General features: G+C 43.3%; 2 protein-coding genes and 1 pseudogene across 2 annotated transcripts in view; 2 read left to right on the plus strand and 1 right to left on the minus strand.

Annotated features, from left to right (window-relative positions):
* The first annotated feature begins 5010 nt into the window (after positions 1-5010).
* LOC110563318 (scavenger receptor cysteine-rich domain-containing protein SCART1-like) lies at positions 5011-60420 on the plus strand. The gene is made up of 13 exons (XM_021660361.2): positions 5011-5074; positions 5524-5850; positions 6311-6619; positions 50337-50651; positions 55642-55947; positions 56087-56404; positions 56483-56797; positions 56875-57189; positions 57459-57524; positions 57602-57916; positions 58171-58194; positions 58738-58875; positions 59353-60420. The coding sequence occupies exons 1-13, from the start codon at positions 5011-5013 to the stop codon at positions 59523-59525; spliced, it is 2985 nt and encodes a 994-aa protein (XP_021516036.1). The 3' UTR covers positions 59526-60420.
* Positions 60421-67384: 6964 nt separating this feature from the next.
* Positions 67385-67960, minus strand: LOC110563317 (trafficking protein particle complex subunit 6B-like; annotated as a pseudogene).
* Positions 67961-71729: 3769 nt separating this feature from the next.
* The window catches only part of LOC110563316 (olfactory receptor 13A1-like), a 2122-nt gene continuing 1948 nt past the window's right edge, over positions 71730-71903 (plus strand). Inside the window, exon 1 of the mRNA XM_021660359.1 lies at positions 71730-71739. Coding sequence (XP_021516034.1) covers positions 71730-71739 — 10 coding nt within the window. The remainder of the gene's footprint in view (positions 71740-71903) is intronic.

Below are 71903 nucleotides of genomic sequence, written 5' to 3' on the forward strand. Positions count from 1 at the left end.
GGAGAGCAGGCACTGCACATCACTTGGGCAGCACAGTAGAGCTGGCCCTCATGGCAAGAGCAAAAAAGGAGCCAGCCCTGAGGAGGTTAGAGCAGGGGAGCTTTCCCAGTCTCAAGGCTGCAGCATTTGGGAGAATGAGCCCCACTGGCTCTGGTGGCATGGGTGCGGGTGAGCCAGCTCCGAAGGCATGAGAGCCGGAGAGCTGACCATACCTCTTGCCAGAGGTAGCACTGGGTGGGCTAGCCAGGCAGTGCTGGAGAGCTTGCCCTGGTGGTGTAGATATGGGAGAGCTGGTGGGCCCAGATCCAGGGCTTTGAGTTGGCCCGCCCCAAAATCATCTGTGAAGAGTTGGAGCTCATGAAAGGGCTGGTCCTGTTGATCCAAAGCTGCAGGAGCTGCATGACACAGAACAATCAATAGGATAACTAGGAGGACTCCCTGTGAGGGTCAAATGTTGGTGGTGTGGCAGAAGCTAGAGGCCTCAACCCAGACCAATAACTGTTTGCAATGAACAGCTGTAAGTGAGGATGTGTGGGCAGAAGGGTGTACTGTGGGAGACACTGTGACACACTACAGCTTCCACACGAGATGTTTTCTATGCGTTTGGGGTTTTCTGTTTTGTTTGTTTTTTATTCTCTTTTGGGGGAGAGGTTTCAAGGGAGAGGGCAGATACGGGGAGATGGGAGATGAGTAGGGCTGGGGGTGCCTGATGTGAAACTCATAAAGAATCAATAAAAAAGTAAAAAAAAAAGTTTCTGAGTCCATTGAAGCTCCCCAGGGAGGAGAAATTCTGGCTCTCCACTGCCTTGTGCTCTCCTCAGCTGCAGCCTGGTGTTCTCCTGGCTGTGGGATCATTTTCCTTCACCCTCTTTCCTTCCCCATCAGGACCTGCTGTCCTCTCTGGAAGCTTTAGAATCCCTCTAAGTACTTTCAGGAGGAATATCTCTAAGTTCTGCTAGAAAATATGAAAACGCCTTTCTTTCTTTTTCTTCAGAGCATGGGAAATTCTGTATATACCTGGTGGAGTAATCTAATAAAAGTCTCCGTAGGGGAGACTTTTACTTTCTGGGATCCAGATTTAGCCTGTATGATATGGGCAAAGTGTGGGGTCAGCAGACCTGAGGGCTACTGTGGTCATGGGTGTAATGAGGTACACCATATTACCAGAATCTCTTCCTCTTTAGGGAAATGGGCCCATCTCTGTTGTCAGATCTCTGTACTGCATCTTCACGGTGGCTGACATCCAGGTAAACCCATGCTGGTATCAGGGTGTGTGCAGAAGTGTCACAGTGTGCCTTCACACTCTGTGTCACTGCTGTCATTCTTTTCTGTTTGTTTGTTTTGTTTTATAGCAATTCAAAGTCTTTATTTCAGCTGGCTGGGACCACACTCAGTTATTCAAGACCGAAGTGTAGTAGTGAGTATTTAGAGTAAGGGTTTTTAAAGGCAAAACCCCACCCTGGTATCTCACCTGGCAGCTGCAGGGGAGATTTTACATAGCAAGCAGTTTTTTTTTTTAAATTAAATTTTAATTTTTTACATTAATCACATTTTATTCACTTTGTATCCCAGCTGTAGCCCCCTCCTTCATTCCCTTCCAATCCTACCTTCCCTCCCTTATCTCCTACCATGCCCCTCTCCAAGTCCACTGATAGGGGAGGTCTTCCTTCCTTTCCATCTGACCCTAGCTTATCAGGTCTCATCAGAACTGGCTGCAATGTCTTTCTCTGTGGCCTGGCAAAGTTGCTCTTCCCTTGGGGGGCGGGGGTGTCAAAGAGCCAGCCACTGAGTTCATGTCAGAGACAGTCCCTGTTCCCCTTACTAAGAAACCCACTTGGATACTGAGCTGCCATGGGTTACATCTGTGCAGGAGTTCTAGGTTATCTCCATGAATGGTCCTTGGTTGGAGTATCAGTCTTAGAAAAGACCCCTGCACCCAGATATTTTGGTTCTGTTGCTCTCCTTGTGGAGCTCCTGTTCTCTCCAGGTCTTACCAACTCCCCCCCTTCTTTCATATGATTACTTGTACTCTGCCCAAGGTTTGGTTATGAGTCTCAGCATCTACCCAAGTTCTTAGTAGCTTTAGTCATAATAGCCAGAACCTGGAAACAACCCAGATGTTCCTCAGTGGAGGAGTGGATTCAGAAATTGTGGTACATTTACACAATGGAATACTACTCAGCAATTACAAACAAGGAAATCATGAAATTTGCAGGCAAATAGTGGCATCTAGAAAAGATCATTCTGAGTGAGGTATCCCAGAAGGAGAAAGACACACTTGGTATATACTCACTTGTAAGTAGATATAAGACCTATAATATAGGATAAACATACTAAAATCTGTATACCTAAAGAAGCTAAACAAGAAGGAGGACCCTGGGTAAGATGATCAATCCTTACTCAGAAAGACAAACTGGGTGGATACTAGAAGAAGAAGAAAACAGGAAACAGGACAGGAGCCTACCACAGAGGGCCTCTGATAGATTCTACCCAGCACAGCAAGCAGTTTAACAGAAGCTAAGACAAGCAGTTATCTGGAGGGGGAGGTTTGTATAAGAAGGCAGTTTAACAGAAGCCAAGATAACTTGACTCAGACGTTTTGACTTCAAGTCTGTAGAATAGAGTTGAATAATTTTCCACAGGGCCTTTCATTAAGAAGATCAAATTTTAGCTAGACCTAAAATGGCTTCAGCAAGAGAATCCAAGATGGAGGAACCTCTGTACTGCCTTGCCCTGTCACAATGGTGCTATACTGTCTTGTCAAGTTGAGCAAGATTCAGGTGTCAACACATCACTTGGGGTTAGGGATGTAGCCTGGTGGTTCAGCCCTTGTCTGGTATACGAGAGATCCCCAGCTTAATCTCCATCAGGGAAAAAAAATAAAGTTCAAATAGCAAAAAAAGTTACTTGTTTAAAGTAGTAAATGGGAAGGTCTTTCACAGAATATCTGATCTTTTTCTTTCTTTTTAAAATTTTATTTATCTTTGTAGGTCCCTGCACACATGCCAAAATGCACAACTTGAACAAGCTGGTACTAATTCAAGTTTTCAGGATTGGCAGCAAGCCCCTTTACCTACTAAGCCCTCCTGCCAGCCTCCACATAGCTCTTCTTAAAGGATAGATTTGTTGGGCTTGATATGGTGGCAGTACCAAAGATCCCAACACATAGACTCATCAACAGGAGGATCAGGAGTACCAAATCATCCTCAGCTGCATAGCAAATTCAAGGGCAGCCTGGGTTAGGATGTTCTGTTTTAACAAACCAAAATAAAAAAGAATTACTGCTTTTATTAGTAATCACAAAGGTGATTACTATAACAATATAACTATATTGTACTATAACAATATAAACTTTGGATATTTTATATTCAAATTATATATATATGTATGTATGTATCCATGTGTAACATATACAACGCATTATGGAACTGGGAGATTTTAGAAGAACACAGAAACAGCCACCTTTCATTAGACTATATGCGACGATCCTGAAATGCATGCATCTTTTGAGCTCATACTAATCCCAGTTGTGTATTTAGCTGTCTTTCATTCAACAATACGGGGTGAACACTGTGAAATTTGCTTTTTGAGAACATGGTGCTTAATTTTTGCCTATTGTCATTCTTTAAAAAAACACACAAATTATTTATTCTTTGAGAAAGCCATATATGAGTATAATATATTTTAGCCATATTCACTTCCTGCCCCCCCCAACAACCTCCAGAGTCTCCCAATGCCTCTCCTAACTTCATGTTCTCTTTTTACTTTATTTTAACCCCTTGAGTCTAGTTAGGGCTGACACCAGTGGATCTGAGGCCAGCCACGAGAGCATGAGCACCCGATTAGTAACCATAAAAAGAAAAATTATTCTCTCTCCCGGCAGCCATCAACCAGGAAGCGTTCCTCAGGTAGGGGCGTGGCCTGGTGAGCCCCTCCTCCGCCCCATCATTCCTAATAATTTCACATTAAAGATCTTTGAATTTTTATTTTCTTCTGGACCCTGTACATTTTGTTGTGGGTATATGTTTTTATTTGTTGAGACAATTTTCTTTGCACAACTGGTGCTTGTTTTAGAATCTGTCCTGCTTTTTTTTTTTCTTTTTTTTTTTTCTGAAGGGAAACGAAGGAGTGAATTTGGGGACTGAGAGGAGTGGAGGAAGGAGAAACTGGTTGGGATGTAACGTATGAGAGAAAGAGTCTATGTGGTAGACTAAGCACAAAAACAAACTGAAAATTATCCCCCACTCTACCTTTTATAAATGCTCTCCTGAAACTGTGGGGTGTAGATTTGCTGCGAACTTTCTTTGCAGTAGTGCAGACTTCAGCCCGATGAGCGAAGTTCATCAGTATGCACCGCATGTTTTCCCTTTGACAACCCGCTCTCTACTCATAGAGGCTTGTCAATAAGCAGATGTTTAAACCATGGCGGCATTGTGTCCTCTTGTCTAAACAGTCTTTAGTTTGTCTGCTACCCTGGTAAGGTGGACTTGCTAGTGTGACCACTAGGTAGGCATGTCCCCTCAGAGAGACATACACTCTTCCTATGGCTGGGCCCATGGCAAACATGTTGAAAGCATTGCCATTAAAATGCCAAGTCTGTCTGTTGACAACAAACCGATCTTGGAAGAATTCTTGTCTTTAACCTGATCCTCTGTTTGAGGCAGAAAGCCTTTGATGTCTTTTCTGACACGGCCTTGGCAGCTACAGCCATACAGGTCTTTCTGCGAGGAGACGCCTTGTTCTCCACGCACCTGGGACTGCTTTGGGCACGAGCTACAGGAAGCCCCACAGTGCTGGCACTCTCTGGGCTCTGGCACTGGTGGGTGAGTGCTTGCTCTGGGTGAGAGATGACTGCTCTATGGTGGGGGAGGAGCCTATGGTGCTGAAGGCCTCTGGCTCCAGAATATTGTCACCCTGGCTGGGAGTCCACCTTCTTTCTGAAGGCAGAGACAGGCTCTGTCTGTTCTGAGGCCATCAGCCTGGGGAACTGTACTTACAAGGAGACCTGGCATGGCACTCTCCTCTCTCAGGCTGTGGCCCCTGCTGCTGCTGGTTTACTGGACTCTCCCTCCTGGTGAGTGTGTAAAGGCCTTGGGTGTCAGAGACACAGGCATATAGAACATAGGTGACTGCGTTCAGGGACGGCACAGCACTGATGTCTGATGCCTCATTTTGTGTGTGTTTATTTCTGCTGACTTTGATTTCACCAAAGCAACCATTTGGTTTCCATAACAATGTAGAATATTTACGACTGGGAAACAGGTAAAAAGGAGAAAGTGGGATGAGTACTGAAGATAAGCTGTCCTTTTCTGTGACAGGGTATCTCTGTGTAGCCCTCGCTGTCCTGGAACTTGCCCTGTAGTCCAGGCTGGCCTTGAACTCAGAGATGCACCTCCCAGGGCTGGGAGTAAAGGCGTGCACCACCATGCCCAGCTGAAGATGAGCTTTCTAATCATGAAGCACGCTAATCATTTCATTCTAAGTAAAATGTCATTCCTGTGTCTTCTGTTCTTACTCCCGAAGCTTTGGCCGCCGAGGACTTCGTGAATTTCCTGGGTGGCGATAATAAATGTGAAGGCCAGATACAGTTGCAGTATGACGGGCGGTTGGGCCTTGTGTGTGGAGACAGCTTAGGCATGCAGGAGGCCTTGGTGATCTGCAGACAGCTGGGTTGTGGCTCTGTGCATTCCCTTTCCCAGTATATTCTGACACCCGAAGAGATGACGCAACCTTGGCTGTACAGTGCTCAGTGCCATGGCGAGGAGGCCACCCTCTGGGAGTGTGTCCTGGGGCCTTGGGGGCCCATCAGCGGCTGCAAATGCCAGTGCGTGGCTGTGATTATCTGCTCAGGTAGGTTAGATGGAAGCCACATGCTCCTTAGTCCCTGGGGCTTTTTTCTCTATCCTGATCATGGCAAATGCCCGGGGAAGGTATGAACATGTTTTGTGTGTGGAGCCTTAACGGTGGTTGGTCCTCACCTTCTGTAGACACTTTCTCAGTAACTTTAAATAAGATCTCTAAGCTTTTGAAGTTAGCTACTTCCCTTGTTAATACTGACCGTTAGAGAGAATGGTACCTTCTCACTATGTATAAGGCTCCAGCCAAGGAGTTAGCCACATGGTACAGGAGGCAGGAGTCCTGGCCCACACCCCACGGCAGGATGGGATTTGTTACCTCAGGAAAACAGCAATGGATGGGAACACCTCCAAGGGCACCATGGACAACAACTCAATGTGGGGCATCAGTGCCCATCCCTATGTTTGCCCTAGGGTCAGGATACCGAGACTCAGTTTCTCTTCTATGCCACCAGGTGGTACCACACGACAAATTGGGCTAGCTGGTGGTGGCAGTCCTTGTGCTGGGATTCCAGAGGCCACTGGCCTTTCCAGTTTTGCCCTGAGATGTGACTTGCATGAGAAGGAGGCTGGCGTTCTGTGCAGAGAGCTGGAATGTGGCACTGCTTTGCAATGGTCCAGAGCCCACTCTGGAATGAACGGGCATCAGGAAGAGAAGTACATTAAATGCCAGGGAACAGAGCCTGACATTTTACATTGCCAGATCAACGTGAACTTCCTAGAGCAATGTGACCTTCTGACCTATACCCAGGTGATATGCACAGGTAGGAGCAGCCACGCTGAGTATTTTGGTCTTCATATTGTATATTGAGACCCAGGTATCTACTCCACAGTAATGTCATTGGATCCCTACCCCAGATGCATACCTGAAAATAATCCACTTTGCTACCAAGAGGTAGGTATGGAGATCCTGAGGAGTCCTCTGAAATCAGTGCTCACTACCCTTTCCAGGACACAGAGGGCCATGATATTCTAGAAGCCAAATGACTAGAAGGAGTGTTTGTACTCAGAATCCATATGGCGTCCAAGGCTCAAGGGAGGACAGAACAGGGGATCACAGTCATTGGTCTGTGGATCCCAGCACCCACCATGTGGTCTTCTGTGTTGGGGTAATGAAGGTGGGCCTGGATCCTTCCACACCATTCCTTTCTGGGGACTGTGGATAACAGCCATCAGGTCATGTCATCCAGTGCCTGCATGGAGACACATGGAGGTCTGGCTCGTGGATGGTGAACCCTGTGAGGGTTTCCTGGAGGCTCTGTGAGGGCTGACCCGGGACACCATCTGCAGGCTGACCTGGCCTTGCTCACTTGCTCACAGCTTGCACAGTTTGCCAGGACCTGGTATATGGTGCGGCTGCATCCACATCTGGGGGTTCCCCCTTTGGCTAGGGCTCTGTGCCTGTGTAGAAGCGGGCCTTCCACTGTGTGACAATGAATCACTGATGCTCCATTGTTCATTAGATCCTGGACACTGCTGTGGCCATGACCAAGATGTGTCACTAACTTTTCCAGGGGAAAGTGAGTCAGCTTATGGACTGGCAGGGTGTGATGTGATGTGGTCAAGGTCTGGGGTCTGGGGTCTGGGGTCTGTGCCGTGATCACCATGGACAACTAGGCAGATAACTCAGGACCCATGTCTTCTGACCCATAGGTTCCTTGGCTTCCTTCTCACCTTCTCTAACCTTTCAGATTTGTTCACTTTTGTTTACTTTTGGACATGTCTGCTCAGCTCTGTGGTTGATATCAGAAATAGGCAGTCTGTGTTTTTTTGGGAGGTGTTGATGGTTTTGCATGATTTTAATGACAGAACTTGTTAACATATGCTCATGCCCCATAACTCCATCCTGTGTGTTGCTCCCTTGTGACAAGATCCTATTGTATACACCTCTTCAACTTTGTTTCACCCCCACCTATTTTCTGCTTTGTACTTTGCTTTTGTGCCACGTGTAAAAATTGACATTACAAGTTCAAATCCTTGCAGCACCACTGCTGCTTTCTGTTGTCCTTTAGCACTATGTCCTGGGCTTTGATGGGTCTTCAGTGACGTTGTTTCTGGTGTGGGGAGGACCTGAACCATGCATTCAACATGGATTATTGCCACGGACCAGCCTTTTCGGGTGCCCCGTGTCCGTGGGAGAATCAGAGAATTCGGATATCAGGAAGGCACAGATAGGCGAAATGACAGTCAGACCCACACCAGGTGGTATTGGTTTGGATCTTCTGTGCTTTACTGAAGTCAAGCCAACACTTTTATAGTAATCGTACAAAGAAGCACCTTAAAGTTGACATATCCCCCGGAACATTTACAAAGTTTACATTTTAACTGAAAGAGTAACCTGGTAGAAGCAGTGTCTACAAAAATCTTGGCCTAACAGCCTCTTAAGCAGAGCAAACATGGAACTAGTGACTTGTTTGTCAATTTAGCGAGTAGAGGGCCAGGGGCTTGTAAAACTTGTGGTCTGTTTACGTAGTTTATTGTTAGTTAATTAGGGGTTGTTAATAATCCTCTGAATTAGGTCGGCTAAAGATTTACAATCTTTCCTTAGATAAGATGCTTGAATTAGCCTGTCCGTTTTAGTATAATACAAAACTTTTGACCTCCCATGTTTGCCTATCTTCTTTCAGCCTCATCATAAATACCTGTGTTAGGTAATGGCTTTGTAATAGCTTTACTGCAGTGGGAATATCCAGAGCATTTATCCTATCAGATCCTGATCAAACATTTTCTTTAGAAAGCCCTAAAACTCTTGTCCTTTTACTATCTACAATGTTTGGTTTTTCCACAAGCAATTCCTGATGCTGAATCTGATTTATTACCTCTCCTAAAATTTTATTTTCCTTCTACTCTTATTTGCTAAAGCTTTTAGTGATCTATTAGAAATGTTTCCTTGAATAGTTAATTGTACTGTTTCAAGAATCATAGAGAAACAGCAAAAAAGGAGCTCATCAATTCCAGTCTTGTAACCAAATAAGCGTGGGACTTAAAATACGTCTTTTGGCTTGGATGGCCATGTTAGGGTTCGTGCTAGGGGCTTCCAGGAAGCTGATTCCCGTAGGAAACGTGTCTTCTCGTCTGTTTGCATAATTTTATGCTTGCATAACACATGTTTATGCTATACAGAGTTTCTGGAGTTAGTGTAGCAGATTATCAGTTTCTCCAGAACCTTGTTGGAGACATTGTTCTTGCTACGTGAACGGCCATAACCCCTTTAAGAAATTTGATGACTGTAAGTGTGTGTGAGATTTCTGTACTATTATTTCTTTCCCACTGGTCTCTGTGTCTACAGTGCTGTGGTTCATGTAGCTATGCTGTAATTTCCAAATTGAGGAAGCAAGTGTCTAGCTGCTCACATGGTTGTGGGTCTTCGGAAATCCTCATTCCTACAAAAATACTAGGATTGACTTTCTAACTTTCCAGGCACCTGCTCAGGTTCTGACAGAGACGGCAGTGCATCTGCAGACTGCTTTGGGCGAGGTCATCATCCTCTCAGACCATGTTCTCAGCCCTTGATATGAGGACTGCCCCCCTGTATGTAGATCTTGTGCAATTTCTTTTCTTCTTGATAAATTTAATTTATTAGAAATGCAACAGATAGTATCATCTGTCTAGCCATAGGTTCTTGGTCTGATAATAGTTCCAAGTATGTGTTTCATCTTACACAGTAGGACTTGTATTCAACCAGAAAGGAGTTGGTTACTCCCATAGCATCCCTGCCATTATTGTGCTAATGGTCATGTCTTGCCAGGCCAGCCACTTTTATAGCCCTCAGGGCCCATGGCTAGGTAAGACTGATGATTACTTTTCTCCTCTAGTAGGACCTTTCAGCATTATGAAAGCTGAGTGGTAAGGATGAAATTTCCAGGTCACTACCCACTTGATTTTTTTTCAAGTCCTATGACTCAAGTATGTGGTCTCACGGTCAAGTTCTGGAGGTTAATTAAGTGCAAAGGCAATAGCATGTACTGTTTGGGCATCTTGGTAACCTCAATGGCCAACCACTTGAAAGAAGTAGCCCAATCTTAGCACTGGACTTTTTGCTTGTTAGCTTGTGGTATCTAATTATTGCATTACATTATTTATTACTGTCTTGGCTAGTTTTTTGTTTGTTTGTTTGTTCGTTTGTTTTTTATCGACTTGACACAGCTAGAGCCATTTGGGAAGAGGAACCTCAGTGGGGAAAATACCTACATCAGACTCCTTGTAGGAACGTCTGTGGGGACGTTTCCTGATTAACGATTGATGTGGGAGGGCATGGCCCACTGTGGGTAGTGCCACCCCTGGTCAGGTGGTCCTGAGGTACATGAGAAAGCAGGCTGTGAGAGAGCCGTGGGGAGCAAACCATAGAGTAGTTCCATCATAGCCTATGCTTCAGTTCCTGCCTCCAGGTTTCCTGCTTGAGTTCCTGCCCTGACTTCCTTTCATGACAGACTGTAGGCTGTAAGCTGATTTCTGCCCCCACCTCCCAGTTTCTTTTGGTCATGGTATCTTATCACAGCAATAGAAACCAAGCTAGAAGAAAGAACGGGTACCAGGGAGCGTGACAAACCTGGCCACGTTGTGTTTGGGATACTCGTAGGAGTACTTTGAAATTTTGTACCGCAAAAGTCTTTCTTAGAGCTTAGTAGGCTGGGGTGGAAGCCTGAAAGCCCGAGATGCTGAAAGAGTCACAGACAATCGAGGCCTGGCTTGGAAGGTTTCAGAGGGAAGCAAAGACTCTATCAGGGCTATTTGTGTAAGATTTTGGGTTAAGAATTTGTTGTTAGCTAGAGTTGAAAAATCAGCTGTGATTAACAGGAGATCAGAACCACTGAAGTGAAATGTTGCTTTAAATTTTTTCTCCATTAACCCATTTATTTATTCACTTTACATCCTGATTGCACTCTCCCACCCCTCTCCTCCCAGAAATGATGATTTGCTGGGACAACTGATTCTGGTTAGAGGGTGCCAAGGAAGAAACTGCAATAAGGAGCCTAGCATCCTTGAGGCAAAATCCTCTGGACAAGTATTTCTTCAGGGCCAACACACAGAAGCTGTGGCAGGGAGTAGGGTAGGGGCAAAGCTGCATCTCATCCTGGCTTCCAGGCTTGGTAATGTGTAAATGTCTCCCCCGGTGGTACTGGTTTTGGCAGCATGAGAACCCTAGGATTTAAGGGGTCATAGAAACCAGTTGAGGCTTGACACCATGTGTCAGGGTCAGAGTCCCTGAAGAGAGCCTGGTACAGGCTACTGGTGAAGACTCAGTCCAGTAGCAATGGTGACCTTAGAATTTTGGAGATGCCACTACCATGGAATGACCATGAAGGACTGCAGCAGCTGCGGAATGGAGCTGGCTTGAGCTTTTGAGGCAATCTCTGTGTGCTGTGGAGGGCAGATCCTGGCAAGTGGACCTTCCAAAGCCCATTGGAGCTAGAAGATCATGAGTGAATCTCAGCTGTCTTACCCCAGTGAGACTGGCTAAGATCAGCAAAATAAATGACAGAAAACTCTGGTGAGGTTGTGGGGAAAGAAGAACCCTCAGTCACTGTTGGTGTGGATGCAAATTGGTGTGACCACTATGGAAATCCTCAAAAAGCTAAAAAGAGATCTATGATATGACCCAGCTATACCATGCCTTGGCATATGCCCAAAGGACTTGACATTCTATTCTACAGATCCTAACTGAGCAATGTTCATTGCCACACTATCCAAATCAGCCAGGAAATGGAAACAACCTTAATGTCTTTCAATAGATGAATGGATGATGAAAATGTGCAATAAGTATACACAATAGAATACTATTCATCTGTAAAGAAAAATAAAATTATGATAATATTATGAAATAATGAAATTATGATAAATGGATGGACCTAGAAAAGATTATATTGAATGAGGTAGCCCAGATCCAGAAAGACAAACACAATATGCTCTCTTTCACTTGGGATTCCTAGCTCCAAAACTTCATATGTGAGTGTACAACATGGAGTAACCACAGAAACCAGGAAAGTATAAGGGACCACGGATGGTGGCAAAGGAGTAGGGCTATTGAGGGGAATAACAGGATATAGTCAATATGAATATGTAAATAGAAAATTTGGAAGGAAGCTCTTACTGGACAGATTGGAAGGAGGAAATACAGAAGGACATTGAAGGACAAAGGACAATTAAAGCTAAAGTTGTTTGATAAAGCCTCAAAAAATCATATATCCTCTATTTACCTAAAATTAGACTGTATCTTAAAGTAAATTACATCCCTTGGGTCGACAATACTTCCCACAAGAATTATAGACCAATAAAAACCAGTACCGGCCCCAGAAACCTCTTCCCGAGTGGTTGATCAGGAAACTCCAGATGACTCCCCAAACAATATAGGTTGTCACTGTTGTCTTTGGTTGCCTCTCAGAAGGGGAAGGCAAGCCCTTATTGCTGAAGACAAAGCACATTTAGAACACAGGACTAGATTATTTGAGTTGCAACTACTTATAAGCGAGGACACACAATGAATAAAAGCAGACAGGTTGATCAATGGAATTGAATCTAGAAATAAACCTACATACCATGGACACTTGATTTTTTGACAAAGAAGCCAAAACCATTCAACACAACAAAGAAATGATCTTCAACAAATGGTGCTGGTATAACTGGATGTCTGCATGTAGAAGAATGCAAGTAGATCCATATTTATCACCCTGCACAGAACTCATGTCCATTTGGATCAAAGACCTCAACATAAAACTGGATACACTAAATCTAATAGAAGAGAAAGTGGGGAAGAGCCTTTGAATGCATTGGCACAGGAGACAACTGTCTGAACAGAACACCAACAGCCCAGACACGAAGATCTACAATTAATCAATGTGACCTCATGAAACAGAAAAGCTTCTGCAAGTCAAAGGACTCTGCAAATAGAACAAAGTGGCAGCCCACAGAATGGGATGTTTTCTAACTGTTATATAACACAAGCTGGTCAGCACTGAAACCATGTATATATCACCAACAAAATGTCACTCATTAGGTTATGTATGTATGCATGTATGTATGTATGTATGTATGTATGTATATAGTATGCACCATGTTATGTACATAACAATAATAAAGAAAAAGAGGGAAAAATGGAAGGACCTGGAGGGGACAGGAGCATCACAAGAAGACCAATAGAGACAACTAACCCAGTCCCATGGGGACTTTTAGTGACGGAGACATCAGCTAAGGAGCATGCGTGATCTGGACTTAGTTCCTCCACACATGTAGACGATGGGCGGCTTGGTCTTCATATGGGGTGCCTGATGAGTGGAGGGGCCTGTTTCTAACACTGATTCTATTGCCTGCTTTTGGATCACTTCCCCCTGGCAGCACTACCTTGCCTGGCCTCAGGGGATGAAGGTAAGCTCAGTCCTGATGTTACTTGATGTGTTGAGGAAGGTTAATATGAGGAGCCTCCCCTTATTTGGGAGGAAAGGGAAAGGGTTGGGAGGGGAAGTGAGGAGACTGAGAGGAGGGGAGAGAGGGGGCACTCTTGGGATGTAATGTAAATAAACTAATACAAAATTTAAAAAAAAGAGGTTATTAGTTATAAAGCAGAAGCCATGGAGGGAGTTGGAGAGAGAAAAGGGAAAGGGCTAAGTAATGTAATTCTATTTTAGTTAAAAGAGGTATAAAAAGGTTAACCATCATAGCAGTTATTTACTTTCAAGGCCTTCCTAACTTGAGAATTTCTGTTTAGAGACCTGGTTAGCAGATATGTTTGCCTCTTTCCTTGAGCATTTCCTCCTTCTATCTTTTAATATTCTTCTTTTGTCTTGTGTCTTTGGCATCATGACTCTAACGTGGTTTGGAAAGGCTCTTCTTGACATATCTACTGGGCTTAGAAATCCCATTCATGTTTGGAAGCCCACTTCTTTCCTATTGCCCTAGTTGAGGGCAATTTTCTGCTATAATTTAAGAGTTATTTTGTGTCTTTCTTTAACTTATCTTGAACCTCCATTTCTTCTATCTCATGAATTCCTAGGCTTGGTTTCTTGACAGCAACTCTCTAGAACTTGAAGATTTCAGTGTTCTTTCTTCTGTTTGGTCTAATCTTTTGGTGATGCTTTTCACTGTCTTTATATTTGCCTCATTCAGTTTTTCGTTTCCAAGCATTTGTATTTATTTATTTTCAAAATATTAGTTTTCCTTCTGAATTTGAGTCTCTCATTGGTGTGACTTTTCATCTGCTGCTGAATTGCTCACCCACTGTGGTGGCTTTCTTGCCTCTTTCTATCTTTCTTTTCCAGGTCTGACTTTTTTTTTTTAACCTCATTACTTTGTTTTATTTTACCCATTTTAATAGCTTCCAACTCAGCAACTGAGAAATGATGGGTTTTTGGTTATTTTGTCTTTCTTTTATATTTTTCTGTGTTTCTGTGTAACATTTTGTGCATCTACTGGTTTAGATTTTTCTTTCAGTTTTATTGGGAATCTTCTTTGTGAGCAGAATACTGTTGAGGATTCAAGCCCCACTGTTTCTCAAGCAGGAAAAATAAGCTTGATGTAACAGAAACCACATGAGCCTGAACAAGATATCGAAATACAATTGAAAACAACAAAAACACACAATCTTACCAACAATAACCAAGAATCAGAACTTGGCAAATGGTATAAAATTAAAATGAAGTTATTAAGGGAAAATGTTGAAATGTGGATGTATGAAATAAAAGAAGGAAACACAGGGAAGGGCCAAGCAGAGACGAGGTAAGAGCAAAGTTAAACAAAAGAAACAACAAACAAACAAACAAACAAACAAAGGAATAGAAAGTTTGAGAACAACGTTACGAAGAGAAAGATAAAGAAGTCTAGCTTAATTTTCTTTGAGACAGTCACACACAGTCTTGGCTGGTCTAAAGCTCAATATAAATCAGACCAGCCCCCAACTTATAGAGATCTACCTGTCTCTGCCCCCTGAGTGCTGGAATCAAAGGCGTGAGCCATCATGCCCAGCTAAAAGTTTTTATGAGAGAAAAAAAAAAAAAAAGAGATTGAGCGGCGTAGAGATGGCCCAGGAGTTAAGTGTTAGTGGGGCTCTTGGAGAGAGCTCATGCCCAGCAGCTCACACACTCCTCAGCACCAGCAGGCCTGATACCCTCCTCCTGTTTCCTTTGGGCCCCGGTGCTGATGTGCACATTTCCCGCATGTACTCACGTACATGTGTATGATAAAAAATGGAAACAAGTCTTGAGACGTAGCAAGCATTCTACTAAAAATACACTAAGATAAATGTAAGGTCTGGAATACAAAATAACCTACAACTTTAAAAAATACGTTCAAAATTTACTAAAATACGGTAAAAGGAAAACAAAGGGGCGTGCTGGCTAGTTTTACATTAGTTTGACAAGAGCCAGAGTCATTTGGGAAGCTCAGTTGAGAAAGTGCCCCTACCAGATTCATGTATGGACAAGCTCAAGGTGTATTTTCTTGACTGATAACTGATGCGGGAGTGCCCATCTCACTGTGGGCAATGCCACCCCTGGTCTGTCAGTCCTGGATGCTAGAAGAAAGCAGGCTGACAAAGCCACTGGGAACAAGCCAATATCCAGCACTTCTTCATGGCCTCTGCCTCATTTCCTGTTTCCATATTCTTGCCCTGACTCCTCTCAGTGACGGCCTGATAGAAGATTGTAAGCTGAAACAAACACTTTCCTCCCCATGCTTCCTTTGCTCATGGTGTTTTCAATCGCAGCAATAGAAGCCCTAAACAAGACATCCTTCCCACACTGGGATAAAAGCATGCACCACCACATCTAGCTGTTTTCAGCTGGGCTCTGGGAGATTCGGAGTCTGGTTCTCATGGTAGTGCTGCAGGCCTTTACAGACTAAGTCATCTCCTTAGCCTAGAATGACTATCTGTCAAGTTTTCTTAATAATAATTTGAATATGTTTCCCCATTTCTGTTTTTTTGATGAGAAATTAACGGCTCAGCTTACATTTATTCCCAACTATGTCAATAGGCACTTACTTGTTGTTGCTTCTAAGACTCTGTCTTTTGAAGACTGATCATAATGCAGTCTTTTAAAAAATTAAAAGATAATTACATCACCTTCTCCCCTTTTCTTCTTACTACAGCCCCTCCCATGGGCCTACTTTATGGCCCCGTGATACTTCAACAATGTGGCACCCTAAACAAGACCTAAACAACAACAGTATCGACAGATGTGTACTCCTCTTTTGAACTTCTCATATACGCTAACGTTTTCAATTTAGTAGTACATTTCGTTACTATTGTCCCCATTGGCCCACAAAAATACATATTCAAGGCATACTCTATGCTTTGATATGCTTTTGATATTAGACATTGTCCAATGTCTAATCAAGGTAGTTGACATAGTCATTAAGACACATAATTGTCATTATCTACGGAGAGAACAGTTAGGATCCACTTCTGGTGTAATGCTAGTGACCGCGTCGCACAGTGGAGCCCTTACCCTGACCTTGTAACTACGTTACTGTGCTCTTTGGTCAAACCCCTTCCATCCATGCCGAAGATCTTCCCAACCCCAAGATGTCTGGTAACCAGAACGCCATTCGGCTTCTTTGAGTACAATATGATCACGTGGTAAGTACCCTCATGTCCCTGGCCTTTAACATTACACCCTATCCTTCAGACTCACCCGAGTTCAAGATGACAGGAGTTCCTTCTTCTTAAAGGGCCAAACACTGCAGTGTGCACATAAACAGGTTTCTTTCTTTATTCGTGAAGCAGACAGGTTGTCTACTGCGAACAGTACAGGAATCAGTGTTGGAATACGGATGTTTCTAAACACACAGATCATTTTTCCTCAGGGTATTCACACAGCTATATTGCATTTCCTATATGTCTCTGTGCTCTTGCCCCAGCTCTCTTGCTCTTTTTCTTTTCTTCCTCTCTTTTTAATTAAACATTTTCATACAACATATTTTGGTCATATTTCTTCTCCCCAACTTCTCTTGGACCTTCCTCACTTCTCTACCTACCCAACTTTATGATCTCTCTGTCATTAAAAAAAAAAAAAAAAAAAAAAAAAAAAACAGAAAAAAACCCACAACAACCCAAAACACAAAAAACAAAAATCAAAAAACAAGACAACAATGCCCCCCAAACAAAATGGAACAAATGACCCCCCCCCAGGCTTATACTGTTCCTTTTGTGTTGGTCAGCTTCTCCTGAACATGGGCCCTGCCTGGGGTGTCATTGATGTACTAGGCGACTCTCCATTGGAGGAAACCTATTTTCCCTTCTCCAGCACCAAATTGCTTCACGGCTAGGGGTGGGGCCCGGCAACCACTTCCTCTTCAGCTGGAACCCCTCAGGCTTGAACTTAGGCAGGTCTTGTGTATGATGCTACAGTCTCTGTGAATTAACATGTGTCAGTCCTGTTGCATCCAGAAGATGTTACTTTCTTGCAGTTATCTGTCACCTCTAGTTCTTACATAGGTCTTTAAGCCTTGAGGTGAGAGGTTTGATGAAAGCATCCCATTAGGACCGAATGCTCCAAGTTCTCAATTTCTTTGCTTTGTCCAGTTCTGGGTCTCTGTGTTAATTATCGTTTATTACAAAAAGAAGCTTCTCTGACAACAGTTGAGCAGTGCACTGACTTATGAGTGTAGCAAACGTCATTATGAGTCATTTTATATAGAAGTCAGTTTTTCCTAGGCTCATGACCTATCTAGTCTCAGGTTCTTGGTATAGAATATTGAGTATTGATTGCATCTCATCCAGTGATGATGATAATATTGTGAGATACTGTTGCCTGATTTCTTTCTCAGTGTGTTATTTGTAGGTAGGAAGGTTACTGATTTTTGTACATTAATTTTATATCCTGCCATTTTGCTGAAAGTGTTTATCAGCTTAGAACTTTCCCAATGGAGTCTTCAGTGTCTTTTATGTGTAAAAATCATATCGTATCAAGTAGAGATTTCTGAATTCTCCCTTTTCTGTTTGTATCCCCTTAATTTCCTTGAGTTGTCTTACTGCTCTTGGTAATACTTCAAGTACTGTATTGGATAGGTATGAAGAGAGGGTATATCCTTGTCTTTTTTTCCTTAATTCAGTGGAAATTCTTTGAGTTTAATCTCTGCTTAGCTTGATATTGGCTGTGAGCTTTCTGAAAATTACCTTTATTATGTTGTACTTTGTATTTCTAGTCTCCTCAGGACATTGATCAAGAAGGGATGTTGTAATTTGACAATGACATTGTTTTGAACTAATAAGATGATTATGTGGTTTGTCTTTCATTCTATTTATATGGTGAGTTATGTTTATTGATTTGTGTATGTTCCACTATCTTTACATCTTATCTTGGTGGATAATCTTGTTGATGTATTTTTAAATTTTCTTTGCAAACATTTTATTGAGAAATTTTCCATCTATGTCTATAAGGGATATTGGTGTATAATCTTTTTTTGTTGTTAGGTCCTTGTGTGTTGTTGGTATCAGTGTAATACTGGCTTTGTTTAAAGAATTATGAAATGTTCTTTCAGTTTCTAATTTGTGGGATCGTTTGAAGAGTATTGGCATTAGCTCTTAATTAAAGGTGTGATAGAATTCTGAGCTAAGGACATCTGGTCACAGGATTTTTATTTTCCTTTCTTTCATTTGCTTTCTTTCTTTTGTTCACTTTACTTCTTTCATTTGTTTTCTTTTTTGGAGGGGGATGGCATATTTTTAATTACGGAGTCTATTTCACTAGGGGCTAAAGGCTTGTTATTTTCATCATTATTTAACTTTGATAGGTCATATATATTTAGAAATTTATGCATTTCTTCTAGGTTTTCCAGTTTGCTGGACAATAGAATTTTAAAAGTGTGTCACTCTGATTCTCTGGGTTTATCAGTGTCTGTTGTGACATCCTCCTTCATATCTAATTTTATTAATTCTGACATTTTCTCTGAGTCTTTTAGTTAATTTGGCTAAGGGTTTGTCAATCTTGTTAATTTTTTCTAAGAACCAACTGTGTTTCATTGATTATTGGCTTTTGTTGTTGTTTATTTGTTTCTATTTCATTGACTTCAGCTCTGAGTTTGAATATTTTCTACTATCTACTATTTTTGGGTGTTGTATCTTCTTGTTCTAGAGTTTTCAGATGTGCTGTTCAGTTGCTAATATGACATTTCTCTAACTTTTTAATGTAGACACTTAGTGCTATGAACTTGCCTTTTAGAACTGCCTACATTGTGACCCATAAGTTTGGGTATGTCGTGTTTTTATTTGTACTCAATTCGAAAAAATATTTTAATTTCCTTCTCGATTTCTGTCTTGACCCAATTGTGAGCAGACTGTGGAATTCCCACCTCTTGCTCCTACAGTTCTTTTGAGATATCGTTTTCTCCTCATGAAACATGATGTAAACCCTCATGTCACCCACAGGCATGGCTGTCCTACTTCTGCAGAAAGTCAATACACCCACCATTGCAGCTCTCACATCTGTCCTGTCTGAGAACAGCACATACTAGACCCTCGATGGCATGACCAAAATTTTTGTGACTACACCTTTGTAAAACCAAACTGGCTGCATTCATTCAGGACCACACTGTTTATGTCCAATCAGTTCTGGGCTTCTTTTCTCACTAAACTGGTCCATTAACCCACTGATGACTCTGGGCATGATTTTCCCCAGCAAAAGAAACTTTGTGGTCACGCACATCCCGATGCCTATGATCACACATTTTCTGTGACACATATTTCCCTGAGTTTGCTCCCTGGTCCACATGGAGCAGATTGCACATGTATGTTAGCTCCACGATTTGATTCAAATGGACCCTCATGAGGTTTTAAAAAAATAATGTATTTAATTTCTAGCTTATGTGCATTAGTGTGAAAGTGTCAGATACCTTGGAATTGGCATTACATACAGTTGTGGGTGCTGGGAATTGAACACGGGTCCTTTGGAAGAGCAGACAGCTCTCAACCACTGAGCCATCTCTCCAGCCCTGCTCATGAAGTTTTGATGAATACTGGGTTTACCCAGTGTTTTGTTGCATTTCTGATCCTTGTAGTGTCACTGCGGAGAGTAGAACCTCCTGATGTGCTTTTATTATGGACTCTTCTCTTGGTGCCTATAGGTCCTTCTAGTGTTTTGGTGAAAAAAGAGGTAGCCTGAGTTTTGATGAATGATCTAGCCTATTTTATCTCTGCATACCAGATTGCCCTTGGGGCAATTCAGCCATCCATCCATGTAAATATACTGTTGTTTGACTTTTCATGAGCAATAATTTTTTCACCAGACTAGGGAACAAAACCAACAGATCAAAGAAATGATTCTGCCAGAGTCAGGTAAGTGAAGCAGTGAATTTATGGAGGTCACTCACAAAAGTATTTGTGAAGAGTTTCTTTCAGGAGCATGTTCAGTTTAAAGGCAGTTGAATCAGCAAAAACCTCATCCAAGCATGGTGTCAACCCATAAAAACTGTCTCTGGAGCTGCCTGAACAACCAGCAGGTGTCATAACAGGCGGGAGGGTCCCTTCTTCCTGGCATTGTTGGTGCTTAGCAACCTTGCAAAGGAGCTAGTTACCAGCAGAGGGCAGCGTAGCTGAAAGGCTCAGAATCCAGAGGGGATTCCCAGGCAGCAGAGTCAGGTGTAATCTTCTTAGTTATGGGCTTCAGGCTTCAATTTCCACCATCCTTCTATGTCCACATTCTGACTACTCCTTTTCCTCTCTAGAAAAGCCAGAATCTCCCTAAGCTCTTTACATAGGTAAACTAGATAAGGATCTATCTCCTACCAATAAAATAGGAAAACATGCAAATGTTCTTTATTTGTTTTATTTATGGGAAATCCTGTATATACTTCATGCTGCTTCATGAGAAAGGACTTTTGTGTCCTAGGCAGTGGCCCTTAGCAAGTTAGGGCATGGCGATGACTGAGGTGAAAAAGGCTGAGGACAGGAGTGGCCATGGGTGTGGAAGAGCCTCCCTCTGTGACCAGGGCCCCTTTATTGTTCAGGAAAATTGGATCCCCCTCTCAGCAAGCAGGCCTCTGAAACACATTCTCATGATGGCTGACACTGAGGAACTTTGATACTGGTATCAGAGTCTACTCTGAAGGGTGCCTGTGGCCTTACAGTTTTGTGCCACCATTTTGTCATTAAAACAAATTAATTAATTCATTAATTTATTTATTCACTTTACATCCTGGTCTTAGCCCCATCCCTCCTCACCTTCCAGTTCCACCCTTCCTCCCTGTCCCTTATTCTTCAGCAAAGGGGAGCCCTCCCCCCATCCATCTCAACTCATCAAGTCATATCAGAGCTGAGGCCTAGCAAGGCAGTTCCTCCAGGGGCAAGTAATTGAAAAACTATCAAGAGAACCCATGTCAGACAGGGTCCCTGCTCCCCTTATTTTGTCATTCTTAATAATTTTTCATTAAGTAACATGAGATTTTTTAATTTGACTCTGGATATTAAAATTATGTTGTGGGTTCTCATATGTCTTTTGATCAGGTAATTCTATCTGCATAACTGATGTTCCCTATGAACTTTTAAAGGCTACAAGTACAGAAAATTCAACCTCCTAGAAATAGTTGTTTGGAACCATGTGCTGTAGGTTCATCGAGAAATCAACTTTCCTTCCTTCCTTCCTTCCTTCCTTCCTTCCTTCCTTCCTTCCTTCCCTGCTTGCTTCCTTTCTTTTTTTTATTTTTGCAGACAAAAAGATACCAGACTAATAGGCAAAATTCATCTCAGTATAAATTCTGTATGTCCTCCTTTACAAACAGTAGTTTATAGTAGCTCATTAGCAAGTATACAGATGAAAAATGATCTTAATGGTGCTGTGTTCCTTTGTCTACACATTCGTTAGTGTATCTTCCAATCTTACATGGACTTGGCTTGTGTGGTCATTTCTCATGTAGGCATGTTATCACAGGGAGGCACGCATTCCTCTGGCATCTGAGATCAAGGAAGATATATTTTTCAGTACTGTGATAAAATTGCAAACCCTGTCTACTGAAAATAAACTGATCTTGGAAGGACTCAGCTCTTCATTCAGATCTTCTGTTTGAGGCAGAGAAAGGCCCTTGATGTCCTTTCTGACACTGGCCTTAGCAACTATAGCCATTTGGACCTTGCTGGGAAGAGACTCCTTGTCCTTTTAATATCTGGGACTACAGCAGGCTCCAGCTGCGGGAAGCCCCGCAGTGCTGGCACTGTCTGGGCTCTGGCACGGTGGGTGAGTGCTTGCTCTGGGTGACAGATGACGGCTCTGATGTGGGGGAGTATCTCACATTGCTTAAAGGCTCTGGCCTCAGAAAGGTGTCACCTGAGTTAGAATCTACCTTCTGCCTGAAGGCAGAGACGGGTACCATCAGCCTGGGGAGACCCAGCATGGAACTGTCCTCTCTTGGGCTATGGATTTTGTTGCTAGCCTGTTGGAGCTTCATTCCTGGTGAGTGTGTGCTGGCCCTGGGTGTCAGGGACACAGGAGTATGGAACGTAGGTGACTGCATTCAGGAATGGCACAGGCGTGTGATGCCTGATGCTCTGTTTTTGTTGTTGTTTTGGTGCGTGTTTGTTTCTACTAACTTTCATTTTATCAAAGTGACTGTTTTGATGCTATCGCAGTGCAGTGTTAATGGCAGGGAGATCTGTGGAGAAGGAAGAGTTGTGATGAAGGGTAAAAATGAGCTTTCCAATTACGGAGAGTTCGCAACAAGACCCTCAGCATTTTCTCCCTGTGCTGTCTTCTTGCCCACGAAGGTGCATCTCCACAGGACTCTGTGAGTCTCATTGGGAATACACATTATTGCAGTGGCAATTTGCATGTGCAGTATGGTGGACTTCAAGGCCTGGTGTGTGGGGACCCAAGTTGGGGTCTGAAGGAGGCTTCAGTGGTCTGCAAACAGCTTGGCTGTGGCCACGCACATTATACCTACCAGCACATTTTGAGACCCGAAGAGACGGAGGTACCTTGGCTTTATGATGTCCAGTGCCACGGTGAGGAAGCCACGATTTGGGAGTGCTCCTCAGGGTTCTGGGGACCATTAACGGCTGTGAATGCCAGTGTATAGTGTCAATTTCCTGTTCAGGTGAGTCAGCTTGGGTTCCCCAGGTCCTCCTTCTCTGGGAAGGAACCAAACCAAAGGAATGGCGACAAATCTCCAAGGGGAGGAGGGAGGCTCTGGATGGGTGTGAGCCCCTTTCCTACAGATTCCTCTGGTGAGAGACTCAGTGAGGGCTCTCCGTCTGTGTCCTTAGGGAGCTCAGCTCTCATTCTTTCTGGACCCCTTCTCAGTAACTTTTTCTGAGGTCTACTGCTTTCCAAGGTCAGCCACCAAACTCTTTCTCTTTTCTTTTCTTTTCTTTTCTTTTCTTTTCTTTTCTTTTCTTTTCTTTTCTTTTCTTTTCTTTTCTTTTCTTTTCTTTCCTTTCCTTTCCTTTCCTTTCCTTTCCTTTCCTTTCCTTTCCTTTCCTTTCCTTTCCTTTCCTTTCCTTTCCTTTCCTTTCCTTTCCTTTCCCCTTCCTTCCTTCCTTCCTTCCTTCCTTCCTTCCTTCCTTCCTTCCTTCCTTCCTTTTTTTGGCCTGCCTTGGAGTCAGGGAGTACCTTGGGGCCCATCCATACCCTCTTGGTGTTCAGGTTACAACTCCAACTAGGGAGAGTTATTTGGTGCTTGAGGCAGGTATTCTGATTAGGTTCCCTTGGCACCCATTCTATCTACTGTGTGTGCTCAAATCTTGACGCTATAATCCTAGAAGGGTGGTGGTGTTGCCCCTGTCATGCCAGGGAACAGCAAAGAGTGGTGACAGGACCCAGAGCCTTTGCTCACAGCTTACATGGTTGAGGAAGTGAGTCTGTATATCTTGGCCACTTACCATGTGAACAGGTTTCCAGGATCAGTTTTTTTTTTTCTTCTGTGCTACTAGGGGGTGTAGTGCCAGAAGCCAGGCTGGGCAGTGGTAGCAGTCCCTGTGCTGGGACTCCCGAGTTGCTGAGTAAAAACTTCCTGCTCCCGGCGTGTGACTTGATGAAGGAAGAAGCTGGTGTCCTGTGCAGGCAGCTGGAGTGTGGCACCGCTCTGCAGTGGTCCAGAGCCTACCATGGAGTGGACACTGGGAGTCAGGAAAAGAAATTTATTGCATGCCGGGGAGTGGAGGCTGACATTTTTCACTGCAAGATCAATACAAACTTCCTAGAGCAGTGTGACCCTCTAGCCTACACCCAGGTCGTATGCACAGGTAGGAACACCCTTTGTTGATAACTGTTTATATCTAGGTGTTGGATGCCTGCATATAAAGAACAGATTCACCATCTACCCCACAGCTAGAGTCAATGGAATCCTCTCCTGTTGATCATGGATAACATTAGTCCATGTTACCATTGAGAAATAGCTTTGGGAGGCCCTGGCATTGCTGTAGCTTGGTCTGCTGTGTTCGTGGCTCCAGTTATGGCCTGAGTAAAGGGGATTGAAGTCAGTATCTGTTATTTTCACAATAGACACAGGCGTCCTCATAACCCCAGAAACCAAGTGACCAAAGGAATTTGTGTTTAGAATCTGTGTGGAGTCAAAGGCTCAAGGGAGGACAGAACAGGGGATCCAGTCTTTGGTCTGTGGACCCAGCACTTAACCTATGGTCCTCTTTGTCAGGGGCAATGAAGATGGTCTTGGATCCTTCCACACCATCCCTTCTGGGGACCGGATGACAGCCATCAGGTCATGTCATCCAGTGCCTACACGGAGCCTCCCCTGACCTTAGTTGCATCTGTCCAGCATTTATCCCATGGACACATGGAGGTCTGGCTGGTAGGTGGTGAGCCCCCCTGTGAGAGTTTCCTGGAGGCTCTGTGAGGTTGCCCCGGGGCACCATCTGCAGGCTGACCTGGACTTGCTCACTTGCTCACAGCTTGCACAGTTTGCCAGGACCTGGTATGTGGTGCGGCTGCATCCACATCTTGGGGTTCCCACTTTGTCTAGGGCTCCGTGCCTGTGTAGAAGCGGGCCTTCCACTGTGTGGCAATGAATCACTGATGCCCCATTGTTCATTAGATCCTGGACACTGCTGTGGCTATGACCAAGATGTGTCATTAACTTTTCCAGGGGAAAATGAGTCAGCTTATGGACTGGCAGGGTGTGATGTGATGTGGTCAAGGTCTGGGGTCTGGGGTCTGTGCTGTGATCACTATGGAAAGCTAAATGGGTGACTCGGCCTGTGTTCTCTCTCTCTTATTTTCCTCTCTAGTCTTTTATGTATTTGTTTACTTTGGTCTTTCAGATATCTGTCTGCTAAGCTTTCATCAACTTTCAGAAGTAAGTTGCCTGTCTTTTGGGAATAGTACCGATTGCTTTTCATGCTCTGTATGGTGATCCTTTGTCAACACGTGCTGTACAGCCCCAGTTGTTTCCATTTGTAAAATGACAGTTTCAAATTGCTTGATTCTGGTGTTTGCTCTCTGCCTTGTGCTTTGCGTTGGTGTCACATCTAAAGCTTGGCAAAGCCCTGCAGCATCACCTCCTGCTTTCTGTTAAGACTGTCGTCCTTCGGCGTGTGCCTCGGGCTAGGCTGGGAGTTGAGCTCACATTTGCTCCTGGCGTCTAGAGGACCAGCTCCACATTTCTCGTGTGTGCTTTCCTCAGGATATTGCTCTTCCCGAACAAATAGTCATGGCCACCTTCAGAAACTTCATGATTGTGTGTGAGATGATCATTGCACTTCAGTCATGGTCCACTGATTTCTGTATCTAGCTTCCATCTGTACCATACTGCTCAGTTTACTGTAGCTTTCCAGTAAGTTTGGATATAAGGGAGTGTATGTCTAGCTCTTTATATGGCTTGGGTCCTTAAAATGCACATGAATATTATAATTAACTTTGTAGATTTCCAAAGTGCTGTTTGGATCTATCATTGTTTTAAAATTGTGTGTTAGGAATTATTAATGTAGGTGCACAGGAACCACAGCATGTGTGGGAAAGTCAGAGGACAACTTTTCAATAGTTGGTTCTCTCCTTCCACTTTGTTTTGAGGCAACGTCTCTCTTACTGTGTCTACAGTTGTGCTGTGTACTCCATGATAGCTCCTATAGAAGTATCTGCACATCCATGTTCATTGCTGCTCTATTCACAAACAGCCAGGAAATATGAACTGTATAGATGTCCTTCTGTGGATGAATGGATAATGAAAATGTGTTCCTATACTGTGAAAGATTATTCAGTTGCAAAGAAAAATGAAATTTACAGATAAATGGGTGGAATCAGAAGCAATAATTGTAAAAGTGTTGACTCAGGGTTGAAGATGACATACACCGCATATTCTCTCTCATGTATGGATACCAGTTCTGAGTCTTTACATATGTTTACATTGGAATACTTACAGAAAACAGGAAACCAGGGAGGGGTCATGGGGTGAGGTTTCAAATAAAAGGATATAGAATGCAGGTGGCAATCGAGAGAGAGGAGAATAATAGAACAGGAAGTGTAAACACATTGATGGATGGGAGGGCATGGTAAGAGAGGGATATATATATATATATATATATGTATACATATATACGTGTATATTATAAGATTTTATCATTAATAAGAAAATAGTAGTCCATATTTACTTAACCCCATATATATGTATGTAACACACATATATGTATATACACATGTGTGTATATATACATTTAACTCCATGTATGTACATATATATACAGATACCTATATGTACATATATATGGAGTTAAAATGGAGTTATCTTACCACAGGGGGATAATGCCTCATCCAGACACCATTGTCTATCAAACAAAAAGCCTTGACCAGGTCCAGGTATGGAATGTCTGTTTTCTAGTTATTGATCTCTGGGGTCACATAGGCCCACCCAAACATTACACTCTACCACCATTGCTTTTGGTTACCCTCCAGAACTTGAGGATAAGACATCACTGCTGAAGGCACAACACACTTGGGTCATAGACCATAGGAAAGTCAAGCTGGACATGTCATTTCTCCTGTCTAGCTTTCATAGACCTTAAATGTTTTTTTGTTTTTAACTTTTAAAGATGCCAGTTCCCCCACAATGACCACAGAGCACAGTATTCCTTCAGCATATTCTTGTTTTGCTCTTTATCACTTCTTTCCTTGTACTAATCGTGGATATGGTTTACTCTTGTTTTGCTAGATCGCTGAGTTACATCCTCAGGTTGTTTGGGGTTTCTTGCTGTAAGCTTTCTTGTTAGGCTGGTTTCATAGCATCCACTGATGTTGCTGTTTCCTTTTCTGTTTTAAAGAGGTGTTTACTGTAGGAGTGTTTTGCCTGTGTGAATGTGCATGCACCACATGCATGCCTGGTGCCCATGAGGTCGGAAGAGTGTGCCGAGTGGATCTGTGTGAACCGCCATGTAGTTGCTGGGAACAGAACCTGTGTCCTCTCCAAGAGCAACAACTGACCTTTACTGCTCAGAATTTTTTTCTGACTCAGTATTTACTTTCTGTTTTGTTTGTTTATGTTCTGAAGAGGGGTTAAAACCCTGGGTCTTATGCCAAAAACACACCCTAACCCTGAGCTATAGCCTAGTCTCCGACAGGTTGTTTATAAAAAATTTTCTTATATTTTTAGGGTTTGTAAAGTTTTTTTATGCTGTTGATTCCTAGCTTTATTCCATTTTGTCCACTGAAGAGATTAGTAAGGATTTTCACCATTAGAATTTGAGGTCTCATGCCTGTGGCCTTTCCTGTATTCTACCGTGGACTATATCCTGTGAATGGCAAGGAGAAATGTTTTGACACCATTGAGTAAATTTGCCTGTAAATTCATGACAGGACCATTGATCTATTTTGTGTGTGTGTGTGTGTGTGTTTATCTGTAGACTTTCTGAGATGTCTGGATAATCTGTTTTCTGATAAAAGTAGAATACTAGCATCCACATCATGATTGTATTGAGCTCAGTTTCTGCCATTAGAATTTGTAACGGCCCTTTTATAGAGTTACGTCCTCTAGTATTGGATGTATACAGCTTTGCAATTATTATTATTATTATTATTATTATTAATATAATTATTATAACTTATTTATTGTTGGATATTTTATTCATCATTTTTGTTTCATTTTCATGCTTTTGGCCTAAAGCCTACTTCATCCAACATAATTTCAGTGACGACTGCTCGCTTTTGTTAGGTTTCCTTAAAATAATTCCCCTGAATTCTTTGTTGGGATGTTTACAGGTTTCCTCACAGTAAGGTAGTTATGTTCCCCTGATAGTCTCATGTTAACCTTTCGTGCCTTTGTGATGATATTTCTGCATCTGGTGGGTTATTCATCTCTCCCCTCCTTATTGGCTGTTTACCCAGTAAGATGTCGTAGCAGTTTTCTGTTTCAGTTGGCTGGGGTGTACTGGCTGAAGGTGGGGTACTTTAACTCAGTGTTCACGGACAATGTTGAATCTCCAGACTTTTTGAAGCTCCTTGAGGACATGGAAATTTCTGTGAGGTACCTGGTTTGGGCATAACACTTCCAGCAGTGGAGGAAGTCGCTGTCAATGTCTGAGGATCCACGTTTTAAGGCCTCACTGGTTGGTTCTAAATGAATACATGTTAGAGTCCGAGGCCTGCACTCGCTTATTGCTACAGTTTGAGTGTGGACTGACCCCAAAGGCTCATGAAGTTGAATACTTAGTACCTGGCTAGTGACACTGTTCTAGATTATGTACGTGCCGGAGCCTGGCTGGATAAAATGGATTACTAGGGGAAGGTGGCTCTTGAGGTTTTATAGCTCAGGCCTACCCCAGTCTCTTCTCTGCTCCCTTGCTTCTACATTAGGATGCAATAAGATTACCTGTACCACATTCTCACTGTCATCCTTCCCCTCTATGGCAGACTGTATCACTGTGAACTTCTGTTCAAATAAACTTTTCCCCCTTTACCCTCATATCAGATACATGGTCACAGCAAGAAGGAAAATGATGAATATTTCATGGCCTAAATCGTTCCCAGTGATGAAGGTTGGATGGCTGTGTATGAATGTTTGCTTCTCAGGCTCTGTGTGAAAGGATTCTGAAAACGGGCCCTCAACTGTTTCTTTTCTTTTCTTTTTTATTTTTAAATATTAGTTACAGCTTATTAACTTTGTATCCCAGCTGTAGCCCGCTCCCTCACTCCCTCTCAGTCTCACCCTTCCTCCTTCATCTCCTCCCTGCCCCTTTCCAAGTCCACTGATAGGGGAGGTCCTCCTCCCTTCCATCTGACCCTAGCTTATCAGTTAACTTCAGGACCCTCAACTGTTTCTTATCGCACGTTTCCTTCCCAGGAATCTGTGGGCCTAGACACCAAGAAAGTCTGTTGTGTACCTCAGTGTCACAGGTGTCTTGTGGTTTGCTCCTTTCTCTCCCTCAAGTCAGTCTCCTGGGCAGGGCTTCTCACACTAAATTCCTTGACTGGGCTCTGGATTTACTTAATTGTGTAAAGCAAAGTTTGATATTTTAAACATCTCCTCCACATTTGGGGTTAAACACCTTGCTAATTTTTTTTATATGTAGTAGAGTTTTTAATCTCATTTTTGACTGTTCAGTGCTAGTATAACAAGATAATTGTTATCCTGAATAACTTAAATAATTTACAAGTCTGTGTTGATATCTTGTGACTTCATGAGGTAGTGTGCTATCTCTGTTACTTCCATTGTGGATACCTCAGGATCCTCCATGTATGAGCTTTGCTCATCTCTGAATAGAGCCTTGTTCTGTCTGGACAACCCTTCTTTTTATTTCTGGTTTCCCCTTTTTGGTTTCTTTTGTCTCTCTCTTAGTGTTCAGTGGGTGTGGTGAATGTGAGTATCCTTCTCATGTCCCTGATCTTAGGACAGAGGCTTTCGGTCTTGTACTTTTGAGCACAGGCTAGCTTTAGGTTTTCCTAAATACTCTTACAAAGTTCTCTTTTGTTCCTATTTTTAAAAATCATTTAATAATATCAGACTATACCAAGTACACAATTTGAGGTAATCATTATTTTTTTCCTTCAGTGTGTTAACATTTTGTATTACATATTGTTTCTTATGTATTGAATCAACTTTGCCTTTCTGAGATAAATCTTGGTTGCTATGCCATCTCTTTTGTTGGTTTTTGCATCAGTATTTTCAGGATGCTAGTCTGTAGTTTGCTATTATTGTGATGTCTTCGCCTGGATTTTCTGTCAGGATAATGATGCATATAGGGAGCTAGAGAGCCATTTCTCACACATTAAAAAAAAAGCTTGAAAAAGGTTGATATTAATTTTCCTTTAAGTGCTGAGGAGAATTTGTCCATGAAATCATCTTGCCCTATGCTTTTCTTTGTTAAGAAAGTTTAGGGTCAATTTCTTTTTCTTATTTATTTATTTATTTATGTATTTATTATGTAGATGAGTGCTCTATCCGAATGTACATCTGCATGCCATAAGACGGTATCAGATTCCAGTATAGATGGTTGTGAGCCAGATTCCAGTATAGATGGTTGTGAGCCACCATGTGGTTGTTGGGAATTGAACTCAGGACTTCTGGAAGAGGAGATATGAACCGTTGAGCCATCTCTCTAGCCCTAGAGTCGGTTTCATTACCAATGATAAGTCTTTTCACATTTTGATTTCCTACTGGGTCAGTTTCCATAATTTGTGTTTTTCTTGGAATTGTGGTTTTCATTTACACGATCTCTTTTCTTAGTGAAATGCTCTTCAAAATAGCTCCTCCTCCTCCTCCTTCTTCTTCTTCTTCTTCTTCACAATACCAGCTGTGAATTCCCTACTATTTAGTGGACCTTAAGTTCGGTTAGACATCTGCTGGTTACCCCCAAGATGAGTGCCATGGCTGCTCTATTTGGCTATGCTGCAGGGCTGTTAATTTTGTGGTTCACAGGCTTTACAGCTTGGTCGGGCTACTGCTGCTTTTCTCTCTTGGCAGCTTGAATAGCATTGACAGTATGAGAGCAAGTCTTCAAGGAAGGGGCTTCTGGGTCAGAACCAGCTCAGTTCCTAAGTTCTGTGTCTAGTCCTCCTCCCAAGGTCTATAGCAATAGGGTCTTATTTTCAGTGTCTGGGAAGCAACCAAGGGCAACAGCGACAGCTTATATTGTTTGGGGAGTTGCTTAGATTTTTCTGACCACCAACTCAAAAATTGGAGGCTTCCCATGCATGCCATTGGGGTTTTTATTAGATAGCGTATGGCTCTTGGGGGAACAATTGTCACACCCATTAGATTATTCTATAATTATAGAATATAATTAATCTATAATCTATAAAAAATCTATCATATAACCTATTATTCTATAATCCATAAAAATAGATTATATGTATTTTGTGTGTATGTATGCATGTGTATATGTGTGTATGTGTGTATCTAGGCCCACTTTTGATTTTGATAATGTGTGTTTCTTCTCTCCATTTTTTATTAGTCTATCTAAAGTATCACACAAATGCTTTTTAAATTTTTTAAATTTTATTTCAATTTTATTTACTTTATATCCCGAGGGTGTCCCTCCCTCCTCTCCTCCCAGGAACCCCTCTCCTTTTCCTCCCTTCTGTTCACCCTTTCCCCACAGAAAAGGGGAGCTCCCCTCCCCCGTATCACCCTCCTCAGCACATCAAGTCACATCAGGATTGAGCATATCATATCCTCCTCCACTGGCACCAGGCAAGACAGCCCTGGGATGATGAAGTGATCAAAAGCAGGCAATAGAGTCCATGTTAGAAACACCTCTCTTCCCCCACTGGCCAGGCGACCCATGTGAAAATCAAGCTGCCCATCGGCTACATATGTGCAGAGGGCCTAGGTCCAGACCATGCATGCTCCTTAGTTGATGTCTCAGTCTCTGTGAGCCTTCATGGGTCTGTGTTAGTTGTCTTTGTTGGTCTTCTTGTGAGGTTCCTGTCTTCCCCAGGTCCTCTCCTCTTTCTCCCAATACTTCCACAGGACCCCTGGAGCTCCACCCAATGCATGGCTGCAAGTTCTAGCATCTGTCTCAATCTGTCACTGGGTGGAATCTCCCAGAAGACAGTCATGTTAGACTCCTGTCTGCAAGCAGAACAGAGCATCATTAATCATGTCAGGGGCTAGCTCTGTACTGTGGGGTAGGCCTCAGGTTGGGCCAATCATTGGTTGGACATTCCCTCAATCTCTGTTTCCTCTTTATCTTTGCATTTCTTGTAGGCGGGGTAATTTTTGGATCTAGGGTTTTGTTGGTGGATTATTCTTCCCTTCCCTCTACTAGTCCTGTCTGGCTAGGAGGTGGTCATTTCAGTCTCTGTGATCTCCCCCCCCCCCCAGAACTCTCAGCTAGAGTCACATTTGTATCCTCCTAGCCTCTAAGATTCCATCTTACACCAGTCAGAATGGTTAAGATCAAAAACTCAAGTGACAAACATATGCTGGTGAGGATATAGAGAAAGGGGAACCCTCTTCCATTGCTTCTGGGAGGGCAAACTTGTACATCCTCTCTGGAAATCAATCTGAAGCTTTTTTAGAAAATTGGAAATAGTTCTACCTCGAGACCCAGCTATATCACTCCTGGTGTTAGGAGTCCCACATGAAGACTGAGCTGTACAACTGTTAACATATATGCTCAGGGCCTAGGTTAGTCACATGTATGCTCTCTGGCTGTCAGTTCAGTCTCTGTGGGCCTCTATGGGCCCAGGTTACTTGATTCTGTAGGTTTTCTTGTGATGTCCTTGCCCCTTCCTGCTCCATCAACACTTTCTCTCACTCTTCCACAAGACTCCCCGAGCTCCGCCTGTTGTTTGGCTGTGGGTCTCTGCATCTGTTCCCATCAGCTACCGGGTAAAGCCTCTCAGAAGACAGCAATGTTAGGCACCTATCTGCAAACACAGCAGAATGTCATTAATGGGCTGGGCTCTCTCTCATGGATCTCAAGCAGGGCCAGTCATTGGTTGGCCTTTCCCTCAATTTCTGCTCCATCTTTACCACTGTCCATCTTGTAGGCAGAAAAAAATTGTGGGTCAAAGGTTTTGTGCTTGGGTTGGTGTTCCAGTCCCCCCTTGTTTGTTTTTTAAATATTTACTTTACTTTAAAATCATAGTGTGTGTGTGTGTGTGTGTGTGTGTCTGTCTGTCTGTCTGTCTGTCTGTCCGTGGAGGCCAGAAGAGGGGCCCAGATCCCCTGGAAATGGAGTTACAGGTGGTTATAAGCTGTCTGATGTGGGTGCTGGGAACTGAATTCAGCTCTCCACAAGAACTGTAAGTGCTTTTAACCACTGGGTTATCACTCCAGGCCCATGATTTTATTTTATTTTATTTTTGTCTCATAACTTGTCTGAATTACTTTGAAAAAAATGTATGTATTTATTCTCATGTATCTTTTTCTGTTATCAATCCCATTTTTCATTATATTTGAAATAGGCATTTTTCATTTAAACCAGATTTTAACTTTTTCCACATTTGTTATGTGGTCTAGAATGTGATCCATGCTGGGAAGTCTCCTGTGTGCCAATCAGCCTCCAATGGTTGTGAGGTTGTTGTAGTCCTCTACTTCCTGTGTTCCCTGTGGGTGTTCTGTCTACCGCGACAGCAGCTTTCTAAGTCTCTGGTCACTATTGGAGAACTGTATGTACCTCTCATTTTCCCCAGCAAAGTCTGTCTCTGTTTCCCAAGGCTCTGCTGTTTATGTGCTGAACATTGTTATTTAGTACTGGTGAACTGACACTGTGATCAATTTATAATGGTCCTTTTGGTCTCATGTCATAGTTTTTTTTTCTTACAGTCTTTCTGGTCTGGTGTCAGTTCAATACTCAATGTCTAAGGATGCCTTTCTATCCATTGACTGTCAACCTATTTGCGTGTTAATATGAAGTGAATCTATTATAGGTAATATATAACATTTTTGTAATATTCTATAATTATTTTCTGTTAATAGGTTTAATTCACTTTTTATTCTCAAAATAATTGACCACTGGGCATTGCTACCTCTGTCATTTTGTGATATATATCTGTGTGTCTTACAAGTTTTAATTTTTATTTCTTTCATGATCGCATTTTGTGTTTATGAATTTTTGCATGCTATTTAGTTTTAGAAATTAACTTTTTGTCACATTCCATTTTTTATTATTTAAAAGTTATTTCACGGATGATTAATATTGTATGTGTTTTTGTGGTATACCATGTGGTTTTTAAAATACATATATACATGGTATAATGCTCAAATTTGGTAATCATATGTACCTAATAATAAATATATAAATTTCTTTTAGTGAATTTATTAAAAATGTTCCTATGGCTTCTTTGGAAATATGCACCACATCATATATGGTCTCCTTATTGTCCAATAGAACAGCAGAACTTATTTTTCCTTCTTAAATGTAATTTAACGCCCATTGAGCAGCTTTTCTCTATCTGTCCTTCTCTCCTGTCTTTTCCAGCCTTTGGCACACATAATGCCAACATAAAACTCTATGAGATAACTTCTCGGATTCATTACATCTGAGTGTTTGTCTTTCTCTGCATGTTCCCCCCCCCTTAACGTAATGATCGCTGACATGCTGTTAGAAATGACAGAATTTCATAATCGTATGGTCGAGGATTATGTGTATACATTTTCTTTATCTGTTTGACAGATGACAGATAGGCTGGTTAACTAGCTTTGATCTTATTAATGACATTGTAATAAACAATGTTAGTGTAGATTCAATATATTTGGAAATTGCTTTCCTAGAGTTACTTTGTTACTACAAGTTATGCCTTTAATTTATAATGATATGCTCTGAGTTAATGTCAACTTGAGTTCCATAATTTCATGATATAAATGTGTGTGTATATATATACACACCCTATACACATACACACACATTCTGTTACTATATTATTTGTTTCCCCCTTTAAGCCATTTTCACAAATTATAATTTCATATTTTACATCTTTTAATTAGGGTTTATGCATTGAAATTTAAATCATTTAGGAAAAAAAGAAGTTGCATTTCAAAATCACAGCAATCATAGCATCCATGCTTCCTTATGTATGCACATACCAGTGTTCTTTTTTTCTTCACATAGCTTCAGGATGCTCCCCAGGACCCTTTGTTATCATCATAGAAGAAATCTGTAGGGCAAGTGTGCTGAGCTTCCCCAGCCTGCATTTGCCTGAAAAATCTCAAGTTCTCCTTTACTTGGAAGAGAAGTATCACTGAAGATAAAAGAAAAATCGTTGTTTGACTTTTTTGTTTGTTTGTTTGTTCGTTTCCAGTAATTTGAACTTATTTTCCTACTTCTGGTTTTCTTTTCTTTTTTTAAGATTTATTTATTTATTATGTATACAATGTTCTGTGTGCATGTACAGAAGAGGGCACCATATCTCATTATAGATAGTTATGAGCCACCATGTGGTTGCTGGGAATATGAACTCAGGACCTCTGGAAGAGCAGGCAGTGCTCTTAACCTCTGAGACCTCTCTCCAGCCCTAGTTCTGGTCTTTATCTTCCTGGTTTTGATGAGAGATTGGCTGTTAGCCTCATTATGAACCTGGAGTACATGAACAGTGACTTCTCCGTTGCTGATTTAGGACTTCTTGCTTTTTTTGACAGTTTGGTTAAAATATATTGCCTTAGTGTTTTTAAAACTTCTTTATATGTTATTTTTCAATTTAGTAACATTAAATCTTGTTCCTTAATTCTCCAGCTGATAAGAAAATTATGTACAGCCAAGGTGTATATTTTGGTTTTTTTGTTTGTTTTTGTTTTTGCTTATCCTTTTGAGACAAAGTTTCATGCAGCCCAGTTAGCCTTGAACTTGGTAGCTGGGTGTTGAGCCTTCTCTGAAGGGTCCAGCCCATGGGTGAATACAGGAGGTTCAGGCCAAGGGGGTGAGAGGTGCAGCGTCATCACACAGACACAGGGAGTTGAGGAAATGCAAACCATATGCAAGCAGCTGCAGATTCGTGTTCCTGGAAGAGAGAGCACTTTATATAGTTTTGGGCGACCAATCAGGTTCCACTACACCATCTCTGAGCATGCCATTGGTTGTTGGTCTCTGGGAGGGCTCCCCAACTTCAGGCCATGCACCCTCTTCCTGATTACTTCCACAGACCCAGGCTGTGAGCTTAAAAGGTCCTTTGCTGGGAATGCCCACAGCTGGGGATAACTTAATCTACTGAATCTCCTACCCTCACTTTCCAAGTGCTGCTAAAGGCATGTACCAGTAATCCTGTCAAAACCACAGTGTTTTACTATGTGTATACACTGTGGGATGATTAAATGGACATAAGATATGCATTGCCTTATAAGCCTATCTATCATTTGTTTGTGGTGAGAACAGTTTAAATCTACTTTCTTGCCAACGTGTAAGGATAGAATATATTGGTGTGAATTAAAGCCACCACATGTAAAGCAGAGCTCTTGAATTTCCATCCCTCACCCCATCTTACTGGCCAACAGCTCTCTAGACTCTTGCAGTCTCCTAGTTACCACAGTCTACTCAGTCTGTGAGCTGGATGCTGCAGAGATTGCATATGAGTATGGTGACGTGGAGATTATCCTCTCAATGTTTGATCCATGCATGTTGCATCTCAACATGTACAGGAAGTTGCAGACACTATGGAGTTTACAGAATTGTTTATCCTGGAAAGTCCAGATATGGGCTCTGCAGGTTGTGGAATGCCAGGATAACATCCCTCAGAGAGATGAGCACATTGAAGTTGCCTTCATGGAAGACAGAGAAAGGGCCTCCAGAATTCCAAGAGCCTGGTGTGTGAAGGGGGCTATGGCAGTGTCAAAGAACTTGAAGACGGCCCGAAAGAATGTGAAAGAGGCTAGGCATTCTTAACTCTGGAAAGGGTGTTTCTGTTTTCCTGGATCCATTCCACTATTTCTGCTGTATTGATTTACAGAGCCAATTGACACTTCCCTGTACCCCTAACCAGTTCTTACATCTCTAGCCTGTGATTCTAGGCTGTATATCATTCCTTTCAAGGCTGGTTCTTAGACCAGAGTCTTCTACTAAGCAGGCAAAGCATCAGAGTGAGCGGTCTGTCCTCTTCCCTTGGTCCTTCTGAGGTGCGCACACAATCCTTTTAGTACCTGATTCATTATGGCCATCATTGTTAGTCCTTTTCAGAAACAGTTGATTCCACTATGGCCCTTGTTCCAGGCCCCTCTTCTCTTCCTGACCTGGAACATTTGTTCTCACTTGTGAGCACAGGTTTTGGGCTTCCCACACATCCTTTCCACAGTCCTTTTGTGAGCAGAGGCTGATTCCTGATGAGGCATGGTGTCGATCTTCTTGTCACCTCCTGGCATGGCTTTTCCTAGCCATGGCCTGTTGATGCACTGGAGGCTTTAGCATTTATGCCTGTCCTGTCTTTTGTCCAGCACACATTGGAAGATTAATAGTGACCAATGTGATCAAATGTCTTCAGATAAGTTGTGACCATATTTACTCAGGATCACGTCCTCCATCCCCAGAGTAGTTTTGGACACAATTCTCATGAGACCAACCCATGGTCACACCCTGCTTTCACCCTCCATAGTCTTTCTATGAATGAGCACTGTGTGTTATCTTCTTATTGAATGAGAACTCCATACATCTACCTTCCTTCCCAACACAATCATCTCCTCTCTGGGAAGTATGTTTCCTGATGCCAGGTTGCACATTTGTGTTAGTATCTGTTGTCTTTTATGCATGGGCCCACATGCAGTTCTGGCAAACTTTGGATTCTAGTGGTGATAGTTGTAGTATTGACTCTCAGAGCATCACAGTAGAGAACAGAAGCTTTTAGCATCTTGGGTGAACAAACTTTCCTGGGGGCTGATTCATATAGGTTCTTCCAAGTGTCTTGGTCCCAATTTCCATGGACCATTATGCTCTGCTAAATGTGGGTGTTAGGACACTGGCAGCATAGTGTGGGGCATGGAAACCAGCATATGGCAGCTCAGGCGAAAGTCTGAGGTTTTGCAGAGGATTCTGTTGGAAGAGGGTCTGCCTCTTGTCTGTCTTCACTATATGGCTGGGTCCTGTCTCCTTCCTGGGCGTGGGTACAAGACTTCACTTCTCTTACTTGTCTTGCTCATACTTCCCATTCTTTCCCACCCAGAAGCCCCGTAACTCCTCTGAGCATCTTGTTGGGAGTGGCTCCAGCTTCTTTTACACAGTAAGAAAGTTTACCTCTGTTAGCTATACTTGTAGAATTTCTGTGGACCTCTGGTGGAGTGAACTGGGAGGAGCCCTGTGAAAAGCTCTCAGAGAGGGAGAAAAATGTGAAATGATGAAAATTTAAGTCTATTTACTAATGACTAACGAATCCTGGAAAGACCCTGGTCCTTAGCCAGATCTTCTGTTCGAGGGAGAGAAAGATACATGCTGTTCTGCTTGACCCTGGTTTCATGAGGCACAGCCACTGAAGCCTTGCTGGGTGGCTTCTTGCCCTCCTTATACCTGGGGTTGCTTTGGGTACCAGCTGCAGGAAGCTTCACACCACTGATGCTTTCTGGGCTCTGGCACTGGTAAATGAGAGCCCTTTTTTGGGTTATAGATGACATCTTTGATGTAGGAGGCACCTGGAGTGCTTACAGGCTCTGGCTTGAGAGCAGCATCACTTTAAACTAGAGCCCACCTTTCGCCTGGAGGCAGAACAAGTCCCTGATCTGAGACCATCAGTTTGGGGAGCTGAATGCACAGGGGATCCAGAATGACACTATCCTCTCTGGCTCTGTGGCCCTTACTGCTGGCCTGCTGTACCCTCTCTTCTGGTGAGTGTACCCCGCTGTTTATAGATCCTGTATGTGAGGGACAGAGACACACAAAAATATTGACAACCAAGGTCAGTGACAGCACAGTGCTCGTGATGTCTGATACCTCATTTCTTTGTGCCCACTTATGCTGATTTATGTTTCACTAAAGCAACCATTTTGAATTTGTGATAATTCAGAATATTTATAGTGAGGGAATCTGAGAAAAAGGACTAACTGTGATGGACAGTGAAGATGAGCTTTCTAATCAAGGGACATTTTGGTTGAAATTCCCGGTATCTTCTCCATCTAACTCATGTCTCATCTCAGAAGGAATGGTTGGGGAGGATTCCCTGAATCTCATAGATGGTACAAACCTAAGTGATGGTCATCTGCAAACAGCGGGGAGCAAGGCCTTGTATGTGGTGACCGCTGGGGCCTGCAGGAAGCTCCGGTGACCTGCAGACAGCTTGGCTGTAGCCAGGCACATTCAACCAGTACGTCTTGAGGCCTGAGGAGATGATGGCACCCTGGCTGCATGGTACCAAGTGCAGTGGTGAGGAGGCCACCCTCTGGGAGTGTTCTCTAGGGCACTGGGGGCCCCTCAGCGACTGCAAGTGCCAGTGTGTGGTGTCGATTATCTGCTCAGGTGAGTGGGATGAGGGCTACTCACATCCCTAACTCCCCCACCCCATTCTTCTTTCCTGCCTTGGAACTAGACACACTGAGACAAGTGCCCAGGGGAGGAGGGGGATGTGGTCAGCTGTGAGCACCTTGCTCCCATAGAGTCCCATGGTGAGATGCCGTGGGGATGCTTACCTTCTCTGTTCTAAAGGAAATCAGTTCTCATTCTCCTCGTCCTTCTCCTCAGTAACTTTTCCTGTGTTTTCTAAAGTCAGCCATCAGCTCTGTATATCATTGCTGATCACCTCAGGGAACACCTTGGGGTCCTTACAACACTGTCACTGTGCACCAGGCATAGCTCAAGTTAGGAAGACTTGACTTGTTTGTGAGGAGAGAGCCCTGTCCCAAGAGAACCTGTGAACTGCTGTCTTTGCTGTCCATACCCAGTTCATGATAACACTCTGGGAGGATGGGCTCTCTTTGCCTGTTATTCCAGGGTAATGGGAAAGATTGGGGATACCATCAGGGGTCCTGTGCATATTGCTATAGACCAAAAGAGTTGGTCTGTAGACTATGATCACGACTCTTAGCAGAGGCTTCTAGGAATGGGTTTTTCTCCTGTGCCACCAGATGGTAACTTTCAGCAAGTCAGGCTGGCCAGAGGTGCCAGTCCGTGTGCTGGGTTTCCTGAGTTGTTGAGTGGGTCTTTGCCAGTCCTGAAGTGTGACCTGCAGAAAGAAGAGGCAAGCATCCTGTGCAGACAGATAAAGTGTGGCACTGCTCTGCAGCGGTCCAAAACTTTCCTTGGAGCAGGCACTGAAGGTCAAGAACAGAAATTCGTGTCTTGCCAAGGAACAGAGGCTGACATTTTCTATTGCAAGGCTAACGTGATCTTAGCAGAGAAGTGTGACCTATCCTACACCCAGGTGGTGTGCACAGGTAGGAAGCCCTATGACGAGCACCTTAGTGTGGATCTTGAGTATCTGTGTACGAAGAAAGGGGATCAGGCATCTGCTCCACAGTACAAGGTCAATAGAATCTTCTCTGTTCCATCATGGTTGGCACACACATCGCTACTGGGAGGCTTTGGGATATCCCTGTTGGGCGAATCTGCAAATGCTGTTGCTCTGCCCAGCCTTTATTTCCAGTCTGGACCTTGGAGTTGAGGAGATGTTAGGTCAGTGCCCACCTACCCTGCCTACTGAAACACAGGAACCCAATTCTTCCTTGAAGTAAAGAGAGAACATCTGTGGTCAGAACCTGTGTGGGGTCCATCCATGATTTGAAGAACAGCAAGAGGAGGGGTTCTTGGTCTGCAGACCCCAGTACTCTCCCTGTTGGTCTCTGTGCCAGGCCTGGTCAGATTGTTCTTCTACATTATTCCCTTCTGGGAACTGGATGTCAGTCAGCAGTTCACTTCACCTTGGTGACCTGCAGGAGGCTGCCTGACCTCAGTTACTGCTGCTCAGTGTCTTTCACAAGAACACATGGAGGCCACCTGATGGGATGTGAACACCTCATTTATCCTGCTGAACGGAATCTTCTCATGGCTCTCCTGCTTTTCTGGGAGCTGGGATATGGGGTGGCCACATTCACATTCAGAATTTCCTACTTTGGCTTGTGTGGAGAGGCCTTCCACTGTTTTGTCATTGCGTTGCTGTTATTCCACTGTCTGAGGGAGCATGGAACTATTGTGGCCATGACCAGAATGCTGGACTCACCTTTTCCAAGGAAAGTGAGTCAGATTACAGCTCTGTGGGTCAGGGCATAATGGTGATTAAATCTGGGGTCTAGATGGACTGTGATTATTATGAATAACTGAACAATCAGCCATGGAGAACTTTCTATGTTCTAGAGGTTTTATGCCCTTCTCTAGCCTTTCATGTTTGTTCACCTTTGGGCACTTTTGGAAAACTATCTCCTCGGTTTTGTCACAGATTTCAGAATAGGGGTTATGGTTTTCTTTGGGGGGGAGGGAGGCAGGGGGGATAATATTGATGGTTTGGAATATTCTTCATGGCAGACCTCATTAGCACATGCTTTACAGTCCCACCATGAACACTGTTTCCACTTGTGATGAGAGTATTTTTCTCTACATATTTTCACTTCATTCCAACCAGTCTTCTGCCTTGTGCTTTGCTTTGGTGTCACATCTAAAGCTTGACTGTGCAAGTCCAAAGCCCTGCAGCATCACCTCCTGCTTCCTGTTAAGGCTGTTGTCCTTCAGCACATGTCCAGGGTCCTGATGTGTGGAGAACTGGCTCCGTGTAACTCATGTGGATGTCCTGTTTCCCCAGCCCTTTGTCTGAGACATCATTCTTCCTACATGAGTAGCCGCTGCCCCTTTTCAAAAACTTTAGACCATGAGGGTGTGAGATGATTTCTGCACCTTCTGTTTGTTTCCATTGATCTCAGTGTCTAGCCTCATGTCACATCACACCACAGTGTTTTGGTTTTGTATGTATGTTGTAAATTTTGATGTGAGAAGTGTGTATCTAGCTGTTTATATGGTTGTGAGTTTTTGAGAATCCTCATCGCAACAAGAAGGCTAGGATATACTTTCTAACTTTCTAAGCACTTGGCTTGGGTTCTGATAGGGATGGTATTGCATTGCAGATTGCTTTGGGTGAGTCCTCAGTCCTTGATATGAGGTCTGCCCCTCTTTATATAGGTTTTGTGTGATTTCCAAATATTTCCTGTGTTTAATTAACGTGCACCTAGGGTCTTTATTTAAGCTGTACAGTCTGCCATCCAATACATGTTCTAATGTGCCTAGGTAACTGGTGAATCTGTCACCTCAGATACACCCTCTTTGTTGAGAACATTGAACACCTTATCTTCTAGGTGTTTTAATCTTCCAGTAGTTGTGGTCAACTATGGTTGTCTTACCATTCTAGTGAATGTCATAAGTCATTCCTCTGTCCTGGTGTTCCTTGACATCTTTAAGCATCCACTCTCATTTCCCCAACCCTCCCTTCTTGACTTTGATAGCTACTATGCGATTCTATCCCCCTGTTTGATCAAGTAGTCAGCTTTTTCATGTGACCCTTTATTCTTTGTCTCACTGATTGACTTATTTTACTTCCTTAGTTCAGTGCATGTTGCATCAAATGGCAGAATTTCAAGCCTTTTCAGGGACCAGGGCTGTCCCTGACATGGACTCTAGTGCCTGCTCCTCGATCACTTCTCCTGGGTGAGGCGGCCTTGTCAGGCCTCAGAGAAAGAGGATGCAGGCAGTCCCGAAGAGACTTGATAGTCTGTGGCCAGTCGGTAAGGAAGGAGGGCCCCCTCTTTTTGAGGACTAAGGGAGGGGGATGTGGAGAAGAGGGAAGGAACATCCACCACTGCTAGTTCTAGAACTGACGCAGGATGTTCCAACAAGGGGGTTAAGGCTTCTCATCATATTTCCTATAAGCCCACACCTGTTTGTCTATATCCCCCATTTTTATTCATTATTAGCCAGATAGAGCCAAGTAATTGTGGTAATGATACTTGCTTTTTTGCCCAATGCTGGAATGCTAGTGAATTTAGGTATGCCCTGGTTACTCGCATGCCTCGCTGGGTGCCTGTGCCCGTTGATGCCCCTCACGCTATGACTCTCTTCAGACAGAAAAGGGATCTTGGAACTACAGCCACCATTGTTACTGCCATCTCATTGGCGGCTGTTGGAGCTACCATCGGGGCATTAGCCATGAGTCATACTGGGCAGACTGCTCAGACCCTGAATAATCTTTTAGCCAATGTAGCTCATGCCTTAGTTGTACAAAAAGGAATTAATGCTCAACTAAAAGGAAGCTTGATGGTATTCAATCAGAGGATTGACCTCGTGCAGGAGCAAATTGATTAGAATGTAAAATGAATAAAATTTTTAAAAAGCTTAAGTGGGTGTAATGAAATTGTTTTGGTTTGAATTTCCATGATAATTCATGATGTTGAATTAATTTTTAATATTTCTATGTTGGTCATTTGTGGTTCTTTGTGACAAAACGTCTTTGCAGAGCTGCAGGTCTTTACCCATTTTAAGTATTAGATCATATCATTATTAGAAGAATGGATTGCTAATACATTATTTTGTTCTATGGCTTGTCTTTTCTTTCTGCCACCTATTCCCTGGTTATGGAGAGATACGTAACTGGATGCAATTCTGTCTCAAGCTTTACTTAAATTGTAGTTTTGTGAGGTTATTTCTGCTGTCTGTTTCATTTTCCCCATGAGTATTAAATAATTTTCATCATAGGGATCATTCACATCCTTGATTTAATTTACTGCTAGGTATTTTACTTCCTAATCATTGTAATTGGCTTGCTTTGTTCACGTCTTTCTCAGTGTCTTTGTTATTGGTGTATAAACAGATATTGATTTCTGGATATTGATTTTATATTGCGCTACTTTATTGAATTTTCTTCTCAGCTCTAAAGTGCTTTGGTGGAGTGTTTAGGACTTTTATCATAGTAAATCTTGTCTGTACACAAGGATCCATGGCTTCGTCCTTTTCTACCCTGATATCTTTATTTGTTTCTATTTATGTTTTGGTGTAAGCCTCAGTTATACATTTGGCAAGAGGTAAAAATGGGCATCTTTTACTTATTTCTGCTGGTGGAAACGATTTCATCCTTTCCCCATTCAGGATGCTATATGTTGTAAGACTGTCATATAAAATCCTTACTGTGCTGTGTACAATAAGGAATATGTCTATACTTATTTTTTTTTTTGAGATTTTTCCCCCAAGGAGCATTTATTTACATTAGGAAAACTGGTTTTATGTCCCCCTTTAAAATATTTTAAAGTTGGGAGTGGTGGTTTATGCTTTCAATCCCAGCACTCAAGGAGGCAGAGACAGGAGGATCGCTGTGAGTCGAGGCCGGCCTGGTCTACAAAGCGAGTCCAAGACAGCCAAGGCTACACAGAGAAACCCTGTCTTGAAAGGCCAAAAACAAATTATTTAAAAAAGAGTTCGTGTTTAGTAAAATTAGTCTGTCATTATTTGTCTAGGGGTGGGACTCCATGAAAATTTGCTTCTTTAGAGTTAGCATGTCAGTTGATGTTGCCATGTCTCAGGTCTTCTTGATGCAAACATTTCCAAGAGAGGAAGTCACAGAGCAGACTTCTGGGGATTCTGGCTTATGCAGCTGTCTTTCCCCTCTTCCCCAGTTCGCTGAGTTGTGGATGTAGAAGCTGTGCTGCGGACGTAGCTCCTGGGGCTGGACTCCCCACAACCCATTAGTCTTTGCATTGTGTCTAGTTGTGGTTTTCTATAATGGTCTTCATTTTCTGTAGTGTAGCTGTTTGATGACTGGGTGATAGCCACACTTATCTGTGGGTATAAGGATAAGGTTTAGAGTATACTTGAGGTATTATGGGCTAGCAGAGTGGCAGTAGTGGATTCTCTTTTAAGACCCATGACATTGCTAGCCATGAGTGGTTAGCTAGGTTTCTTGTGCTATGTATGATTTCTCTCTTGCTGAGGGATCCTAAGTCCAAAAATCACTGTTATTGACTACCGATCTGTGAGTGCCACCTCTCACACCTTTACAGATATCTTTCCATGCTGGTCATTGCTGTGGTCATACGTGTCACATATGGGTAGAACTATTAATTGCTTCCTTCCCTGAGCAGCTTTTATAGAACTTTCTGGTACTATGGAATCTAGACCACAGGAAAAAGGTTTTCAGTTTAGATCCACCTCAAATAATCCGAGCCCTGCCTCCTAAATATGTAGTGTCTTTAGCCATAGGGGCTTATCTTTAACTTCTGAGAGGCAGTCAAGGGCAACAGCAACTGCCTGTATTGTTTGGGAGTAACTTTAACTATCTTGACCAACTACTTGAAAGGTAATTTTTTTGTACCTGGTACTAAGGTTTTTGTTAGTCTATGGTTCTTGTGGGGAAGCACTGTTAGCTCAAGTGGCATAACTTTAAGATCTCTCTCTCTCCCTCATCTCTCCTTCTTCTGTATTGATCTACTTTTCTTCTCCCCAGTTAGGATCCCTTCCCCCTTTTAGGATTTTTCCTTTCTGTAGGTTTTTTGTGTGTGTGCTTGCCTGATCTGTATTACCTGGATCTGTGTTAGTTGTCTTATTGCTCTAGCTAGAACTTCAAGTACTCTATTGAGAGATATGGAGGGAGTGAGCAGCCCTGTCTTGTCTCTGATTTTAATGTGATTACTTTAAGTTTCTCTCCATCTAATTTGATGATGGCTATTGGCTTTCTGTAATTGTCTTTACTGTGTTTAGGTATGTGCCTTGTATCTCTGATCTCTCCAAGATTTTTAACATGAAAAGGTGTTGGATTTTGTCAAAAGCTTTTTTTAAGCATATAATGAGATGATTATGTGTTTTTTTTAACAGTTTATTTATATGATGGATTACACTGATGAATTTTTTTTATGTTAAATTATCCCTACATCCTTGAGATGAAGCCTGCTTGATTATGGAGAATCATGTTTTTAATGTGTTCTTGGATTCGGTTTGCGAGTATTTTTGAAACAATGTTTATAAAGGAAATTGATCTGAAATTCTCTTTCTTTGTAGAGTCTTTGTGTGGTTTAGGTATCAGGGTGACTGTGGTCTTAGAGAATGAGTTTGGCAATGTTTCTTCTGCTTCTACTTTGTGGAATAGTTTGAGGAGTATTAGTAATAGTTTTTCTTTGAATGTCTGGTAGAATTCTGTGCTGAAACCATCTGGCCCTGACCTATTTTTGGTTGGAAGACTTCTAATGATGGCATCTTGTCTATTTAAAGTATTTACCTGGTCTTGATTTAACGTTGGTAAATGATATCTATGAAAAAATCATCAATTTCATTAAATTTTTCAATTTTGTGGAGTACAGGTTTTTGAACTAAGACCTAATTAATGATTCTTTGGATTTCCTTAGTGTCTGTTGTTATGTCCCTCTTTGCATTTCTGATTTTGTTAATTTGGATACTGTTTCTCTTTCTTTTAGCTGATTTGGCTAAGGGTTTATCTTTTTTTTTTTTTTTCTCAAAGAACCAGCTCTGGGTTTTGTTGATTCTTTGTATTGTTCTCTTTGTTTCTAATTTATTGATCCCAGTCCTGAGTTTGGTTATTTCCTGCCATCGACTCCTCTTGGGTTTGTTTGCTTCTTTTTGCTCTAGAACTTTCAAGTATGCTGTTAAGTTGCTAGTATTAGAATTCTCCAGTTTCTTTATGAAGGCACATGAAACAAACAATATAAAGACATAAAATGAAAATCATTGCATATTCCTCTTCTTCAAAACAAATGCATATAACTACATGGTGTACATTTATTGAGAACTTTCTTTGCAGAAAAGCAGACAGAAGCTCACAGGACAATTCATCAGGGTGTGTTGTGTAATCCCCTGAAATTCAATTGTTCATAATAGTTCATTAATAAGTGCCATACTTGAAATGGTGGCACAATGGTTGCTCCTTATACCAGCATCACAGTATAGAATTTCTTATGTGGCTACCTTGTTGGCACACGTATTTCATTACTGAGTCATGCATCTCTGATGGCTGTGCACAGGAGAGTATGTCTTCAAATCTGGGGCTGAAATTGCTAAGTCTGTCTATTCATGATATACTGATCTTGGAAGAACTCGTATGTTCAGACAGGATTTCTGTTTGGGGGCAGAGAAAGATTCTTGCTGTCTTGCCTGGTTTGGGGCTTAGTGGCTGCAGCTACTGGGATCTTGTTAGGTGAAAGATCTTTGACCTTTTCATATCTGGAGTTGCACTGGGCATTGGTGGATGAAAGCCCCAGGCTGCTGGTGCTGTCTGGGTTCTGGCACAGTGGGTGAGTTCCTGCTCTGAGTAACAAATGACAGTTCTGATGTGGGGGAGGCCCTCGGGGTACTTATGGTCTCTGGGCCCAGAACAGTATCACTCTGAGTTAGAGTCCAACTTCTGCAAGGAGGCAGAAACAGGTGTCTCCTCTAAGATGATACTCCTGGAGAGCTACAGCTGCAGTGGGACCTGGCATAGCACTGGCCTGTCTCAGGCTATGTCCCTTGTTGCTGTTCCATTGGACCTTCCATCTGGTTAGTACGTACAACTGTCAGCAGGTTCCGAGTATCAGGGATACAGGTACAGAGAACATTAGTACTGTGTTCAGTGACGGCACAGTGCTGGTGACACCCGGTGGCTCATTTCTGCTAAATTATGTTCCATCAACACAACTGTAGCTTTTTCTATGTGTATGTGTGCACAGTACACATTCATGTATATATGCATGTTTGTATGTGCATGAGTGGTGTGTGTGTGTGTGTGTGTGTGTGTGTGTGTGTGTGTAGGCTAGAAGTCAAATTAGGCATCTTCCTCAATAGCTCTCTATCTTATTTTGGTGACAAGGTCCCTCATTGAACTTGGAGCTGAGTGATTGGGGAGCCAGTAGCCCCCTGGGGAATAGTTCTGCCTTCACTCCCCTAGCACTGAGATTATAGGCATAAATCATTATGACTGACATTTTAAGTAGGTGCCAGGGATCTGAACTTGGGTACAGCAAACACTTTATTCACTAAACTCTCTCCCTGTTCAACACAGCCATTTTAGTGCTATCATGATGCACAGTACTAATGGTAGAGAATTTGTGAAAACAGGGGTTTGGATTTTTCAATGAGAACAAGATTCCTAACTGCTACACCTATGCCAGTGTCGCCATAGTAGCATATGCTACAGGGCGGGGGATACGCTTTCTTCGGAAATTCGCCCCCTGGAAGGTCCCTGGCAGACTCATCCCACTTGGAAAAGAGACATATTCTGAGATTTCTATACTTTTTCAGTTGTGGCTCTGGGGCTGGAATAATGAATTCTTTGATCTTTCTCTGTGACTCCTGAAACAGCACAACTAATTTTATAAAGAAATTTATTACTAGTAGATTATGAAAGGCTTTAATAAAAATAAAATGTAAAAGGAATAAGTTTAAGAAAAGTAATGAATTAGATTTAGTATTAATAGGCATTATAAGAATAGTGAAAAAATAATAGGCTCCTTCTTAAGAAAAAAATAACATAAGAAGTACAGCTGGCACGAGTTTCCCCCTCCCTTCAGCGCCTTGTTCCTAGGGAAGATCATAAATCTTTAGCAGGACATAAGGGAGGATGGTTGACAAAGGTGTGTTTAGACTTTGGCAGGTACTCGACTTGGCTCGGAGGACTATTACAGCTCCTGACTTTCCTCTTCACTAGTCAGTGATAATGGAACCACAGTTTGAGGTTTTTGTTTCTTGTTTGCGTTGATCAGAAAGTTTCTAGGCAAAGATTTCTTGTGGGCACTGCCCTATGTTAAAACATAAACTTTGTATCCTTGATAAAAGTCTGAATGTTTTGGAAAGCATGCCAATTTTAAGGTGCTTCCTTGTGAGATCACTATAAAAATACTAGCTTGACTTCAGTAAAGTAGCAACAGAGTCAAAACCATCAAGGTGTCTCTGTCTGTCAATTCTTCGCTGAAACCATGTCTTCCTGTCCAAAGCCTTGTTCTCCCGAGGACGACAGGAGCCCGACTGGGCAGGTCCGTGACACCTAACCACTGAGCATTCTTAATGAAATTCTCAGAATCTCTCCTGCCCCAATACTGTGCCTTGACCTTGAAGAACCAGATTGAAATGACTCCCTGAGTCACCTACCTGTATGTTACAAACCAGTATGAGGGCCACCTTCAAGTAGAGTATGATGGGCAGTATGGTCTTTTATGTGGGAAACAGTGGGGCCTGCGGGAGGTGTCAGTGACTTGAAGACAGTTATGCCTTCCAGAATATTCTGAGGCCTGATGAGATGGAGACCTCTTGGCTGTATGGTGCCAGTGCCTAGAGTCTAGAAGCCAGTTTCTGGGAGTCCTCCCTAGGGCCTGACAAATGGAACCCCTTTCTTTGTCTTGGCACTGAGATCACTGAGGCAAATGTTCTTGTGTTGGGGAGAAGTCTGGCTGGGATTATTCATCTCATCCCCGCTGGAAGCCCTTGGTGAGAGACCAGGTGGAGGATTTCCTTCTGTGTCTAGAAGAAGCCACACTCTCACTCTCATCCTCACTGGACCCATTCTTAGTATCTCTTCACAGGGTCCCTTAGTTTATAAAGTCTGCCACCGAGCTCTGCATACATCTCGTTGTTGTTATCAGATAGCTTTGGGGGACACCTTGGGGTTTCCATGCTGTCACTCTTTGCAGTGCTTACCAGTTGTCAGGGGGAATCAACCAAATGGGAGCTTGAGCCAGTATCCGGACCCAGGTTTCCCAGACCATTGCTCTCCCTGCTCAGACCAAGGCATCCCCAGTACTAGGAGGATGACAGTATTTCTTCTCTGGCTCCGGGATATAGAGAGAGCAGTGATGATGCCAGGAGCTCTGTACGTATTTCATCTGGCTGGAGAAGTTGGTAGCCTACCTTGGGCATGTGCTTGAGCCAGAGGCTGTCAGAATTTGTCTTGCATCCTGTGTCATCAGATGGTACCTGTCTGGGTGGTTGGAAGGGTCAGTCCCTGTTCTCAGTCTCCAGATACAAGATTTACACATGGCTCAGTTCTGAACGGTGACTTGAATAAGGAGGAGGCAAATGTTCTGTGCAAACTGAGCGTGGCACTGCTCTGTAATGTTCCAGGGCCCACCATGACACGGGCACCTGGAAGGCAGAAACAGAAGTTCCTGTGCTGCTGGAGAACAAAATCTGACACTATGCAGGGCAAGGTCAATGTGAACCTCCCCAAAGCTGTGTTACCTTCCAACCAATACGCAGGTGTTGTTCAGAGGCAGGAGTGCCCCACCCTGAGCATTTTAGTCTCAATGCTGGAGATCTTGAGATGAAGAAAGGAGATCTAGCGATTTGCCTCCCAACATAGAGTCAATAGAACTCTCTCCCCTTGCAGTGAGGTTGACCCCACTGCGACGGGGTGGGCCTGGGGTGTCTTTAGATAGGGTCATTGCACTGGTTGCTTTGCTCATAGCTCTGTCCTCTGGGGTTAAGGAGCTGTTGGGACAGTGCCCTTTTGCCTTGCCTATGATGGCGTGGGCGCTCACGTTTCTCTAGAAGCAAGAATACTAGGAGAATATTTATGGTCAGAATCTGTGTGGGTTCCAAGACTCAAGTGAGGTGTGAGGGGAAGCTTCAGAGTCCTTGGTCTGTAAATCTCAGAACCTGCCTTGTGGGCCGTTGTGCCTAGATCAAGGAAGGTTGCCCCTGTTCTCCTATACCGCCATTCCTCACTGGGAGACTGGGCGGCAGCAATCAGCTCATTTCACTGCAGTGGCCTGCATGAAGCCTGGCCTGACCCCAGTCACTCACCCAGTGTCTGTCCTCAGGTCATGTGGAGGCCCGGCTGCTAGGTGGCGCACACCCCTGTGAAGGACGCCTGGAGGTTCTTCGAGGACTCACCTGGGGCACTGTCTGCCACGATGACCTGGACCTGTCCACGGCCCACGTGGTTTGTCGGGAGCTGGGGTGTGGCACTGCTGTATCCATACACGGGAGTTCCCACTTTGGCCATGGATCAGGGCTGGTGTGGACAGAGGCCTTTAACTGTGTGGGCAATGAATCACTGCTGTTCCATTGTCTGAGGGTGCCTGGACATCAGTGTGGCCATGATCAAGATGCTGCCCTCACCTGCTCAGGGGAAAGTGAGTAGAGTCCCAGTCTAGAAAGGTGTGGGTGGTCTTAGCAGAATCAGCAGTCTGAGCTGTGGGCTGTGATGAGCAAGGATGGACAGCTCTGGGGTGCTCAGGACCTGTGTTCCAGAAGTTCCATGACCTCTTTTTGATGTTTGCTTTCCTTTTCTGCCTTTGAGGAAATGACTTCTCAGCTCTACCAAAGATTTTAGAATAGGAGGCTGGACATTTTTTTTGGGGGGAGGGAATGTAATATTGATGGTTTGGAATATTCTTCATGGCAGACCTCATTAGCACGTGCTTTACAGTCCCACCATGAACACTGTTTCCACTTGTGATGAGATTATTTTCTCTACATAGTTCTACTTCACTTCATTCCAACCAGTCTTCTGCCTTGTGCTTTGCTTTGGTGTCACATCTAAAGCTTGACTGTGCAAGTCCAAAGCCCTGCAGCATCACCTCCTGCTTCCTGTTAAGGCTGTTGTCCTTCAGCACATGTCCAGGGTCCTGATGTGTGGAGAACTGGCTCCGTGTAACTCATGTGGATGTCCTGTTTCCCCAGCCCTTTGTCTGAGACATCATTCTTCCTACATGAGTAGCCGCTGCCCCTTTTCAAAAACTTTAGACCATGAGGGTGTGAGATGATTTCTGCACCTTCTGTTTGTTTCCATTGATCTCAGTGTCTAGCCTCATGTCACATCACACCACAGTGCTTTGGTTCATGTTGCTTTGCTGTAAGTTTTGAAATGAGGAAGTGTGTGTCTAGCTGCTTATATGGCTGTGGGTTTTGGGGAATCTTCTTTCTATGCGGGTTGATGCCCCAGGTCCCACCTCTGAGAAAAAGGTATCGGACGGGTGTGATGCTCTTTGGGTGGATGACACCTAAATGAACATCTGTACAAAGTCCCAATTTATTTCTAATATCAGAGATCAGACCTCTACTCTTGCCTGATGCGTCTAAAACAAAAAGGGGGAACTGTAGAGAGCTGCGGAATGCTATGCCTTAAAGATGGAGCTGGTTTCCGCCTTCTACCTTCCCGATGGTGAGTGCTCTCTGTCATGAACAATTCCACATTTGGCTAAGGCTGAGGATCTGGCTTGCTTCCATGTATGTGGACCTATCTGCATTGCCCCCATGGCACGCCTGGGTTGGCTACCCAGAGGCTATTTAAGCTGTGGGCTGGCTTTCCCCGGGGTCCAAGGATTGTTCAATGTTCCTGAATAAACTGCATTAAAAAAAAAAAAAAAGAATTCTAGGAAATACAGTCTAACTTTCCAAGCACCTGCTTGGGCTCTGATAGGAAAGGCATTGCGTCTGTAGAATGCTTTGGGTGGAGCCATCATCTTCTAAGACTATGTGCTCAGCCCTTAATATGAGGCCTGTTTCCTTCTCTGTAGATCTTGTGCAATTTCTCCTTCAAGAAGTGTATTCTGTAAAATACTTCCAGCATTTAATTAACATGTACTGAGTGTCTGTATGTAAGGGGTATGTAAGTATGACATGATAATATATGTTATAGTGTGCACTGGTCAGGTCAGATACTGGTGTGTCTGTCACCTCAGACACAACTTCTTTGTTGAGAACATTCAGCATTTTATCCATTAGCTGTTTTGAAATGTTCCACAAGTTCTGGTCAACCATGTTAAAGAACATGGTAAATCCAGCTGTTCCCTGACACCCTTAACCATTCTCTCTCATTTCCCTAAGCCTCCCTTCTCGGCTCTGGTAACTAGAACATGATTCTGTCCTGCTGTTCTATCAGCTACCCATGTCTTCTTCATATGGATGAGAACATGTCACCCATTGGCTGACTTATTTTCTTTAATGTCTTCTTTTCCATGCATATTGCTTCATATGGCAGAATTCAGCCTTCCCTTGGATGAGTTACCTGTCATTTTGTACATAGAGACCACGTGCCTTTATCAAGTCATTCTTTAAGGAATACCTCGGTTGACCCCATGTCCAATTGGGAATAGTGCTGAAATAAACACACAGGGGTTAGATGCCCGGTAGTAGGGTTGCTGTGGTCATTCTAGTCCTGGTTTTCTTAGGTAGCCCCACATTGTTTTCTGTGCAGCTTACTATTTCTCATCCTCATAAACACCTGAAACTTCTCTTCTTTCCTCATACTAAACCTTATTTGCTTTTTCTTTCATGTTCTTAGTCATAATCACCCTGAGTTAGGTGGATCTCACTGTTGTGTTAACTTTCCCTGAGGAAGTGGCAACAAATGCCCATTTATCCCAGAGAGGACACCATCAAGTCAAAGTATGGTTCCTCTAAAATTCAAAAGTGTTTTGGATCCCTTTTCCCTAGCTGGGCTGCCTTTTCTGGGCTCAATGGGAAGGGATGCATTTAGCCCTGCTGGAGCTTAAGGTACCTCTTGAGGACCTCCTTTTCTCTGAGAAGAAGGCAAGGGGTAAAAGGGGGAAGCATCATGAGGATGGGACTGGGAAGAGAGGAGGGAGGGGGCTGAGATCAAGCTGATTAATCAAGTGATTAAATAAATAAAAAATTCAAAGGAGTAGGAATGGATTGGGATGAAATAGAAGCTGCATCTTAGAGTCCATTCTCAGCTAACATTCTACTGCTTATGCACTCTAGCGTCTCCTAAGGTCATTTGCAGCTGGGAGGAGGAGGGCAGGTAGGAGTAAGCAATGGACTCCTCAGTTAGAGTCTTATGACCCTTTCATTTACTAGGAAGAATGAATAGATCCATTTCTGTTAATATGGACCTGGTTACCACTGTATGGTTCTGCTCATAGCTACTGCTATGGCTACTGGATCATCTTAGTCTCCACTTCTAGATGGCATCATATTATGCCTAGAGTAAAAACACTTCATACAACATGACACCCATTTCCTTAGGCTTTTGAATTCTTTATTTCTTTCTTTTGTTTTCCAATATTCTCTGAACTTTGGAAGAGGGGATATGTCCAGAATTTTTATCCCATAATTTGAGATGCTGTGATTTTATTTTCCTCTTATCATTCTTTTTAGATCTTAAAAAGATTTATAGCCAGATGTAGCCATGTGCACTTAATTTTTCTCCATTATTTCATTTTAATATTTGTGTTTTTTACTATATTTTGTAATATTTGTTTCACTTACCCATAAAAGTTGTGCTTCACCGAGTGATGTTTCATCATTGCATGACTTTTCCCAAGACCACTTATAGTCTTGCTTTTGTTTCTGAGCATCTTCACGGGATTTATGAGAAATCACAGTTAATCTTACTGTGACTCTCTAGAATGTTACAAGTCACTATTTTGTTGCTGGCTTCAGGATGCTAGGATTTTTAACAGCCTGATTATAATATATCTCTTTCTTCTTTGTGTTTTATTTAAAGGTTTCAATGTGCAATATTTGGCCTTGATTATTTATTGAAAATAGATCCTTCTCTCATATAATACATTCCAACCACAGTTAGTTAAACCTTCCTTCACTTCTCTCAGCTCCCCCCACCTTCCCTTTCCCCCAGATCGTCTCAAGAGCAGGCCTCCATGAGAAGACAGCCAAATTATATCTTTCTTGTTTAGTATGAAGGCTTGATGTCAGTATATGTTATAGAACAGCTAAATCAAGCTGATTAGCTCCTACATCACCTCACATGATTAACACCTGTTTGTGGGGAGAAGGAACCATTACCATGTGCTTTCTCCCATCAGTTTTCATGGGTGGAAGACATTGTTACTAACTACAGTCACATGTTGTACAATAATAGACTTGTGCTTCCTCTCCCTGTGTAATTGAGGTTTTTAGTCTTTTGACCAACCCCTCTCTAATCATTCCTAGTACTCTCTTTCAGAACCAGAGCCCTTGGTAACCACAATTCTACCTAGATTCTGTGAACTTGATGTTTCTTATGCCACCTGTAAGTGTGGTGATGTGGCAACTATCATTCTATCCCTGGCCTGTCACCTAACATAATGTGTTCCACATTAACCCATGCTGGTGGACATGACAGGCTTTCCTGCACTGATGGGTAAGTAACACTGCAGTCATGTGCAGACCGCAGCTTCTCTATTACCTGGGAGAGGTTTCTTTGACTCTTGGGAGCAACGCTGTTTTAACTCAGGCATTTTTTTTTTTTTTAATTTTACTGGGATTTACTTAAGGATTGTTTCTAGCTCTTTCTTTTACAGGATGTTCTTCACAGTTACATTGGTTCGTTTAGGGGTGCTCCAGAGGTCTCCAGAGCACTGTTCATTTGGCTCCATAGCACTCCATAGCATCAATGGGTTTATCTTCATGATCCTTGGTTCTTCTGTTCTGCCTACACCTACCCTTTAACCCCTGTAGTCATTGCTTTAGATTTAGATTTTTTTAAAGTTGCTTCATCATTTCTGTCAGTTTGTTGAGATTCACTTCTCTCAGCTTCCCCCCACCTTCCCTTTCCTCCAGATCTCCCCAGAGACATTGTCCATCGTCCTTATGTTTCTTAGTTCTTATGGTTTCCATTACCTCTGAATAGACTGAAGACATCAAGAATAGGATTGTAGAGACCCTTTTTGTGTGGTATGTGACTTTCGTAATTTCTTTCCATAGGTAAGTGGTTATTGAGGTAACACTTTAGTGACAGGAAAGAAAAACCCTATTCTTATTTTTTAGATTTATTCTATGTTGCATTCCATTCACTGGAATCCAGGACACTTAATTGCCTAGTGTTTACACCTGCTTATGTGTAGCCAATATTGAAGGCTTGTGTCTCACTAGAGATGCTCCATATCCAGTTCCAAGAAATTTGATGTTTCCAGTTTTCCCAGCATGATACTAGGTGTGGGGTGGGAGGGTTTGGGGAGAAAGGGATAGAGTTATACAAGGTCAGGGCACTAGAGCTGCCTAGCCTCGCTTTCAACACTTACACGCTGCAAAGGCATTGTCCTGCTTTGTCTTTGTGTTCCTAGCTCGCCTATGTCCTGTATATAAGGAACCCACACTGTGTGTGAGGGTCTGTAGCTCTGATTTGTGGAGGTGGCACTGATTCCAACTCTCCCTTAGAATTCCGATTGGTCAACGGCAGCAGCAGCTGTGAGGGCCGCGTGGAGCTTTGGGTAAAGGAGGCGTGGCAGCCCCTTTGTGCTGCTCATTGGGACTTAGCAGATGCCACGGTGCTCTGCCACCAGCTCAACTGTGGCTACGCGGTGGCCACACCCCCAGGAGGTCACTTTGGAAATGTGGAAGCTCCCATCTGGACAGATGTGTTTCACTGTGTGGGGACAGAGCCCCACTTGCTGAGCTGCCCAGCAAGCACCTTAGGGGCCCAGGCATGCACCCCAGGAAATTCAGCCTCGGCTGTCTGCTCAGGTATGTACAGGCAGCCCTGAGGACTGGAAAGGAGAAGGTAAACAGGTCTGGTGGACAGAGGTGTGAGAGGTTTGAAAGGGTGAGAGTAAGTGGGGATGTCTGTGGTGGTCCTTTGCCCTTCAGAGTTTCTCCCTCTCAGGTCCCCAAGATGCCCTGCGGCTGAGGGATGGGCAGAGCCACTGTGATGGCCGAGTGGAGGTCTTCCTGGATGGCGTGTGGGGGCGAGTGTTGGACAATGCCTGGGACCTGCACGACGCTGCTGTGGTGTGCAGGCAGCTCCGGTGCGGAGAGGCCCAGCGAGCCTACGACGCTCCAGCGCCGGGCCACAAGACCATCCCTGTGGGCCTGAGCAAGGTGCACTGCTTGGGCTCCGAGACCAACCTGACCCAATGCAACGTGTCAGTGTCTGTGCTGGTGCAAGCAGGGACATTGCGGGACGCAGGCGTGGTGTGCTCGGGTGAGTGTGAGTGCGGGGCATCCACTTCCCCCGCCCTGTTCGTGTAGTCCGGTGTGCCCTGACTGGCTCTCTCCGCAGGGAGCTTGCACGTGCGTTTGGCAGCGGGTAAGAGCCGCTGTGCTGGTCGCGTCGAAGTGTTCTATCAGGGCACATGGGGCACCGTATGTGATGATGCCTGGGACCTGCAGGACGCCCATGTGGTCTGTAGGCAGCTGGGCTGTGGCCATGCCCTCAGTGCCCCTGGGGGTGCCCATTTCGGAGCAGGAACTGGACGCATCTGGATGGATGAATTGGGCTGCCTGGGTGAGGAGGCTGCTCTATGGGCGTGCCAGTCAGGAGGCTGGGGACAACACGACTGTGGGCACAAGGAGGACGCGGGCGTGATCTGTTCAGGTGGGTGCCACAGGTCGTGCTTGACATATCCAGCCTTCCCTAGTTCTGCCTGGCTGACTGGCTCCCTGTGTCTGCAGAATTCACTGATGTGAGGTTGCAGGAACACAGCCAGCCGTGCGCAGGACGCCTGGAAGTTTTCTACAATGGGACCTGGGGTGGTGTCTGCCAGTCCTTGAGTGCGGCCTCCTTGAGAGTTCTGTGTGGACAGCTGGGCTGTGGGTCCCAAGGGCAGCTGCTGGCCAGGCCAAGGAGCTCCTCCACGCTGGATACTGTCTGGTTGAAGTCTATTCAGTGCAGGGACAAGCATGACAGGTCCCTGTGGCAATGCCCCTCGGCACCCTGGAACAGACATTCTTGCCTCAGTGGAGAGGAAGCTTGGCTGGTGTGTGCAGGTGAGCTGTGCTGTGGATTTCTGAGGGATGCCACTGACACTCTGGGCTGGGTGTGGCTCATTTGGAGCCATCCCAGATTCCACTTGCTGCTTCCTACTTCTTTTAAAGATGGTTCACAGGGGAAAGAGTGTGTGAAATTCTCAGGCTTTGTAGATATCCTTTGAAGCCTAGAGACTCTCTTCCTCTAGTTATGGGGAGACAGAAAGTGCACGGGGAAGAAAGTACCTCTGAGCTTATGACAGTCGTATGATCTTTAACTTTCCACACAGAAAAGTCAGAAGTGTCTCAGGACATGGAGAAGATTCCCAACTGCTCGTCAACCCTTAGCTGCCCAGGTAACTCTCTCTCCATAAGCCTCCCAAGAACCTTTCCGCCGGAGAGCATCATGCATTGACTGTGGACCCCTTTCCAGAGGAAGGTGCACTTCATGTGTCCGGGGGTGAGGACGGCTGCTCTGGACGAGTGGAGCTCTGGCACGGAGGTTCATGGGGCACAGTCTGCGATGACTCCTGGGACTTGGCAGATGCAGAAGTTGTGTGCCGGCAGCTAGGCTGTGGCCCAGCCATAGCTGCCTTGCAGAATGCTGCCTTTGGCGCTGGTTCAGGGCCCATATGGCTGGATGAAGTGGGATGCCGGGGCAGCGAGACATCTCTGGGAGCCTGCCAGGCCGAACCATGGGGATATGGAGACTGTTCTCACAAGGAGGACGCTGGTGTGCGCTGCCTAGGTGAGTGAGGTAGCAAGCAGTGGTGGGAAGAGAATGCCAGATCGATCTTTTGGGGGGGGGCTATTTTTATCCTTGTTCTGCTCAGGACCCTTGTTCTTAAGCACAGGACCTCAACATTCAGGGTCCCATTGGTGATCAGGGGCAGGCTGCCACCTCAGCCCTGTATAGCTCTAGCTGACCTAGTGGCTGCCACCCACAGAGTATGGACCCACCTGTACTGTCGAGGGTAGTTGACGCTTCCGTTTCTTTTGAAGGTATCCCTGGGACCACGGCATCAGGTAAGTGGCTCTGCGTCAACCCTTCTCTCCTCTTCGCCATCATTACCGAGACAGTTGGCAGGGGCACTGTTTTCTGACCTTTCTTGAGAACCTCTGAGACCACATGCCATGGGCACACCCTCTGTGACTGCTTAGCTCTACTGTGCCTGCAGGATGGGAAAACATAGGGGACCAAATTGCCATTCATAAGCAGCTGCTTCTGGAAGCCTTCAGCTTGGGGATTATGCGATTTTGCCCGAGTATGCTGTATCCTATTGGATAGCATGTTCAGACCAGAGTAGACAGAAAATAGTGAGGGCAACCACATGGACTTTCTCCCTCCTCCAACCTGGGCCCAAGCACTTGGGCTCTCTTTCCTAGGGCACCTTGGCCTGCAAACACAGCTCATCTCATGTGACCAGCCACCTGTCAATGTAACACTAATGCCAAGCTGTCCTGGGTTGTTCATGGGAAGGCTGATGCCATTCAGGCCCAGTGTCAGCCTGTCCTGGGAAGCCCAGGTACATAGTAGGTACATTCTCTACCTGTTTCTGTGCTCTACAGGCAGTGCTCTCGCTCCCCCACCTGTTCCTGAGGTTTGGACCCTGCCTGAGATCGCCTGCCTGGTCCTTGGCTGCCTGCTGGGCATAGTCTTTCTGCTCCTGGTTGTTCAGTGGTGTCACAGCAGAGCCATCAGCGTGGGTAAGGAACATACTGGTTATGGGTCACACAGGTGGCGGAACAGGAGTCTTGGAGCTCTGTGAGACTCCAGCCACCGAAAGTCCTCCCTGCTCTAAGAACTCTCTTGAATGCTGACAGACCTCCATGATAGTCAATGCTGGGTTGGTATCTGGAGATCCCCGAGTTATGATGATCGGGAGGAGCCTGGGTGGTCTACTCTGCTGGGGCATTCTGTAGACAGAGGGCTCTATTGTGTCTCCCACCATCACTTGTGCTTTCCTGAAGTGAGATCTTTCAGAGATGAGGTGTGAACCTAAAACCCACAAAGCCTACACCAGTCCTTTGAGCACTGTGTCCTAAGCAGTGGGAGTCCCAGTGACAGCTTCTGTGGTCAGGGGATTTTCCCTGTTTGTGCATCCTCAGCATGCACGAGAGCCATAGGAACCAGAGAGGGTGGCTGAGCCTTTAGCTGTGTGTGTTCTGGTGTGATCTCTGCAGGCTCCAGAGCAACGGGGCAGCTGCCCTCAGAGGCTGTCTATGAATACATTGAAACAGTTTCTATGGATGAGAGAGTGGAGGAGCCAGAAGCATCCCAGAATCCCACACAGGACGAGGATTATGATGATGCAGAAGAGCCCAAGGACAGCCCTGAGGAGGCCAGGCACTGTTGAGCCTGACTGGTGTGTACCTCTGTTCCTTGAGGTCTGGTGCATCTTTTCTGCTGTTCTGCTCTCATAAAAAGCTTCTGGTGTGGTCAATGCTAGAATTTAAAGGATCTGAGATCTACTCCTCTGAGTCATGGACCCTCACTTCTGTCTTGGTTTAGATTGCTGTCATTACAAGGATGGTCTTCAGAGCCTTCTGCTGAGTAGATGTGTAATCAGACTGGACGTGGCTCTTCTGAAGGTCCTTTCTGAGTTGTGCACAATGTCCTTTCAGCACCTGCTTCCTGATGTCTGTTGGAGAGATCCTGATGGGCTGGGGAGTGTAGATTTGATGTTCAAATCAATTTCACTGTCACACAATTCATTATCTCCAGTCATAGTCCACCCAGGTGTGGCTGTGTTCTACAGCAGAGAATTGGGACCCAAAGATGGTTGGTACTTAGGATTCTTGATGACACAAATGGGTGTCTCTCTCTTTAAATAGAGATGGGGCCTTTTTCTGCCTGAATGTCGATGTTGATGCTGAAGCTGAAATGGAAGACTGGTGACCCCTGTCTCAGCACCAAATGACCTTGCCCTGGTGTTGAGGTCATATATCTGTCCAGCATATAATCTAAAGAGACTATAGTCTTTCCTGTCCCCACTTACCAAACTGATGCCATTAAACTTCTTTAAACTTATAATTATTTGTCAATCCTCCCTAGAACTGTTATCACATTCAGCCATAAAACTTGTTCTTTCCTGAGCCTCAGTCACCGTCTGACCTTGGGCTTCACTCATGTGATCAGACTTTATGTGCTTCCCACCTCTCCTTTTATTACAGTTTGTGTGAGAGACAACTGTCCTCCTGATAGCATAGATAGCAATCTTCCTGTCACTGCAGGCATGACATGCTTGACGTGCCTCCAGCATATGCTGGATGGAATATTCATGCTGTAACCAAAGTCTTTATGTACACATTTTCATAGATAATGTCTTAGTCAGTGTTCTATTGCTATGAAGAGATACCACGAGAAAAACAGCTCTTATAAAAAAGAAAGCATTTAAGTGGGACTTGCTTATAGTTTCAGAGGTTTAGTCCATTATTGTCATGGTGGGAAGCAGGTAGGGAGACGTGGTGCTGGAGTGGTAGCTGAGAGTTATGCAATCCTGTAGGCAGCAGGAAGACAGAGATTCTGGGCTTGTCGAAACCCCAGAGCCAGTGACACACTTTCTCCAACAAGGCCACAGCTCTTAATCATTTCAAATAGAGCCACTCCCTGGGGCTAAATATTCAAATCTATAAGCCTGAGGGGCTCATTCTCACTCAAACCACCACAGGCAAACACTGACCATCTATCTTCATCCAGCCATCACCTCCATGTCCAGACCAACCCAGGCCACTTTTCCTACCAAACCTATCAAAACCTGACAGTGACCACTGCCAAAAAAACTGAGGTTGAAGTTGAGATCCAACAGAAACATGGAACTCTAGGCAATGCAGCTTCGGAACTCCTTTATTGGCATTTTGTGCAGCTTTTATTCCAGAAAGCTCAGAGTGAATTCCAAGCAGGGACAGAGTGATGATGAAGGGGAAACTTTAAGTAGTAAAATTGATACTATAGATGATTTACTAATAAACTTGTTTAGGAAATATTAAGTTATACAAGGTGGAATTTAGCTAAAGGAGCGCTGCCTCCGACACGATTAGAAGACAGTGATATACTGACCAGGCCTGTTAGAAGCTGCAGGAAAGAACATTTTATGCCTTAACTGGTTTAGGGTTGCTAAGAGAGTTTCTGCTAATGTTTGTTCACCAAAAAGGACCTCCAATTAGGATCTTTTTTTTTTCAATGGACTAGTCCCATCCGCTTATCTAAGAACATGCTTCTAATGGTCAGCTCAAGGGAGCAAACTAGGGTTACAACCACCATTAAGTCTTTGTCTGTCATTAAGTGCCCTGACCTTTTTCATGAAGAGTATAATTTTGCCAGATGGCCAAGATGGACTAGGTAACAGTTGGATAATAACAACACAGGCTTACTTAAGAAATAATTCTGGCAATATTTCTGCTGTGTAAATCTCCTGTTTGCCCATCCAGACTTGAAGTCTCCTGTTTGTTTGCCAGGAATCATCATTAGTCCTCTAGGAATCTCCTTTAACCCTCCCCCAAAGGTCACCCACCTCAGCAAGAGCACCTATTTCCCAGTCAGTCAATCTAGATAGCCTACATCAGCTCAGATCTCCTCCATGCTGACTGTCCTATAAAATCTGCCCACTTTTCTGCCATTTCACTCTTCTTTCTCCCTTGTCCCTGCCCACAGATAGTCTTGGAAATTTTATCTCCAATAAACCCCTTTTGTTTTACCCATGAAGCAGTCTAGTTTGGTAGTTTGTCTGCACCATCGCTTATGATCTCTAAAGCTGGAATTCAACAACAACAGAAGTAACAAAAGCCTACATATTCATGGAAACTGAACAACTTCCTACTCAATGAAATCAAGAAAGAAATTAAAGACTTCCTAAAATTCAATGAAAATGAAGGCACAACATACCCAAACTTATGTGACATAATGAAAAGAGTGCTAAGAGAAAACTTCATAGTACTAAGTGCCTTCATAAAAAAAAATTAGAGAAATACTAGCAACTTAACAGCTCCCCTGAAAGTTCGAGATTAAAAAAAAATAATAATAAAAAAAAAAAAAAAACGCAGACATACCCAAGCAGAGTAAATGGCAGGAAATAATCAGATACTCAGGTTTGAAATCAATAAATTAGAAACAAAGAGAACAATTCAAAGAATCAACAAAACCAAGAATGTGCTTCAAGAAAATTAAAAAGATACATAAACACTTATCCAAACTACTAAAAGGCAGAGAGGCAACATCCAAATCAACAAAATCAGAAACAAGAAACGAACAGGGGGAAACAACAACAGACACTGGGGAAATCCAGAGAATCATTAGGTCTTACTTAAAAAGCCTGCACTCCAGAAAAATTGGAAAATCTAAATGAAATAGAAATTTTTCTTGACAGATTTTATTTACCAAAGTTAAATTAAGATCAGGTAAAACAGATAGTAACCCCAAAGGAAATAGAAGCAGTCATCAAAAGTCTCCTATCCAAAAAACAAACAAACAAGCAAACAAAAAACAAAAACAAAAAATCCCCTAGGGCCAGATGGTTTCAGAGCAAAATTCTACCAGACTTTAAAAGTGTTAATACTAGTACTCTTCAAATGATTCCACAGACTCAACAAAGATAATTTCAGATCAATTTCCCTTTTGAACATTGATGCAAAAACAGTCAACAAAATACTCACAAACCAAATCCAAGAATACATAAAAAATATCATCCACCATGATCAAGTAGGATTCACCCAGGCATGCAGGAGTGCTTCAATATATGAAAATCCATCAACATAATTCACCATATAAATAAGCTGAAAGAAGAAACCACATGATCATTTTATCAGATGCCGAAAAAGCATTCAACAAAATCCAACACCCCTTCTTGTTAAAAGTCTTGGAATGATCAGGGATACAAGGTACATACCTAAAAACAATAAAGGCAATATACCACAAGCCTCAGACAACATCAAACTAAATGAAGAGACACTTAAAACAATCCTACTGAAATCAGGAACAAGACAAGACAGCCCACTCTCTGTATCTCTTCAATATAGTACTTGAAGTTATAGCCAGAGCAATTAAACAACTAAAGGAGATTAAGGGGATACAAATTGGAAAGGAAGAAGTCAAAGTATCACTATTCACAGATGATATGATGTATACATAATTGACACCAAAAATTCTACCAGCAAACTCCTACAGTTGATAAACACATTATGCAAAATGGCTGGATACAAAACTAAGTAAAAAAAAAAAATCCATTGCCCTCCTGTGTATAAGCAATAAATGGGCTGAGAAAGAAATTAGAGAAACTACACCCTTCACCATAGCCACAAATAATGTAAAGTTATTTTAACTAAGCAAGTCAAGCACCTATATGACAAGAACTTCAAGTCTCTGAAGAAAGAAACTGAAGAAAATATCAGAAGTTGGAAAGATATCCCACACTAATGGATTGGTAGGATTAACAGTAAAAATAGATTTCTTCCCAAAAGCAATCTATAGATTCAAGTCAATTCCCATCAAAATACCAACACAATTCTTTACAGACCTTAAAAGAACAATCCTAAATTTTATATGGAATAACAACAACAGAAACCAGAATAGCTAAACCAATCCTGTACAATAAAAGAACTTCTGAAGGTATCTCTATCCCTGACTTCAAGCTCTACTACAGAACAATAGTAAGAAAAACTATTGTTGCATGGTATTGGTATAGAACTAGACTGGTTGATCAATGGAATTTAATAAAAAACTTAGAAACACACCCACATACCTACAGACACTTAATTTTTGACAAAAGAGCCAAAACTGTACAATGGAAAAAAGAAAGCATCTTCAATAAATGGTGCTGATCTAACTGAATGTCTTCATGTAGAAAAGTGCAAATGGATCCGTATTAATCACCCTGCACAAAACTCAAATCCAAGTGGATCAAAGACCTTAACATAAAACCAGATACACTAAATCTATCAAAAGAGAAAGTGGGGATCAGCCTTGAACTCATTGTCACAGAAGACAACTTCTTGAACAGAACAACAACAGCTCAGGCTTTAAGATCAGCAATTAATAAATAGAACCACCTGAAACTGAAAATCTTCTATAAAGCAAAGGACGCTGTCAATAGAACAAAATGGCAGTCTACATATTGGGAAAAAATCTTTACCAACCCTAAATCCAATAGACGGTTAATATCCAGAATATATAAAGAACTCAAGAAATTAAATAACAACAAGCCAAATAATCAAATTAAAAATGAGTTAGAGAGTTAAACAGATTTCTCAACTGTTGCTGAAAATAAATACTATCAGGCTAAACATTAGCCCTATAATTATTATGGTGGTATTATTTAACCTGGTATCAAAATCAAATAAAGACAAGACACCTGCTATATTTTATAACTGCCTTATAATATAATAAAGGCAGATAATTCCACCTACAATATCCCATATCTCCCAGCCCTCATCCCATGCCATCTGCCTTAACCATTCCTAATTGGGTTACCTCTCATCCATAATCCCAAATATTTGCTAATGTTCTTCATCTGGGATGCTCCTTTCTATGCCATTTTCTGAGTCCATTCTCTTAGCTTACTTGGTTTTCTCTTCACTTAATCCATGGTGGCTTCCTCCTTCCTCTCTTTTCCTGTCTGTCTCCTTCCCAAGATCCTCTCTGTCACCCAAGCCCAGGAACCTTAGCCACACCTACCTCCTTTACCTCCCAGGTACAGGCCTTTTAACCAACCAATCGAGGATAATGGAGAACTTTCTTTCTCATCACATGGTTACAGGAGATAGTTCGCATTATTAACAATGCCCAAGGCAGGGCAGTAACCAGATCTCAAGGCACTGAAATCGGCATTTGAATATATAACACCAGATCAACCCCCAACACTCAACAGAGGAATGGTGTGAGAAGCACTTAAAGAAATGCTCAGCAACATTAGTCATCAGGGAAATGCAAACCAACACAGCTGTGAGATTCCATCTTACAGCTGTCAGAATGGCTAAGATCAAAATTCAAGTGGCAGGCCATGCTGGCAAGGATGTGGAGAAAGGGGAACATTCCTCCATTGCTAGTGGGAGTGCAAACTTGTACAACCACTTTGGAAATTAATGTGGTGCTTTCTCAATTAGGGATAGTGAAGATAAGAGAAACCATGGGTAGGACATCTCTGTGACATGCTGGAGACCAATGGTAGGGAAGGCTTCTGGGAGTATTTGGTGGTGACTCTACCTAAGATTCCTAGTAGCAGAGGTCATGGAGGCTGAAGAGGACATCCTCTAAAAAGACAAGACATCTATTGGAAGGAGGGGAACACCAACCCATGTACAAAAACTTCGCCTCAAAATTCACCCTGCCTACAAGATGTGCAGAGATTAAGAGAGAGCAGAGATTTAGGGAATGTCCATCCCAATGCCTGACTCAACCTGAGACCCACCCCATGGGAGAGAGCCAATCCCCGACACTATTAACAATACTCTGCTATGCTTGCGATGGGAGCATAGCATAGCTCTTCTCTGAGAGTTCAATCAGCAGCAGATCAAAACAGATGCTGAGACTCACAGCCAAACATTGGGGAGGCATAGAAAGATGCATCATCATGATGTAAAGAAGTCTTGTGGAAAAGTGTGTTGGGGGGATTAGAAGGACCTGGAGGTGACAGGGGCTCCTCAAGAAGACCAACAGAGCCAACTAACCAGGGACCAGAGGGGCTTGTGGAGACTGAAACACCAACAAAGGACCATGCATTGATTGGATTTAGGCTCCCTACACAGATGTAGCCAATGGGAAGTTCAGGCTCCTGTGGGTCTTCCAGTAAGGAGAGCTGGGGGCTGTTTCTGACATGGACCCTGTTGCCTGCTGTTTGATCACACCCCCTGGTGGCATTGCCTCACCAGGCCACAGGGGAAGATGTGCTCAGTCCTGATGAGACTTGATGTACTGAGGTGGGTTGGTAGGGAGGGCTCCCCTTTTCTGAGGAGTAGGGAAGGGGGATAAAAGGAGGAGGGAGGAAGGGAGGGACTATGAGGAGAGGAGGGAGGAGGCTATGATCATGATGTAAAATGAATAAATAAATTAAAATTACATGTTGTTGGTTATTAATATTTATTATTGATTTATCTTTTAGTCAAACTGGTTATTCCTAAACCAGCTGTATATCCACACCACCACACAGAGACTAGGATTTATTTAATTAAATAAATAAACCTAGAGCACAGTGCTGGGCAACAGTTATTCCATCCTAAACCTCCAACCCTGCAGTTTCCTCCCATTCAGATTTCCCACATTATACTTGCTTTTAGTCATATCTTAGGTCCAGTTCATCTCTCCTTGTGGTTCATAGTCCTCTCCTGCCACTGTCTCCTCTCCAACTCCTTCCACTCACTTCTTTCTTTTCCCCTCCAGATTAGGATGTTCTACCCCATTCTCTCCATTGCTCAGCACTGGCTGGTTTTATTGACAACACAGAGAACAAATGGTGACATGTTTACACAAACTTGAGACAGGTGATACTTATAATTGAAACCAGATAGTGGGGTAGAGAAATCAGCATGTGAGTGAATAAGGGTAAATTGTATACATTCCACAAGAACATTATACCAACATTTCGCCCTTTAAGTCCAATAAAAGGCTCCTTTTCTTTCAAAACAATAATAATTACAAAAGTTATGAAAACTATTAGGTAAAATTTACATGTGCAATGTCTAGTTCATGTGTATTTGGCAACTTAGGAGAAAGTATCTGATTATCCTATCTGGACAAGTTTAGAGTTCTATACCTAAATAAACTTTTATTGTTATTGGTATTAGCTATATGAAAACATTTTCTTTTCTTTTTTTTTAGACAGCAACATGCATTTATATGTACATATATACACAATGTATAAATGAAATCGTATATAAGCATACAAATTCTCTAGACAAATAAATTATGAGCAATACAATAAAAAGTAAGCTTAATTTAGTATAGTGGTTTATTTTGTTTTGTTTTATATAACTAAAACAGATTTATACTTTAACAAATTTTGGTCATTTGAACACAAACTATTCTGATCGGTGCATATTGTTTTTATACAGCAACTCAACACACCCTGAGTTTCACTTCTCAATCTATGCTTAAATACGTATCACACTAAGGAAATAAAGATGTTTACAATAAAGAGCGTCCATTGCGTCTTGGTGTCTGAAATGACATGCTTCACTGAGATCCCTCTGAACAGTTCCGTTAGTTTATGTCATGATAGAAGGCTCTTTATCTAACTTGGTCTGCGTGATCTGGTGATATAGCCCCTTTGCACAGATATCCAAGGATGAGGTGAAAGCAGGACTTGAAAATGCTTTGCACAGGAGCGGTCTCTCCTGTGTTCCACAGTTTCTGTATCATCACCTGAAATTTGCAGGCAGGCATTGAAGATACTTCAGCTGTAACAATACTTTTTATTCCCAAGTTTGACAAGCCACCTCCGATTAAGCCACATGTAAACGCCAGATACCTTGATGCATGTTCTAAATACTGTTTTCCTGCAGACAGCTGAGTAAGTAGTAGAAATTTGTTGTCCTGAAGTACATATATGCCCTGATGGTTTGTCCTTAGATTGTCAATTTGTTTCTTGAATACTGTAGTCCAAAAATCTTTACATATGAACTTCATGATGTCTAATTCGTCTTTGAACCTTGCAGCATCTTTTGTAAACCTTTCTATCAATCCTTATCCCACTCGAAAGCCCATGTTTTCCAGCTTAGTAATACATCGTCCATTTTCCACTTACCCCTGTTTGGCAGACTTGTATGCTCCTGACACCATCTCGTTATGGAGAAGCAAAAACAACACCTCCTGATGCACTCAGTAGACTCCTGTCATACGCTCAATGCACATCCCATCTGTCTTTCTAAATGAGGATTGATCATCTTACCCCATGTCCGCTCAACTGATTATCTTTTTTAGATGTATAGATTTCATTATGTTTATCATATCTTATAGGTCTATATAAGTGAGTATATCCCATGTTTGTCTTTCTCCTTCTGGGATATTTCACTCAGAATGATCTTTTCTAGATCCCACCATTTGCCTGCAAATTTCATGATTTCCTCCTTTTTGATTGCTGAGTAGTATTCCATTGTATAAAAATACCACAATTTCTGTACCCATTCCACCGTTGATGGACATCTGGGTTGTTTCCAGGTTCTGGCTATTACAAATAGAGCTGAGTGTTTTCAAAGCAAAGACTCATGACCAAACCTTTGGGAGAGTACAGGGAATCATAAGAAAGAAGGGGAGTTAGTCTGATGGGGAAAGGATAGGAACTCCACAAGGACCAAATATATCTGGGCACAGGGTCTTTTCTGAGACTGACATTCAACCAAGGACCATGTATGGATATAACCTAGAACCTCCACTCAGATGTAGCCTGTGGTAGCTCAGTAACCAATTGGTTTCCCAAAGTGAGGGGAACAGGGACTATTTCTAACAGGAACTCAATGACTGGCTCTTTGGTCTCCCCACCCCTGAAGGGAGGAGCAGTCCTGTTAGGCCACAGAGGAGGGCTTTGCAGCCAGTCCTGAAGATACCTGATAAAACAGGATCAGATGAATGGGGAGGAGGTCCCCCCTATCAGTGGACTTGGAAAGGGGCACGGTGGAGATGAGGGAGGGAGGGAGGGACAGGGAGGGAATGAGGGATCGGGACACGGCTGGGATACAGAGTTAATAAAATGTAACTTATAAAAAAATAAAAAATAAAAAAAAGATTATAAAAAAAAAACAACGCCTCCTCCGCCATTTCCTGCCGATCCCTCCAGCGCCGAGTCAGCTCCAATTAGTGCGGCTCCCCTTAGCCTGTGCCCGAGGGCCGGTGGCCCGCGCTGTAGCTGGTGCGCAGGGGCCTACCCCGGTGCCAAGGCGCTAGCTCGGTGCGGAGGCAGCGGAAGACCGCTGTGGACCGCGCCCCTCCTCGGGGCAGCAGCCACTGGGCTCACAAGACCCTATGAGAGCTCCACACTCTACTGAGAATGTCGAAAACATTTTCTTAAATTTTCTTGAAACAACTTAAGCTTAAGTGTGGAACTAAAACTATTTGGTCTTCAACCCCACCAGAGACTTAAGAAGGAATAAAATTAGTTATTTGAGTAAATAGGAAGTGCATGTTAGCAGCTTCCAAAAAATAAAAATAAAAAATTGACAGAGACAGTTTGCTGTCTGAACAGTCACCCCAAATTCTCTATAACATCATCTTCAGCCTTCTGGCTCAGTATATTTGACAGACATATATATGAAGCTATATAGGACTATTTAGGACTTGCTTACCCTGTCTTGGCAGAGTACGACAGTTGACTTGTCCTGGATTTAAGCTTGCCTATTTTTAGCAGAATTCTGTCTGCCATGAAGTGAGGGAATTTTCCTTGCCTGGGTGGCTGGCTCGCCACATTTGAAGCCATCTCCATATTGAGGTTCTTTGATGCTCATTATCTTCTTTGAGGTAGGCTAGGTGCCTTCAGGAGATGATCAGTCTCATTGTCAAAGAATCCTAAAATAATGAAATCATTTTTAAATGCCACATTCTGTAGGTCTCTGAGGTTTTTGAAGATATACTTATCTTTATATCATCATATCTATCTGAATGTATACTCCTGTGATAAATTAGACTAGTGTCTGGTATGACTATGAGTTAACTAACAATTAACTTGCATTACCTAATATCCTAACCTTATTTTCTCTCTGAATAACATCATTAACAACTTACAACTATCTCCCAATGACAATAAACATTCATAACCCCAGAAAGCAACCAAAAACTTACCCAACTGCCTTTAAAAGAAATTGGATGTTGTTCTCATGAATTTTTTCAAGCTGATTTTTTAGACAGGCAGAAATCCTGTTGGGGGTTCAGAGGAAATTGGGAAAAATGGTTACTTAAGCAAGCATTAACATTTGTGATCCAGTCTTTGAATGTTGAGAAATTTCAGGCTTAATAGAAGTCCTGTCTGGAACAGTCTAAAATGCTGGATCAATTGAGATTAGTAGCTTTCTTCAAAGCTCTCTTGGGAGCAGGCTTTGATTACTCATTAGTTTTATAACTCGATATTGTCCCTTTATTGATTAGAAATACCACATGTAGTTGAAGCTTACATCACATCTTAATGTACTGGAGGAATTGCTCAAAATTTGAGTCGTGCTGAAATTGTTGCATTTGTTGCTCTGTTAAGTGGGCGATCATTTGGCTTGTGAAGCTTGGATTGTTTTTAGCTCCTTGGGTTTTGTTTCAGTATATGGGCGGCCAAAGCAAGCACTCCTTCGGTTTGTTGTAAGGACTGACTCAGATGGTGACTTTCTGCACTGCTCTGTGACTGTGGGTCTTCTGGCTATTCAGGGAAGCCAAGCAGCTGCCAAGAGCTCATGTCCCTTGTCATCTATGCCCCGTGCCACAGAACATGGTGGAGCTGGAGACCCTCTTGCTGGTGCTGACCTCCACCTCCACAGGCTTCACACACTCTGTCCTCATGGGACAATGGGAAAGCTGCAGAGAAAAGCTGCCCCCACCCAGGGCTGACCTCAGCTGTGATGTACCTCATTGACTGTATACTCCCCGTGTAATGCAATGCAATGAAAGCGGCCTATGCTCTCTCCCCAAACACTGACGAACCAATCGTGTTGGTTTATTGGTTAGGCCCATGTCACACAAAGGTGATGTAGTGAGGTGAAGTCCACCCACTGACTTTGCTGAGGAATAGTTCGCTCACATGAAATACATCTTCCTACAGGGATCAAGTGTACATGGCTCTCAGCCAAGCTGTCTTGAGGTCATCCCCAGGGTAGAAATCACCACAGAGGTCAGGGTCCTAGAGCTGTGAGTATGGCCTCTGGCAGCTGCTTTCTCTATGCCTTAGGGTCCTCCTGATGCCTCAGCTTGGAGACTGTGGCCCACAGGGATTCCTGTTTACTTCAAAGTGGGTAATTGCTCTCTGAGGGCCACTCCCAATCAACAATGTCAGTGTCCACCCCAAGGGAGCAGACCCCACTTTAAGGTCAACAGCAAACCAAAGAGACAGGGCTCTAAGCTTGTGTAACATTGTGGTCACACTGCCTGTTCTCCATGACATGTAGACATCTTGGGTTCAGAGTGACAGTCACCTCCTCCTTCTACGTGAGTTTCTCCTTCCAGTGCTTCCTCCTTTTGGTCATTTATCTTCTCTTCTCTTTATTTTTCCTTTTCTCGTGTGTGTGTGTGTGATGATGATGATGATTTTCAAAAAGGTTTGGGTTTTTCCCTGAGCCATTTTAGTATATATATTAGCACTTCAATACCAGAATCACTTTGCTTCATAGTTTCAGCCTGAAGCTTTAAGTGTTTGGCCTCTATCGTCTGCTTTGTGACCTACCTGAGCCATTGATCCCTTTGATACAGAAATCTTGCCCTGCCGCCTGGCTCTGGGGCAGATCTGGATTTGTGAGAGAGTCCTGGTGGTTTTCTCTGAATCTGGTGCAGATCTCAGGGCTCAGGGACACCTGTGGCCAAAAGATTTATAGGCAGACAGGTATTGCGTCTGATATGCAGACAGAGGGAGTCTGGCAGTTCAGATGGGAAGCCTACATGCCATATGATGACATTGGGTACCTGCAGGGAATGCTAACAGACCAATTTTTTTTTTCTTTTTGCTGGGACAAGTATTGGTCCCAGATAGTCTATGGGTACCTTGGCTCTTCAGTGGGTGGAGTTGAGGGGCTATCAATAGCTCAGTCCCTGCTCTCAAGCTCAGCATTCATGGGGAGCAGGG

Source organism: Meriones unguiculatus, chromosome 1, assembly GCF_030254825.1.
Source record: "Meriones unguiculatus strain TT.TT164.6M chromosome 1, Bangor_MerUng_6.1, whole genome shotgun sequence".
Lineage (NCBI taxonomy): Eukaryota > Metazoa > Chordata > Mammalia > Rodentia > Muridae > Meriones > Meriones unguiculatus.

What these genes read in the sequence shown, in the direction of transcription:
- LOC110563318 (XM_021660361.2), top strand. Translation starts at nt 5,011, where the DNA reads ATGGCACTCTCCTCTCTCAGGCTGTGGCCCCTGCTGCTGCTGGTTTAC. An exon ending in GGCTGTGATTATCTGCTCAG is followed by an intron (nt 5,851 to 6,310) that starts GTAGGTTAGATG and finishes CTATGCCACCAG; the next exon opens with GTGGTACCACACGACAAATT. An exon ending in AGCCTCGGCTGTCTGCTCAG is followed by an intron (nt 55,948 to 56,086) that starts GTATGTACAGGC and finishes TCTCCCTCTCAG; the next exon opens with GTCCCCAAGATGCCCTGCGG.